Source organism: Saccostrea cucullata, unplaced genomic scaffold (assembly GCF_032062105.1).
Source record: "Saccostrea cucullata isolate Sc308-1 unplaced genomic scaffold, CSIRO_AGI_Scuc_v1 ctg3550, whole genome shotgun sequence".
Lineage (NCBI taxonomy): Eukaryota > Metazoa > Mollusca > Bivalvia > Ostreida > Ostreidae > Saccostrea > Saccostrea cuccullata.
The window spans coordinates 1,118-73,206 of NW_026938445.1; the positions used below are offsets into that span (position 1 = coordinate 1,118).

The 72,089-nt window shown below is 32.5% G+C and overlaps 2 protein-coding genes and 2 long non-coding RNA genes across 6 annotated transcripts in view; 2 read left to right on the forward strand and 2 right to left on the reverse strand.

Moving 5' to 3' along the window:
- Positions 1-14,584: 14,584 nt before the first annotated feature.
- LOC134250255 (uncharacterized) lies at positions 14,585-17,754 on the reverse strand. Its single transcript, XM_062732608.1, has 5 exons — positions 17,564-17,754; positions 17,156-17,213; positions 16,863-17,060; positions 16,459-16,775; positions 14,585-16,217 (listed from the first exon to the last, which is right to left on the reverse strand). The coding sequence occupies exons 1-5, from the start codon at positions 17,752-17,754 to the stop codon at positions 14,585-14,587; spliced, it is 2,397 nt and encodes a 798-aa protein (XP_062588592.1).
- Positions 17,755-46,437: 28,683 nt separating this feature from the next.
- Positions 46,438-50,111, forward strand: LOC134250257 (uncharacterized). The gene is made up of 7 exons (XM_062732610.1): positions 46,438-46,572; positions 46,879-47,004; positions 48,375-48,529; positions 48,619-48,735; positions 48,847-48,986; positions 49,224-49,438; positions 49,754-50,111. Exons 3-7 carry the CDS (start codon positions 48,377-48,379, stop codon positions 49,987-49,989), a joined length of 861 nt encoding a protein of 286 aa, XP_062588594.1. The 5' UTR covers positions 46,438-46,572; positions 46,879-47,004; positions 48,375-48,376; the 3' UTR covers positions 49,990-50,111.
- A 5,848-nt stretch (positions 50,112-55,959) lies between these two features.
- Positions 55,960-59,517, forward strand: LOC134250256 (uncharacterized). 2 transcript variants are annotated; one of them, XR_009988451.1, is made up of 5 exons: positions 55,960-56,097; positions 56,438-56,509; positions 57,237-57,352; positions 57,703-57,830; positions 59,168-59,517. It is a non-coding gene; the product is annotated as an uncharacterized LOC134250256 (long non-coding RNA). The 2 variants fall into 2 exon arrangements; XR_009988450.1 differs by lacking the exon at positions 55,960-56,097 and having other exon boundaries at positions 56,121-56,509.
- Positions 59,518-71,350: 11,833 nt separating this feature from the next.
- LOC134250258 (uncharacterized) overlaps positions 71,351-72,089 on the reverse strand; it is a 3,757-nt gene continuing 3,018 nt past the window's right edge. Inside the window, exon 5 of one of the 2 annotated variants that reach the window (XR_009988453.1) lies at positions 71,351-71,765. This is a non-coding gene — a long non-coding RNA (uncharacterized LOC134250258). Of the gene's footprint in view, positions 71,776-72,089 lie in introns of both variants that reach the window. The other variant, XR_009988452.1, reaches the window with a different exon arrangement.

A 72,089-nucleotide genomic window follows, 5' to 3' on the forward strand; every position in this document is an offset into this window, starting at 1 on the left:
CATACTGAAATTATTTCTCCTTTTACATTTCTTCATACAAATATGGCTGAAATATTGCCGATCCGGTGTAAAGACGAATAATGACCCCCATCGAATAATGACCGGGGGGTCATTTTTCAACGACAAAAATTGATCCCCACCCGTAGAAAAAAATCATTTTCTGTAGAAAAAAGGTCCTAAGGGGTCATTATTTTATATGTTAGTCCTATAAAATAATGACCCCCATTGAAAAATGACCCCCTTTAAAGTGATACAAAATAAACACTCTTTGATATCTTTTTTACAGCGAAACTAATTTTTACATTTTCTGTAACCAGAAAAATACAAAAAGTCGTATGAAATAATTAAGAGATTCATGTAGTCTTTCAATGCTAAAATTTTGTTTGAAAAGAGAATCTTTAATTGTCAAGTAAATAAAATTTCTTTTTAATATTCCCCCTTATAGAGTTTGCTTAAAAAATGATATTCCACTTGTTTTTAGAAATCAAACCATGCAAAAATCAGGTTTAAATACTCTTTAATAGGAAAAAATTAAATTTTCCGTCATTTCAACTTTTAGTTGGTTTAAGTTTGGCAAATCCTATTTGACAATGAAAGAGGATGACATCCCCCCAAAAAAAGAACATTACGTTAAATCAAAACAAAAAAATAATAATAAATGAAAAGCAAAAATATAAATAAAACTCTATACCTTTCAATAATTCTGAAAGAGGCTCTAGATAAAATATTGAAATGAAGTTAAGCCTTCACACAGGTACTATCATATCATAATTTACTTCGCCATGATTAAAGCATACTTTAAATGTTGGTGGAGGTATACTTGAAAGTATTGTGGCAAAGTAAAAGTTAAAAATTAGTAGAACAGTAGATTATTTTTAGCTTATTTTTAATTCCTTCTTATAGAAAAATAAAAATAGGGTGGGTTTATTCTGCTTTTGTTCAATATCGACTTCCTCCTAAAAAATGAAAGGGAGTGGGGTAAGTATAAGACCTAAAATATGCTCTGTAAAGCTATGGGCTAGTGTTAAATACACAGTCATTCTAATGCAAAAACTATACATGTAGACATAAACTTTTGATTTAGCACACAGTATTCATTTCATTTCTTTTAACTTAGAACCTACTTCGTATGACATCATAACTGGTAAATGTGTTAAACCTGTGCCAACCCATTAAGACTTCATAATTAATTCACTGCCACTTTTTCCCGTACTAAGTCTTGACAGCTTCAATAAAAATGGTAGAAAATACTGCATTTTGAAATTCACAGAATTCAATCATGCCAACATAATCTTAATTCCATTCTTATATTTTTTGGCTTATAATGCTTAATGGCAATATATTTCTGGAATAAGAAAAAATATGTAGGCACCTTTTATTTACTACATCTAGACCTAAAGTTGACAAACCCAAGACTATCTAGTGTAATGAAATTACAATGTACATACCTCTTTCGTAATAATTATAATGGTATGTAATCATTTTGAAGGAATGCAAAATTCGTAAGAAATCCTTAGTTGCCAGCTATATAATGTATTATATTGATGAAATGTGTCTAAGTCAAAGATGTACGTGTTGTAGATCGTTTGATCGTGTGTGCATTTTTGTGATATCTTTAATGAAATGATGTGCATTCCTTTTAACAGTTATTTGTTACCTATTCATATTCTTGGTGTTTGATTACAATTTTTTAATTAAATATGATCTTTTTAAAGTAAAAGTACAATTTCTGATAATTTTTTAATCTGAAAGTAACCCCAAACAGTCATTTAATTATTATATCCAGTGTAAGTGCAAAAAGGTCAAGCATATGAGTATCGTTAAATAGCCTATCTTTCATTAGTTAGAGGGGAAAGGTATATATTTAAATCATATTTTGTAATCATTTGGCTATGTTCTTCATCATATTAAAGATTGAAAACATTGTGACAAAGACTTCTAAAAAATATTTACAAATATTATTACAAATATAGGGTGCATAATTGACTAAAAATGTTAATACCATACCAAGATTCACAGCCTGTTCTAGATTTAAAAGCAAGGAAACATATCATGATATCTTAAATGATTGATAAGCAATACTAATTTATCATTTTGAAAAGTTTGAAAATCTTGTGACAAAGACTTTTCCGACATAGGTTCTACCTTAATTCTTGTTTTACTCCACCCTTTTACTCAGTTCTAAGTATATTTTACAGAGAATTTAATATGAAAATCAGAACAAACATTTTCATTGTTGTAACGTCTTCTTTATAATGTATACTAATATGAATAGTTAATTGAAGACCATTTCTTTTTATGTCCTCGTAATCGAAGATTCGGGGGTATATAGTTTTATCGCGTTCGTCTGTATGTCCGTCTGTCTATCTGGCGGTTTGTTTGTCCCCAAAAACCTTAATCTTTACCATAACTTTTCATTTATTGGATCTATGACTTTCATATTTAATATGTACGCAGGCAGGTTAAGGTTACAACCAAATATTCTACTTGCCTATATGATATGACGTCATAATAAGCTATATGACGTAAGGTTTAGAGATAACAATTTCTTAAAATCGATATCTAAGATTGATTTGAGGTCGTAGAAATGAACCAAAATATGCAGAGGCCTAATTATAAAATATCAACGGAATTTTGTCGTTCCTGTTCCTCTGTAGTTATCACAGGGGTTACATACCAAACTCGTAACGTCATAACTGTTCTTGTGGGAATAAAGCGTATGAATAAGGTATGGTAATACAATTCTGCAATTTCTTCGTAATATTAAATCAGGGAGAGTGTTTACTTGCCAATCAGCCTTTCCTCTGTCGATCGTAACAAAAAAGATTCAAAAGTTCAACACTACGCCGCATACCTTGAAACTTAATTTTTGTTTCTATTCAAAGTTATTCTTTTGTTTTTGGAAAAGTGCTGCTAGAACTGTATGGTTTACGGGAATTGATGCATTTTTTGCGATGTTATGAACAAAATGTAAAAAATTTGGGAGGTTTAATCCGAAATTGTTGAATAATTATTTCTATAAGAGGACAGTAGGATTCTAGCAGCACTTTCCATGGTACAGAGATGTTTTTATATAACTATTAATATAAATCGGAACTAATAATCCCCTGGGTAGTGTTGAACTTTTCACTTTTTCATTAAGGCATATTTTCTAATTATAGACGTCACATGGTGACGTCGTGTTGAAGTGCCTCCTGTAGTATATGTTCCATTGAAGTCTATAGAATACATAATTATAGTAAAAGTTTTATCTTTGATTTATTAGTGTTACATAATTATAAAAAGTGTTAATTCGCCGAATTGTGATCCATGTGTTGCCTTAACAAGCCCGCGTATGTGGTAGTGTTAGATAAAAGGCACCCTACTAGCTTGGGCTACTGGGTTAACCCTTTAGCTCAATTGGTAGAGCACTGGACTGGCAAGCCAGAGGTCCCGGGTTCGATCCCCAGCAGAGGCAGTAAATGTATCTGTTACATTTGGCGCCCACGTTGGGACTCGGGTATTCTCTGGCGGGTGAAAGTCATTGCCACTAGAACGTCGCCCAACAGGTGTTGGCACTCCGAAAGAGATGAGGACATCTCATTCTCTGGAGGGGGACAATGTGGTACTGTTAGATAAAAGGCATCCTACTAGCTTGGGCTAGTGGGTTAACCCTTTAGCTCAATTGTTAGAGCACTGGACTGGCAAGCCAGAGGTCCCGGGTTTGATCCCCAGCAGAGGCAATAAATGTCTCTGTTACACGTATATTCCTTGTGACAAGACCTTACTTTGGGTACCACTAAATTTGACCTTTTGACCTTTACCTTGGAGTTTGTTCCATTTCACACAAAAATGCCTAATTTTTACTTTGGCCTTAACTTTTAAACGGTAGATACTAGTACTCTCATACTTCAAATATGTAGCTTTTTTGGCATTACTTTCATTGGATACTAAAAACTTTGACCTTTTGACCTTGACTTTGGAGTTTTCCGTACTTATGATTTTTTTTACCTTGGCCACAACTTTTGAACGGTTAAGGGCTAGGGTATTCATACTTCACATATGTAATCCTTGTTACATGAAACATTTTCTTAAGAAATCATCAACTTTGACCTTTGAGTTTGACCTATCTTTCAAAAACTGATCCTTAGCCATTACTTTTGAACAAGTGATGCTAGGGCTTTCCTATTTTGCAGTTTTATTTCTTGTGAGAAGACCCTACTTTGGGTAACAATATATTTAAATTGCATTTAAGAAAAGTTTAATCTTCGCTATGTTGCCATACAGGGGCATAGCTGTTTCACAAACACATCTTTTTATATATGAGGATTTGCGGATAAGAGACGGATACCTCAAAGCGCAACAGACGGACGAACGGACGAACGGACATCCCGATCACTATATACCCTCCCACTTTTCAAGCGGAGGATAAAATAATATGTAATACTGCTGATTTTTTCTGTCAGTTCGATGATTTCCACCATCAAAAAACAACGTTTACCTAACCCTAAAGGCTTGATAAATCTTTTACTCCTTTAGATTCTGAATCATTGCATTTACCTTAAAATATGACTATAATTGTATAATGTTATGAGATCAACATATCATCAGTTTATTCCCAATAAGCTCAGGTGACCATTTTTGCAAATTTGCTTCTTTATCTAATTTTTCTTTTTTGCCCCCTTAAAATTTTAGCTTTAATCTACAGGGGGTCATTTTTCTACGGGGGTCATTTTTCTTCACGTGGGTTCTGCAAATTTTTACGGAAGTGACACTTTTTCTACGGGCAAAAGGGTCATTTTTCTACGTCGAATAATGACCAGGGGTCATTTTTCGCTGTCGAAAAGTGACCCCCGGTCATTTTTCGATGGGGGTCATTATTCGTCTTTACACCGGCGTTAAACAACAACAATCAATCAATCACATAAATAGAACTTTTAGGTTGTGAAATCTGTAATTTTCTAAATTCTGATACTTTAAGGATTTGAACAAAATTAACATTGACATGCAAAACTTCTACAGTTGTTAATTTTCCTCTCACGGTGTCCCTTTTAAATTAAATTGCCTTGAGTATGTTTTGCACTAGAAAAGGGTCATGTCCTAAAACCACAGGTCATTTGGACATAAGGTGTTGCAAAGAATGTGTGTTGAAAGCAGTTAAAGATCAGTTGAACATGCTTAACGTCTTTGGAAGAAAAATAAAACTTGATCATTTTGAAATATTTATATGAGATAGATACATGTACTCACTTCATCCATAAGAGAACGTGTTTTATGACTTTTTTGCCTTTTTCGGGCGATTCGGTTCCAAGCATCCGGATACCTGAATTACCATATGAATCAGATGATTCAGTATTGACTCAATTTGCTACAGAGTGACGTTTCGTTTTCGTGTTATTTGAAATCTGTCTTTGACCTTATATTTTAGGAATGCACCAGAGAAAAGTTTTCATCTCATGATTAAACACTTTGAATTTTCGAAACGATTAGGTCGTCCAACTTTTGTTTGTTTGTTTCGTTTTTTTTAGGAATCAATCAATGTGAATTTAGTTTTTGTAAAATACTTAGATTTACAAACAATGTTACTTCATCGAAAATATTATACTTGTTTCAATTTTTGCAGAGGAAAGGAAAGTATTAAGGAAAGCGTTTATATTGCCAAGCACAGACACAGAGGATCTACAGCAAACTAGTGGTAATTTGAAAGGAAAAGAAAATGTTGATTAGCTAAGTTCTTTCATAACTCGGTTTGTAGATCGTTCATGACACAGAAAATCATTTTTCATACAACATTTACAATTTTTCGCATTGAAGAGGATGTTAAGCAATAAGATGAAACATTTTCAATTGATATAATTCTTTGTTCATTACAAATACAATTCGTTTAAACTTTAGGAATGTGTCAGTGAAAAACGTTGATTTTTTTTTCTATTAGATTATTTACCATCATAATTATAATACTATTTTTCTTTGATACAGGCGTTTATTTTTTTTTTGAACAAGTCAAACCGAATGATTTTTAAGTTTTTTTTATATTTATGATAAAAAATTAATCTTTGGTACTAGGGTGCTCCTCCTTTACACATATTATAATATGTCTTGACCTTGGATACCAGATGTAATTGTTGATACTTATCAATATGTAAAATGTATACAAAATGACAGCTATATTTTGTGGTGCATTACACTCGTCTTTGATTGTATTTGTTACCAGAATTTATTGAGAAAACAGTGATCCTCTGATCATGATGATCACAAATTGCTTTCTTGGAAAGAAAGTGGTCACCTTTGCTTTGTTTAAGACAGAAACGATGAATATTTATTTCACTAAAACTTTATTGCAACAGAATCGATACTAAAATTTACAAATTTGTTACTCCAGAAAGAAAATATGATACTTGTTTTGATGTTTTCAGGGAAAGGGGAAGAATTCACTTTGCCAGGTACAGAAACTGAAGAAGCACAAGAAAAAAGTGGTAATTAAAAAAAGAACTATACTCAGTTTATACACTAAGTTTCATTCAGCAATCTTTTTATATGCAAGAAGATATGGAGATAAGGAACAGTATTCAATATCAAAGTCCATAAATTCAGGGTTCCCCATGGATTTTATTAACGTGAGGGCCCGCCGTAGTTAAAATCCTTAGTGCAAGAGTTAAAAAATCAGCGTCATTGTTTGGCCACAGCTAAAATATTGGCACCATAGAAAAATCGTCGTTGTCAGTATTATAAAAAAATATGATTTTTAAAATCCGATGATAACCTCAAAATCATATAACATTTTCAGATTCTAATGCTAATCTGTTAATTTACTATAATTTGGGATATTGTTTTGCTTGCACAATCAATAGAATATCTTCTAGACCTTGATGGACACATGGAGCCGTTTTTCACACTTGGCGATAATTAAAACGGCAATTTTTAAATATCAATTAATTCATGCTTAGATAGTTCTACAGTCAACCTTGTCTCGAACATTACACTTCCTCTGCGAGTCAAAACATCATATGTGTCTAATGTGACCTACCAGGATTTCCTCTGTTGAACTTTAATGAACACTGCATGTGTATATATACCTTTCAAAAACAATTTTTTTACGCAGCACTGTTAAGTTCTAGTATGAGAAATCAACGGAAAAAAGACGTGCAAAAAGGGGAATTTTTTTTAATCTGAATTTATTCTTATTAAGCTTTTTTATTATCGAGATGTAGTGTTTTAAGAAGATTAGGTCGAATTTTCTCTAATTTAGAGCAGTGTACCCACCCTTGGACTTCCTGTACAAGGTCACTGTCCTTAATGCATATAATATTTTGGGACATGTTCAGGCGTAATGTAGTGAATATCTTCATCAGGAACTCCCCATTAGCTTAACATTAAAATTTTTCAGCGAGAGCAATGGAAATGCATACTTAAGAAGGATATGGAAATAACGAACAGTATTCAATCTCAAAATCCATTAAACAAATATACAAAATAAGAGCAGAGCAAACACGGACCTCCGAAACATCAGAGGTGGGATCAGGTGCCATGAAAGAGTGAGCATCCACTGCCGACCGGTCACACCCGCCGTGTGCTCGTTGTCATAATCAGGATATAACGGAAAAACCCGTTATATAAAAATATAAAAATCCGTTATAACGGAAAAAATACTTAAGCCATGTTCAAGAAGCTTTAGCATCGTTACAGGAAACGAAGGGAGAGTTAATTTTTTGAAACCTTTCTGCATTTCTTATGATTAACAGTCAACTGTAAAGATGTTAAAACTCTTGTTTTAAAAAGATGTTAATATTGCCAAATAAAGTTTTAAACATGCAATTTTTGATTTCTGTTAAGCAGACTCAAACTTGACTTACGGTTATGGTATAAAAATCGTTCAACCGAAAAAAAATTGCGGATGATTATATATATGAATATATATAATTTTATATACAAAATTCTTTATATACATAATTATTTCCCCTTAAAGAATATATATATATATATAGCATATATTCAAAAAATGGATATATATATTCAATTATGCCATTGCAAAGTACGAAAGGACGAGGCATCTCGATGTAAAATACGTGATCTGTACATAAAAACACGATATATTTATTGAAATGCATTCTCTTGATAGTTGATGAATAATCGCACTAAACAAAGGATATACATTGGCATCAATCGATCGACTTTTCAAAACATGTAAATAATATTTCGTTTAATAATAAAACGCAGTTTTCGTTGTTAAAAAATCCCTCAATCTGCCTATCAAAGCATATGAAATACGTTATTTTTACCAAAATGACGTCATGTTTACAAGTTCATCGGAATCAGTGCTTTGTTTATAACCAGCTACATGGGATGCAACAAGCAACATTTTTAAATGATAAGTTTAAATTGATTTTGTTGTTGTTGTTTATTATGCCAATACAAAGAAAAATTTCAAATTATTTCATTTTCAGGTATTGTGAGAAATACATAAAAGTAATACTTTTTGTGACGTCACAGTAAACTTTCCCGTATAAATTAGGCCCCGCCCCTTTTGTTCAGCCTTAACAATTCTGCGAATTAAATTAGGGTTAAATACTTAAAATCTTATATTACTGTTATTAATGATACTTTCTTCAGATTCTTTAAGCAAATATCTTTATTTAGTTCTTATGTTTGTTTGGGAAAGGGAGTTCTTGATCTTATTCAGAGAATATATACTGTGGACATAATTAATTTTTTTTTTACACTATATTAAATCGATATCATTTTTTAAATCATAAATCTTAAATCATCAAACACTTTGCCAAAAATTAATGCTATTTGTATTACAACATTGATTTATAGGTGATAGGTGTTTTTCAATAAAGTTTGAGATTCCTTCGCGAATTGGTCGCGAAATGATCGCGAAGATCAATACTTCGGGCAATTCTTGCGCCACAGTTAAGTTTCAAATGATGGAGAATCCTAATAAAACAATACAAAATAGCAGCAAACAAGGACCTCCGAAACATCAGAGTTTGGATCAAATGTCATGGAGTAATATATCGGTGTTTGAGTCTTTTATGCAACCATTTAGCTTGGAGTAAAACATGCCATTCTGAAGTATTTAGATTTATTTAACATTACCATTTTATAACAAAATTCAGAAAGATATACCGGTAAGTGCGTTTCTAAGAATCAAATTGGAACTTTTGAACGCCATCTAATTAAAGTGTTTTTGTGGTTGACAGTTAGCAAAAAAAAAATACAGACGTCAATCTGATTCGATAAAAGTGCCTTCCCGACACCAGCGTTAAAACTGGTGTCAAAAAAGACTGATGAATTGATCATTTCACTTTAAACATAAATTGCTTATTGTATTTTTTTTCCTATATATATTTATGTCTTCTAATGTCCTCTATAGGCAAGATCATCGCAGCTTGTTTTTGCTAATTTGTAAAAGTCAATTAAAACATTTCATGTAGATGAATAATGTCATTTATTAAAATGACGATATAAATGTTAACATCTTTACAAACGAAAAGGGGATCAGATCCACAAGCTTTGCTTATCAGTTACGTAAACTATGATAATGTTTAATCCCCCAAAAATGACTAGGAAAAAAGTATCTGTAAGACAAGACAATCAATACATATGAAAAGTTAGCAAAAAGATGGCACATCAAAACAAAATAGGCAAACATAATAAGAAAACGTTAACAAAAGAATGATACAACAAAAAGGCAATCAAAACCTCAGAAGAAAAGGTTTGCAAAAAGCTAGTAATCAAAAGAAAATACATAAAAGCAGTAAAACAATTGAATAAAAACTATACCGAAATATATAATTTAACAAGATACATTAATCAACATATTAAGGGATAAGATGCTGGGGCGGAGGTGAGTTTTCAAAATAGACGCCCCTCATGTTAGCGGTGGTGAGTGTGCGAGTATGACTGACTTGCTGAGCTGACCACGTGACCTTACTCCTTCTATTACAATTAACCCAATAGGCAAGGTGTGGATCTGAGCATTTTTGCAATTTACAAACCTTAAAGTTACCGGTAACCTCCAAACAAATTATCGCATCAATTACATCAATTTAACTATTATTCACCCCGTGGGGATCCGGGTTAGAATAGGTCCTCTGTACCCCCTTGCTTGTCGTAAAAGGCGACTAAATGGGGCGGTCTTTCGGATGAGACTGTATAAACCAAGGCCCCGTGTCACAGCAGGTGTGGCACGATAAAGATCCCTCCCTGCTCAAAGGCCCTGAGTGCCGAGCATTGGCCGAAATTTGCAGCCCTTCACCGGCAATGGTGACGTCTCCATATCAGTGAAATATTCTGGAGAGGGACGTTAAACAGTATACAAACAATCAATCAACTATTATTCTAATTATTGTTGTTTCATGTCCTCTAATGCTTGTAGGCAAGATCATCGCAGCTTGTGTTTTGCTAAATTGTAAAAGTCAAATAAAACACTTTCATGTAGATGAATTATGTCATTTATTAAAATGATGGTATACATGTGAACAATTTAACAAACAAGAAGGGGATAAGATTCACATGTTTTGCTTATCTGTTGCGTAAAATATGATAATGTCTGATCCCCCAAAAATGACCAGAAAAAAATATCTGAAGACAAGGCAATCAAAACATCATATGAAAAAGTTAGCAAAAAGATGTCACATCAAAACAAAATAAGCCACAACATGTGATATACAGGTCACATCCATGTAAGATGTGACATGCAAATCACATCCGTGCCACCCAAGGTGACCTTGCACACATCAAATCTATATGAAAGCAGTTAGCGGTAATCACTGGCCTCTCCATAGCTTGCATCTTAAAGTAATGAAATGAAAAATCTACCTTTCATTATTCCTTTACCAGTTTTCACAAACAATTTTAATAGATAGAATAATACATGTAAGCATGGAGTAAACTAATTTCACAGTAATAACAAATTAAAAAGTATTGTTAATTGAGCCAGCAAGTAAGAGAAGTCAGGAGGGGGTATTTAGATATCCAAAAGCAGTTATTCACTGTCATTGTGGGAATGAACATGTTTCTTAAGGTATTTGTAATTGCAAGAGTAGAACAAAACAGCAGTTAAAGAAGATAGTTGCAGAGAGGTTGGATTTTGAACATTGTAGAAAGTTAACAATTTCTCAAGATCTTAGAAATTATAACAAAAATACGACGGGTGTTAGAAAAATTTGTGGACAAGTTTTATTGTGAGCGCGCTATTTCTACGAAACCGGTCAAACTTTCCAATAAAATCTAAAGGACAGATGATACAAACAAAAAAGGAAAGGGATGCCTGGATTGGTATATTTTCTGGTCTCATTTCATTGAAAATGATGTAAAAAATAAAATTCTAGAATATAAAGAAATTGTAATCTTTATCTGTTGTTCAAAGTTCTACTTCTCTGAAACCATCCTTATCAATCTATACAAATATTCTTCTCTTCAAATCCCATTTTTGTGAGAATTTGAATAAAATTTCAAAAACTACGCTGTTAAACTTATTCATTCCACTCATAAAAACATGACTTAAGTTGTTCTTTTCAAATTTTTTGACAAAAATTTGTTTGTATCATCTGTCCTTAACCTATTTTCCAATAAACATATAAAACTTTTGTACTCTCTAGTGATCTTTCAAAAATACAACTTTTTAATTTTGATAAAACATGCTTCATGGAGCATGCTACAATTTGTCACGTTTACTTTACGTTATTAAATTTAAAAATGCACATTAATCTTAGATGTCGGAAAGAATTAACAACACTATTTTTGTAAAATGGACTTTATTGAATATTGGCGTATATTGCCGCGGTGAATATTTGGGGCGACCGCCGGGTCGTCCCCCAACAACAAACAATACAAGTGGCGACCCCAAGTGGGCTGAATTGTGCACTAGGTATTAAAATCACAAATGCACAACGCCACGAAAATAAAATGCAATACAGGTATATAGAATGGGCCAATATCCCATTGGCAAAGTTATAAAAAATGAATGTACGATATGGGCTAATATCCCATCAAATGTGGTACCTTTACATTCCTTAAATTAAACTATATATATGTATATATATATATATATATATATATATATATATATATATATATATATATATATATATATATATATATATATATATATATATATATATATATATATATAATTTTAGAAATTTGTTGACAAGCAAAAAAAAACCATCCCATAAACCGTTATCTCGCCAAAAGGTATGGGTGTGTACTACGTGAGGGTGTGTGTTTGTGAGGGGGGGGGGGTTTAGTCGTTGATACATATTCATACCTATGACTTTCATGCCAACTTAACCATATCCACATTTTTGAGTGGGGTCTGCGTTTCCTGGGGTAGTCCAAGGTCATTTTGCCTTAGAAAAGTAGCATGTCTTGATATAGATATTCATTTTCAAATAAGAAAAAAAGATAGGTAATGTCTGAAAAAATGAAAAAGTTATAGAACTGGACAAAGCTTGTCCGGGTTGAAAACTGGTTGTCACGTCGCCTTACGTCAATTGCTCTGTGAATTCCATGACTTCATAGTAAAAATGGTCGTAAATTTTCAAGATTTTGGTAAATAAACCTGATTTTTACATACTGTCACGACACCCTAAGCTTGATCAGTGATAACAAAGCTATTTTTCTATTTACAATTTTATATAAAAACAATTATGTAAAAATATACAGAATAAAAATTAAAGAACAATTTCAAACTGTCATTTATCGTTCATCTGGGACCACGTTCCTGAGCCGTCCACGTCCAATCCTTGTAGCAGTCCATGTTATACGGGTACCACGCCCTTGCACTGAATGCCCCAACGTCCTCGACGTCCCACGCCAATCCAAAGCGTCTTAAGCGTCTGCAGTGCTGTCAAATCCAGGAAACCACGTTTCCCCACACACGACCTCGGCCTAGCGTACCACGCCCTCGTGTAGTTGCCCAGGTTGCCACCGCCGACAGCACCAAACCATTGTGTAACCACATTTACATACATGTATCTAGAGGGACCTTCAACAAATATGCATAGACATACATAAGCTTGACCCCGAACGGGCTGCCTTACAGCATAGCATAAATTGTTTACACATATACTTGTTTAAACATACAGTTTTAACTAACATGTATCACACCGCTTCGCAAAGCAAAATATTAATACAATGTAACGTTACAATCTGAGTAATAAACTAATATCATTACTCTACGCTTAAACTCACGGCATGTGCACGTGGTAAATTTCCCGTATACAATTCAAACACTTTCTCGTGGATAAAAATAGAATATTAAGCTCAATTAACATAATACTGCATTACTTTATGATAAAATAAATGTAAGTATATTACACTTACCCTGATTGGAGATTCAGTTACCACGAATAAAACTACCTAATCCTCCATGGACATGTGAAACTACTTCCACTGGTCAAGGAAAACGTGCGCTACCAAAGACAAACCTGACAATACCTTATATAGCGACTGGCCAAATATTTAAATCACCTGAGCGTCACAATGGGGCTCCTTGCAGGATAAACGCTAAACAGAAAATAAGGGTCAACACAGGGCAATACTAATGAAAGAAAAAAACAAATAAACATATAACAAAATCAACTTTGATTGTGACATCACCTCCCCAATTCAAGAAAGTTCACTGAACTTGTGCAAAACTCACAATCAACAACAACAAAAAAACATATGTACAAAACTACAATGTTCATAATATCTCACACAAACCCTACAACCTACTTAGACAATCAGCATCGGCGTTCTGTGATCCTTTAATCGCCTCAATACAGAACATGCAAAGTTACAAAAGTAAAAATCGTCTTCCTCTTTCACAATCACCAAGGGAGAACAATATGGAATGTTCGAATTCTCAACCACTCCCGACTTTATCACGATTCTTACTTCCTCACACACTTCATCACGAGTTGTAAAAGGTAAAGGGAATAGCTTGCATCGCACAGGCTTGTCACTCGATAATTTTATATGGTGCACATCCAACGTCGTAAATCCTGGAATATCTGATAACACATCACTATACTCTTCAAGTAACGATTTCACTTGTTAATGTTCACTTATTGTCAGTTCATCACTTACTTTGACATCACTGGGTTTCTCCTTCGAAGTAGGTAGTGTTGAATCTATTAGATCATTGTCGTCAACTGAATCGTCTTCTTCAACATCCACCATAGCTGCACAAGCGACACCTAAGATACCAGCATCGACACAACACTCTTTCCTGTCAAAATATAACTTGAGCATATTTGCATGGAATGTCTTAATTTTGCCGTTTATGTCTATTCTATAATCAACTTTCCCCAATTTCTTCACTATCTCAAAAGGACCTTTCCATTGCATTAACAATTTGTTGCTATCTGTTGGTAAAAGTACAAGCATCTTCTCACCTACTGACATGTCTCTGTTTTTAGCCTTCTTGTTGTAGTGTGCTCGGTAACGTTCGGATGACTTCTCTAAATTCTCTCTGGCCAACTGACAAGTAGACTCTAGGCGTTCTCTTAGATCAACAACATAAGTACTTGTCACCTCAGAATCCGTCTCTTCTTTTGTCCAAAGCTCTCGGAGGATTCTCATCGGACCCCTGACTCTGTGTCCGTATACCAATTCAAATGGCGAAAATCCCAAACTCTCCTGTGGGGCATCTCGATACGCAAAAAGTGCTGTTGACAGGTATTTGTCCCAGTCTTTTGGCCGCTCTGAACACAGTCGTCGAAGAATCCTGCTTTAGGGTACCATTAAATCTCTCCACCAAGCCGTTACACATCGGGTGATAGGGTGTCGTGGATAACTGTTTCATCGAAAGTAAACGACTTACTTCACCCATCAACTCCGAAGTAAACTGTGTCCCCATGTCTGTCAGCAGCATCTCTTTCAGAACTCCGATTCTGCAAAATATATCTACTAAAGCCTCAGCTACTCTTTCAGTTTCTATACCTATGAGTGCAACCCCTTCTGGATAGCGTGTTGAAAAGTCAACTAAAGTTAAAATATAACGATTACCGTTATCTGTCATTGGCTGTATTGGTCCTACCAGATCAACTGCTACGCGTCTGAATGGCTCATCTATGATCGGCATAACACTCATTGGAACCTTAGTTGTCCTACCTTTAGGAGTAGTCCTATGACATATGTCGCATGATCGACAAAACCGTCTTGTGTCAGCCTGGACTCCTGGCGAATAAAACTCAGCTAGCACTTTATCAATTGTCCTGGACGTAGCTGAATGACCTGCCATTAAAGACTCATGTGCAAGTGATAAAACTTTCATTCTGTACTTCTTAGGGACAACTAGTTGAGTAAACTGCTTACCATTCTCGACTTTCTCTGACTGAAAAACTCGAAACAGCATACCTTTCTTCAAAATGTACTTTACTCTGTTGCCGTTGGTTTCCTTTCCAACCAAAGCTCTAAGATTCTTCAGCGTCTCGTCTTCTTCCTGTGCTTTTAACATATCCTCTGGACAAACTTCAGATCCTATTATTTCTGGAACAGAAAGAGGTTTTATCTTCTTACTTTCCATGCGTTTCTGTTGTCTAGTCACTACAGCATTCACAGCACTAGGCTTCCAGTCCTTGTTCAGATCGTGAGGATCTCTAGCATGCGGAATTTTTCCGATAGTCAAAGGATATAATGGAGCATGTAGGCACCACGCATTCACTTCTCCTACGAAATACGGAGTGTCAACATTCACCTTTGCGATAGGGGTTTCAATTTTGGATCCGTCTGCCAAAACACACACTTGATGGTCTCCAGTAAGTTGATCATCATTAACAAGACTCCTACGCACTATTACACCATTGCATCCCGTGTCTCTAAGTACTTGAACAGACTGATCATTAATTTCACCAACACAAACAGGCATCTGATCTGAGAAATTAGCTACACTGCAAGCTGATGTAGTTAATAAGTCTGACGAATTTGCCATTGAAAATGTTGAAGTTGATGTTATAGATGTAAAAGCAGAGCACTTGCCTGAATCTGTGGTTTCCTTCAAATTGCTTCCTGACTCACTTGAAGCATCCGCTTTCACCGCGAAGCTTTGATTCTTACTTGATGACTGTTTACACTGCGAGGCTATATGTCCTAGCCTGGAACATTTGTAGCATCGAATATCCTTCCCTGTCTTCTTCTTTTGTGAAAAGGACTGACCATTAGTCTTCGGCGGCACTTGCTCCTTCTGGTTGCGTTGATCTCTTGCTGCAACTGGATTTCTGTTTTCAAATATCGTTTCCTTTTTGCTAGAAGAAACTAAAGTTAATATGTTTGCATGACACGCCTCTTTGAACTGATCTCTTCAATACTTTTTGGAATACGCTCCTTTAGGAACAACGATAAGTCTCTATTACAGATTGATATGAACTGATCTCGCAACACTAAGTCATATAGTCCGTTGTAAGTTTTGTTAACTTTTCCAAACTCAATCCATCTATCTAGATAACTTCCTAAACGAACTGCAAATTGTGTAAAGGTTTCACCTACCTATATTCTCGAAAACCGTCCTCTGTTTTCTCAAACCTCCTCAGCAAAGTTGTTTTAAGGACTGCATAATCCAGAGCCTTTTCTTGTGGAAGTAGGGCATAGACATCAAGAGCTCGTCCTTTAAGTAATGCGCTTAAGTTCACGGCCCACATTCCTTCGTTCCACTTCTGTGCTATAGCGTATCTTTCAAATCGTCTAAGAAAAGAGTCTATGTCATCTTTAACCTCATCAAAGTATGGCATTTTAGGAAACTTTGCTAATGAACCATCAGATATGACTGACTTAGCACCTTTAGATTCTGTCTCTTTCAAACTCAACTGGTATTTACGTTCTTGTACATTAGCTTGGTACTTACTTTCCAGTGCATCTAGTGATTTCTTTTATTCTAGTCGGAGCTTCTCTACTTCCAACGCTTCCCTCTTCAATTCATAGTCTCTGTCCTCCTTTTGTCTCTCTCTTTGCTCAACTCTGAGTTCTCGCAGATGTGCCTGCTGTTCACGGATAAACCTCTGAAGATCCGCTCCCGTCAACTCCAAACTTTGACCATATGCAGTCAGCTCTTTTAACAAATCCATCTCAAAAATCGCCAGTAAATAAACCAACTTACAAACAAAAGAAAATGACACAAAAATAACAAAGCAAAATATCACTCCAGGAAAACTGAACTAAATCGAAATCAAACCTTTATAATACAAACTAATTCATGGTAACGTCCTCTCCTCTCAGGGTCCCTTAGCTTTTCTCTGAACGTCTCTCTACAACAGTACAATAAAAAAAATATAAAAACTTCAACACAAGAAAATACTACAATATTTTTTTCCAACGTTCAACCTAAATTACACGAAACTATTCTTTAACAAAAACTATCACTGATCAAAGCTAACATCACATCCCACTTCTGACACCATTTGTCACGACACCCTAAGCTTGATCAGTGATAACAAAACTATTTTTCTATTTACAATTTTATATAAAAACAATTATGTACAAATATACAAAATGAAAATTAAAGAACAATTTCAAAATGTCATTTATCGTTCATCTGGGACCACGTTCCTGAGCCGTCCACGTCCAATCCTTGTAGCAGTCCATGTTATACGGGTACCCTGCCCTTGCACTGAATGCCCCGACGTCCTCGACGTCCCACGCCAATCCAAAGCGTCTTAAGCGTCTGCAGTGCTGACAAATCCAGGAAACCACGTTTCCCCACACACTGCCTTGGTCTAGCGTACCACGCCCTCGTGTAGTCGCCCAGGTTGCCACCGCCGACAGCACCAAACCATTGTGTAACCACATTTACATACATGTATCTAGAGGGACTTTCAACAAATATGCGTAGACATACATAAGCTTGACCCCGAACGGGCTGCCTTACAGCATAATATAAATTTTTTACACATATACTTGTTTAAACATACAGTTTTAACTAACATGTATCACACCGCTTCGCAAAGCAAAATATTAATACAATGTAACGTTACACTCTGAGTAATAAACTAATATCATTACTCTACGCTTAAACTCACGGCATGTGCACGTGGTAAATTTCCCGTATACAATTCAAACACTTTCTCGTGGATAAAAATAGAATATTAAGCTCAATTAACATAATACTGCATTACTTTATGATAAAATAAATGTAAGTAAATTACACTTACCCTGATTGGAGATTCAGTTACCACGAATAAAACTATCTAACCCTACATGGACATGTGAAACTACTTCCACTGGTCAAGGAAAACGTGCTCTACCCAAGACAAACCTTACAATACCTTATATAGCGACTGGCCAAATATTTAAATCACCTGAGCGTCACAATGGGGCTCCTTGCAGGATAAACGCTAAATACAAATAAGGGTCAACACAGGGCAATACTAATAAAAGAAAAAACAAATAAACATATAACAAAATCAACTTTGATTGTGACACATACTTATATTCTTAAATTAATCTTAAAGCAATTTATATGAAATGCATGTACCCTTTTTCATGAAGCAAAAAATAGATTTACAAATTGTGCACATAAAAACTGAAAAAAATTCTTGTTTTAATGTTTGCAGGGAGAGGGAAAGAAATCGCTGTGCCAAGTACAGAAACAGAAGAATTACAGGAAAAGAGTGGTAATTTCAAAAACTTCGTTTCTTACAGTAATCTGTTTTAAGATCTTTTTTAAAGACGAAATCCGTTTTTTCAAGCAAAAATTCTCAATTTTTATGATAAGAATGGGAGCAGATATGAAATAACAAGATATACATGCAACTTGTTTGAGCCTTAAAAACTTGTCATTGAAATATGCTGAGTTTTTCCAATATCATTTCTTACACTCATGATAAAGAAGTGGTGCAGTGGTAAGAGTATCTGCTCTAGAGCCACGAAGAAAGGAGTTGGTACTTAGATTGCAGGTTCTAATCCCTGTAAGACGTGGAAACAGGTCCTTAGAATGAGACTTTATAAACCGAGGTCCACTGTCGCAGTAAGTACTGGCACGAAAAAAGATATCTCCCTGCTTAATGACCCTAAGTGCCATGTATAGGACAAACTTTGCAGCCCTTCGCCGGTGTTACAACAAAAAGTGACCACCTCATTTCTGAAAGCTTTGAAGCTTAAATTACGAAATTAAAGTATATTATACCTTACATTAATAATACAATCCGTTTTATCCTCATAAAATAAAACAAAATTTCTATCAAAATATTTTAAGGCTATTAGAGTAAAGAGATTTGTTTTCAAAGTTGTCATTTTTATTTTTATGAAAGGTCATTTTCAGCTGGTGTCAGATTAATAAAAAAAAGTTTCCATAATGTTATATCTATCGTCTGTTTAATTTTACTCGGGATAAATATTTTGTAAATATCAAAATAAAGTTTTATTTTTCAAAAGTTTACGTAAACATTTTTGAATTTTGATCCTCTTTTTTCTGTTTGATTTTACTCGGGAGAAATATTTTGTAAATATCATAATAACGTTTTATTTTTCAAAAGTTTACGTAAACATTTTTGAATTTTGATCCTCTATTTTCTGTTTGATTTTACTCGGGATAAATATTTTGTAAATATCAAAATAAAGTTTTATCTTTCAAAAGTTTACGTAAACATTTTTGAATTTTGATCCTCAGTTTTAGTAGTTTTTTTTCTTATTCTTAGTAGTTTTTTTTTTTTACCAAAAATGGGGCGCTTGCTAGGAAAATCTTACACCAAAAATTTTTAAATTAGATTACATGTGACCTATGATATTAGGGAAACATAAGTGGTTAACTCCAAACCTTAAAATGTCTTTTGTCGTTTGCTAGTGTCAAGAAAATCGTAACAAAGTGGGATTTGTAGCATAAAAATGATTAACTAAGAAAAAAAGAAGTGCTCGTCTTATCAAATATTGGTACATGTAGTATCGTTTTCCCCTTTCTACATGTACTTACATGTGATAATTTTTTGGAGTTTCTTTTACCAATAAAAAATGTTAGCATGCATAGAAAACATTATTTAATCATAAAGGTATACTTTTTTCTTTGTTAAAATAAAAGAAATGAATCATTTCTTTCAAAAAATATGAATTACACCATCTTTACACAAGGACTTTTTAAGATATTACGTTATGCATGTCGGAATTGTAAAAAATACAACAAGAGAAACGGGATGATACTTACATTGTGCTCCATTATAATTTTTCATGCGAGATGAATTACGATGAATTTGCCTGCATTTTCAAGATATTTCAAGTCATATAAATCAAATGCCTGTTGATTTTAAAGATTTTAAGATACAAGTCATGTAAATCAAATGCCTGTTGTTTAAAAAGTGATCTGACATTTTTGGTTTTTTTAAGCGATTATTTGGGGTAGAACAATAATGTCTGTAAATAATCTATTTTTAGCATTTCACGCTGTTTGTGCACGTGTTCCTGTGTAAATTTAAGTATGTAAAGGTATTGTTTCCAATAATTAAAAATTAAGAGCAAGTTGTCAGGAAGAAATGCCAAAGTTTTGAAAATTTCACACAATGACTTTTCGGACAAAGGCCCCCCTCAAGTGTACAGAACAGAAAAAAGCATGAAATAAAATGCTTTTTAAAAGAAAATTCAAGTTTATCTGCTTTCTAATGACCAACATCATAATAAATCATCCCATTTCAATAAAAAAATTATGAGACATATTTCTCTTATGTTCTTTTTACGTCTCATATAGATGAACATTCTTGCGGGAGACATAAACCCAAATTCGGCTTACGCCTCGCCCAATATGGATTTTTTCAAGGACCACACATATTTCTGTATTACCCCTCTAAGTGTCTACATAACTAATATTATCCTAAGATGTAAAATAAAATATATTTCTCATATCGGCATAACTGGAATTATCTGTGATAATACTGTTTTATGCCTCCTATTAGAAATATCAGCCTGATAGTGCAGTGAAAAACCACCAAACACAGATATGCTGCAGTTTTGTCGAATATGTCATTCAATTTAATGACATAAAGTAAAATGTATAACAAATCATTAAGGGGGATCACCTAATATCAAACAGTACAGGTTACATGTACATAGGTGAAAGGTACAAGTGTGATCACCCTGAGACTGACTAGAAATTTTCATGCAGTGAACATATCACAGTACATGTGAACATACATAAAATATAACATAAATGAGTAAAACCTTGGATGCGTCAAAACAATTGCGCCGCAAGCCCTAACGCAGTGAGGGGTTGACGTAAAAACAAGGAGAAAATCAAAAGAAAACATTTTTATAAAAGCAGTAAAAAACATAAAAATTTATAGCATTTTTGAAGTATTTTTTTTGACCGGCAGGGGATGCTCACTCCTCCATGGCACCTGATCCCACCTCTGATGTTTCGGAGGTCCGTGTTTGCTCTGCTCTTATTTTGTATATTTGTTTAATGGACGTTGAGATTGAATACTGTTCGTTATTTCCATATCTTTCTATGATATCACATACTTTTAAGACTAGGTGTTCTTGACAAATAACGAATACTAATATAACAAATACATTAACATTTACCTGTTAGCTGTTCAATTGTGGATCAAGGGAAGCCAAAATCACTGCGAGGAATCTTTAGTATATATGTTATATTATGAAGATCTTAATCTAACCTCAAGACGATGCAGGTTGAATTTTTAACATAAAATTTACATAAGCAGCTATCCGCTGAACTCATGTATCTTAAACTAAGACTATGCAAGCAGATTTTGACGCATAATTTACATGAGCAGCAATTCGCTGAACTCATGTATCTGTACTCAAGAATAGGCAAGCAGATTTTAACACACAATTTACATGAGCGGCAATTCGCTGAACTCATGTATCTGTACTCAAGACTATGCAAGCTAGATTTTATCATACAATTAACATGAGCAGCAATTCGCGAAACTCATGTATCTCAACTCAAAACTATGCAAGCAGATTTAAACATACAGTTTACCTAAGGAGCTATCCTCTGAACTCATATATCTTAACCCAATACTATCCAAGCATATTTTGACGAATAATTTACATGAACGGCTATCCGCTGAAATAAAATATCTTAACTTAAAACTATACAAGCAGATTTTAGCATACAATTTACATGAGCAGATATCCGCTGAAGTATGTATCTTAACTCAGGTCTATGCTGGCAGATTTAAACATGCAATCTAAATGAGTTGCCATCGTCTTAAAAGACTATGCAGGCCGGTTTCAATGCTGAACTCGTTGGCATTAGTAAGTATATTATGGAGACATTATAAGTACATCAATAATGGGCTCAGTAACTTAAATACATTTTACAAAATCAACTAAGTGCTGACCTCATAAAAATTTGGCTGAATTATACAGAATTGATGACTATAGAGGATGTACATGGTACAATATTTGATAAACCATTTGCTGTTCTTTTGACCAGATTTACAAAATTAATAAAACAATTAATGTTATATAAGAAGCTAATACATTGCCTTATCTTACATTACACAGTAGATAAATGACAGGTGCTGACTACTCTATATATGATGTTCCTTGGCAGTACATGTTGGAGAAAATGATATTTGCTTTTCAACACAAATAGCTACATAGGATCCATAGGAGGAGCTTGAGCATATTGAGTGTGTAGCTTGCCCTTCCTGGTTGTGTGGATTTCAAACTTTAGTGGTATCATTTTCCATAAGTTTACTACGGAGACAGCTAATCTGCCATCAGCTAATCCGCCATCTGAAATTTGTAAGCTACATTGCCTCTCCATTATGTGACTTGGTTGTTACTGAGGTTAGACGTTGATTCCATTATAGTTCAGGTTGACCCTAGGCATCGATGAACTGCTACAAGTAACAGAATATCATGGTAAATAGTGTATGAGTGTAATGCACTACTAAAGCCTAGAAATATGTAGATACTGGAACCCAAACAAAATGAGAAAAATTTTTACATTGAGATTCTCCGAACAATCTTGATGACATGCTACATGTACCGCGTGAAAAGAATTACATTTTAAGATATGTATTTTAAGTTTCTCATAATACTGAAAGTTATTTCCTCTTCAAATTGATATATGAAACAGAATGTTTCTAGTGATTTGATTTTCAATTTATTTATTTTTATTTTTTTTAAACAATGAAACCATTGTTCAGAATGTTTCCACAAAGATATAAAATAGTATGTACAGGAAGTTCTCAAAAACTTTGAAACATTATACTGAATGTTTCCACAAACCTTATGAAACAAATCTTTGAAACATTATATTAAATGTTTCCGAAAGAAAATTAAAACATTTTACTGAATGTTTCCACAAACACAGTTCACTATGAAACATTATACTGAATGTTTCCACAAACACTAATATATGACTATGAAACATGATACTGAATATTTCCACAAAACTTTGAAACATTATATTGAATGTTTCCAAAGGAAACTTGAAAAATTCTACTGAATATTTCCACAAACACATTCACTACGAAACATCGCAACACTGTTAAGGCTTGAACAAGGAGGCGGGGCCTAATTTATACGGGAAAAGTTTATTGTGACGTCACTCAAAAACCTGACTTTTGTGTATTTCTCATTATACCTGAAAATGAAATAGTTTGCAACTTTTAGTTTGTATTAGAACAATAAATGACAATAAAACTTATCAATGTATTAAAAAAAGTACGTAAGGGTTGCCCGCAACCCTGTGTCTCGCCTGCTGTCGCTGTGGTTAGTAAGAAATGATTGTCTGATAAACTGAAGCATTTATTGACATTTCAGAAGGAATAACTCAAAAATACAATAATAAAGAAATGGAACAGCTGACTTAATATCTAATCCCTTGGCGATTATATTGGCATTTATATATATATACATATACCCTGTAAATTCACAAATTATTGTGATGTTTTTATTATTGCGAATATTGCAACGTGTTATGAGTCGCAATAATTTGAACTTGCATTTTGAAATCAAATCCACTGTATATGTATCAAGTCATTCATGCAGAAAATGTAGGTGAAGATTACCTAATTATGGTACTGATATTGTTGGTTACCCATGATGTGTAGACTGACAAATTATCATGCCACTATAAGTTATAGTTGCTGAGATATGGACCTCCACCATAAATTTATGCAAAGTCACTCATGCGGAAAAATGTAGGTCAAGATGACCTAATTCTGGTACAGGCGTTTGTGGTTACCCATGATGTATCCACTGACAAATTATCATGCCACTATAAGTTATAGTTGCTGAGATATGGACCTCCACCATAAATTTATGCAAAGTCACTCATGCGGAAAAATGTAGGTCAAGATGACCTAATTCTGGTACAGGCGTTTGTGGTTACCCATGATGTATCCACTGACTAACTATCATGCCACTATAAGTTATAGTTGCTGAAATATGAACCTCCATTATCAATTTAACCAAAGTCATTCATGCAGAAAAATGTAGGTCAAAATGACCTAATTCTGGTACTGATGTTGTTGGTTACTTATAACCTGTACAATGACAAATCATCATGCCATTATAAGTTATAGATGCTGAGATATGGACCTCCACCAAAAATTTAACCAAAGTCACTCATGCAGAAAAATGTAGGTCAAGATGACCTAATTCTGGTACTGACGTTTGTGGTTACCCATGATGTATCCACTGACTAATTATCATATCCCTATAACTTATAGTTGCTGGAATATAGGTCTTCACCATAAATTATCATGAAAAAACTAAGTCCAACTTAAGGAAAAAATACGGAAAAATTTGAATTTTTTTTTTCAAAATCATACTTGGGATATAAATTTTTATCCATACTGAATATTGTGTCCAAATTTCAAGAAGACTGAATAAAATTTGAGAAAGTTATTGCAGTTTATAAAACTTTGACATTTGGGTTAACCAAAAGTTGGACGCCGACGACGACGACGACGACGACGGAATCTATGGTCGCTATGTCTCGCTTCGCGACATTCGTCGCAGGCGAGACAAAAATCATGCTAGTTAAATTCCATGTAGCTGGTTATAGACAAAGCACTGATCGCGATGAACTTGTAAACATGACGTCATTTTGGTAAAAATGACGTATTTCACGTGCTGTGAGAGGCAGATTGAGGAATTTTTTAACAATGAAAGATGCGTTTTATTATTAAACGGAATATTATTTACAGGTTTTAAATTGTCGATTAATACCAATGCATATCCTTTGTTTAGTGCGATTATTAATTAACTATCAAGAGAATGTATTTTATTAATTATGTCGTACTTTTATGTAAAGGTTACGTGTATTTTACTTCGAGATGCCTCATAAAATCGTACTTTTGCAAGGGCATACACTTAATAGATCTTAACCATTTTTTGAATATAGATAAAGGATATTTTTCTTAACTTGAAAAGTGCCTTTTTTAAAAATCTAGGGCGTGATTTTATAAGTACATAAAATATTTGGTAAAAGTCAAAAGATATTTCGACGTTGGCTTATTTACCTGAAAATTTAACTATTAAAACGCGAATACTATTCAAAGCAGCAGCACTTTTGAGAACTTAAAAATTATGCAGAAACAATTAATAGCTTGAATTTTTAATTTCAACTAGGATATGCCCTTGCGATATTGAAATTTGTTCATGACCTACATTCAGTACACGAACTATGCATTCATCACGTGACTGTCCATCGATGAGACCAAACTTCATACAGTACAAAGAAGGTTATACTATGTTATTTCCATAAGTATTTGTGTTCTGTGATAATAAAACAGCTTAATTAAAATAATGTTACGGATTTCCCCCACTACTAAAATTACCCACAGCTTGGATCACCCCAATTATGCCCTGAATATTTAATCTACCTATCGTAATTTTATCTGTAGATATCATGGGAATATTACCAATCATCGTATGTTATTAATGTATGCTTTATAATTTATTGTCTATGTTTATTTCATGAATATCGTTTGGTTTTATTGTACAAACCCGAATTTCCTCCATAGATTAGCCTAATCGTAATAGCAAATGGCCGCCTGGCATTGTTATTCAATCAAGGTACCCAAATCCAACTTGGCATCGTTTCCAAAACAATTCCCAAACAACAAATCATCCCTTTTCCAACATTTGTAATGATAAAGCCTTTACTTGATGCAAAAGTTATGAGTGTTACCATACAAACGTCGCGCGAATACTGGCGGTACCGCTTGTTATTCGAGCGTGAACTAATTCGCACCGGAATACCAAAAGGTATATAAAGAAGGCACTTTAGACTTTTTCTTCAGTCTGGGCGGTTGGTCTGCCCTTTTAACATCTGACCAACTCAGAGTCCCAACTCCCCATCACTGGGTAAAAACTGAGGCCCTCACATTGGGTAAATTTACCAATATTGGGTAACCCAATCTACCCAATTATTATACATCCTGACCTAATTTCAATCAGCTGAACATATTATCCCATTGTTGATATTGAGGAACCCAATCAGCTGACTATTATATATCCTGATCCATTATCCATAATTATACTCTGTTTGTATTTCATTAATCATAAATCATTATCGTTATTGATTGAATAAATTCATTTTTTATAGACAAATCTTGTTGATTAATTAAGGTAAATCTCAGGAATAAGAGGACCCACATAATTTTTGTAACACCCAAGATTGGGTCACATAACAATAAATTCAGTTTTTTCAAATTCAGTTTTGCACGTCTATTTCCCGTTTATTTCTCATAGAAGGCCTTAACAGGCTGCTATTATACTGAATGTTTGCATAAAAAACTTGAAACATTATACTGAATGATTCCACACATTATACTGAAATGTTTCTACAAAGACTTGAAACATGATCCTGAATGTTTCTACAAAACCTTTGAAACATTATACTGAATGTTTCCACAAAACTTTTGAAACATTAAAATAAATGTTTCCACAAAAACTTTGAAACATCATAGTGTATGTTTCCATTAAAACTTTGAAACATTACACTGAATGTTTCCATAAAACTTTGAAACATAATATTGAATTTCTAAACAAACTTGAAACGTCATAATGAATGTTTCCACAAAACTTTTGAAACATTCCATAAAAACTTTTATGTCTTCAAATGTTCGGCAGGCTCATCGCAGCTAGTTTTTGTTTAGTTTGCTAAAAGTTAACTCAAACACAATCACAGAGATGAATAATGTCATTAATTTAAATGACAATATAAAAGAAAATACTTTATACAAAAGAATGGGAATCCGACTCACAAACTCCAATTGAAATTACGTAAAATATGAGAAATGTCTGATCCCCCCAAAAATGACTAAAAAAAATCCTATAAAACCATAAGTTCAAGCATTCTAAGAAAAATTTAGCAAAAAGATGGCACATCAAAACAAAAGGGGCCACAAGATGTGATATGCTTGCTATTCTCATCCGTACCGTCCAAGGTGAGCATGCACACACACAAAAAGAAAAAACTTCTTAAGCAATTCTGTATGACAGCAGTTAAGAACTGGCCTGCCCAGATAAAGATATTGAACAAAATTTAAAAGAAAAAGGAAAAAAAAACAACAAAAAACATTCCAAAAATCTCTAGTTTATAATGTAAACACTTGCTACGCTACCTAGTTCTAATAGAAAGACAGCAGTTAATCACTGTCCTGCCCTAATGCCTAATAAAAACCTTGCAACTAACGAATACTGTCATATGTACCAGCAAGCAGGAGAGATAAGATAAGTTACCAATAACTATTTAACAGCAAATAGTCATTGACTTGCCAATGACAGCAGTCACTCACTGACCTGTCTCAACCAGAGAGCTGCAAAATGTTTATTTGTATTTAATCCATCTTAACGTGCATCGCTTGAAGAAGATATACGGCAGCTGTTAAAACACTGACCTGCATGTTAGACCATATTAAATTTGAAATGACTTTATCCGGATATATCTATGTAAAACATTTGAATTCAAGTGACCCAAATGTTGAATAAAGCTTTCTGAATATCCTAATTGCTCTGCACGAGTAGATGCACCTATACAAAAAATATGACCTTTAAAACGTTTAGGATCAAAACCTGCAAAGGATATTGCTTTTGAAAGCTGAGAGGTGACAAACGAGTAAGAAACTGGGGTGCCGTCTACAAATTGAAAAAATGGACCTGCTGAGTGGGATGATTTTTTGCAATACTCATGCAAGGCTTGAACAGGACAGAATTCACCCGAACCTCCCTGAATAGAAACAATTATAGGATCATTTTTCTTTTGTGTTTTGTGATGACGAATGACAATTTGAACACTGAGTGGCAGGTACCCATCACCTTGGAATGTAACGTCCTCTACCTGCAAAACAAGACCTCTGTCAGCTACTGACTTTACAACAGCCTTCCCTAACCGTAGAAATGCATTATAACAAAGGAGATACAATGCTTTTAATAACAACTGATTCAGGGGCTGAGATACTGTAATTTTAGTTGCGTTTATAACTTTGTGCAGGATTTCCCTAGTAATGGGTAGCCTAGTATCTTGTGAAGGTAACAACCTACTACACCCTTTTAGTAATTTCCTAACAATAAAGGTTTGAGTTGGGTCAAGGAGGTTCAGGAGCTTATGTAGGTAACTTAATGCAGACACATGTGATGCAATACTACTAGCACTGTACTGTTTATCAAATAAATAACCAATAAAATTACAGACATTTTGACTTCAAATAGAAGAGAGCTAGCACCTTTATCCATGGTTTGAAATAGGTTCCACTACTGCCTGTATGCAGCACGTGAAGCTGCCGAGAGTGACGCAGCCAAAATGGAACAAGTAGTTGAGTTCAGATCTGCAAGAGATGAGAGGGGATAGGTTATGGTAGCTGGTCCAAGTGAGGAGCCTTCTCCCTGACTGCCTGAAATTGAAAACGTGATAACTTATCTGCTAATATAATGTTAAATTTCCCTGGAATATGCTTTGCTCTAAACCAAATATTGTGCGACAACGAAACAAGAACTAAGCGGTGCACTAATCGCATCAAAACTTTGTCCTTACTAGATTGTTTATTTATAATATGCACTACTGCCATGTTATCGGACATGAAGATAATTTTCTTATTGCTCATTTCTGAACCCCAAATTTCCAGGGCAAGGACAATTTTGAACAATTCTTTTATTGCGATATTTATATTGGCAAGGCTTTGATCCCATTCCCCAACAAACCACTTAGAGCCAAAAACTGCAGCGTAACCCAAAGACTCTGACACATCCGTATATAATTTGAAAGTATCTGAGGATTTCCATGCCTCTTGAAGCAAAACCGATCTCCCGTTAAAATGCTCTATGAAGTGAAGCCACATAGTTAGATCTGCTCTTGCTTCACAAGAAAGGCGAATATAGTGGTTCGAGCTTTTAATACCTATAGTTAGATCAATCAAGCGCTGCAAAAAGGCCCTTCCAGGAACTACAACTGAACAAGCAAAATTCAAAAGACCTATAAGAGACTGAAGATTTTTTAAGGTAACTTTTTTTCTCGTATAATATTGCAGAAGCATAGTGCGACATTTATCAATTTTTTCCTGCGGTAAAAGACTAACCATCTCCTGCGAGTCAACGTCTATTCCATAAATAGTCAAAGAAGTAACTGGGCCAAATGTTTTATTCCTTGTTAATAGATATGTTAATTCTCTTAAATAATGAAAGGAAGTTGTCTAAATCATGCTTGCACTTGTCTGGATTTGCCGGGCTTATAAAAAAGAAATCATCTAGAATGTGTGACATTCCTGAAGCGCCGAGCTTTGACAAAATAACCCACTGTAATGCATCACTCAACCTTTCAAATATTTGACATGAGAAGCTAGCACCCATGGGTAGACAACGTTCAAAATAAAATAGTCCTTTCCAAGCAAAATCAAGAAGGTGGTAATCGAGGTCATTTACAGGCATGATACGAAAAGCATCTTTGATATCTGATTTCGCCATCAGGGACCTTTTACCAAATTTACGAATCAGAGCAACCACATCATCAATAGAATCATAAAAAACCTCGGCATTTTCTCTTGGAATGTTAGAGTTTACAGAGTCATGCTTAGGATATGAAAGATCGTGAATTATTCTAAATTTATTGGGGTCAGATTTATACATTTATAAATACAATTTATCATTGAATGAAATGCTGACTGACGTTTTTCAAACTAATTGTTAGTCCATTATTTATACACTGAATTGACCACAGATTTTTTCCGTTATTTCCTGATAATGACAACGAGCACACGGCGGGTGTGACCGGTCGGCAGGGGATGCTCACTCCTCCATGGCACCTGATCCCACCTCTGATGTTTCGGAGGTCCGTGTTTGCTCTGCTCTTATTTTGTATATTTGTTTAATAGACGTTGAGATTGAATACTGTTCGTTATTTCCATATCCTTCATTTAGGGACAACACCTGGAGGAGAAGTTTTAAAATGTGGAAATGGAGGATATAAAAATGACCCTAAAATCCTATCAGTGGCTAAACCAGCATTAATATAATCCTCAACAACTTGAGGATGATCGAAAGCGGATTTGTGATTGTGAGGAGAATGAGTTGATGGGAATGATGTACATCCTAATCTAAAACCATATTTGATGCCATCAACTAAGTATCGTAACTTGGTAGTTTCATAACCCATTAATTCATTTTGTAATTTTTCCGGGTTTATATGTGTTGGTAGGGGCATTCACCCGCGTGGTAGATGCCTGGGAGACTTTGACTCCAGTGCATTGTACTTTGGGATGGGGGCCAGTACAAATTTGGCATGCATGGGCATATCTACATTGTTTGACACTACACCTATTTCCTGTGTTGAATGCGCAAATTCTGTTTGCACGAAAGGGCTGACACCCATGGATGCTGCTTTAAGGCGGAGCTCCGTCACAGGTTTTTCCCAAGGCAAATTCGCCGATTCTCTAATCTTTCTAAACGATTCATCTTAATTTCTCCAGGCTTGATCAAAATGAAGCCTGCTGATTTATCGGACTGTGTAAGCGTATTAATCCAATTGCATGCCTCTTGGGGAAATTTTTGTAAGTAATAGCAACTGAAAATATGAAAAGCATCTGTCCATTGATTTATTGACAGTAGGGTTTTGTTATTCGATGCTAGTTGAAATTCAATTTTGCCCGCCTTCACTGTTATTGATAAGGGGTCCTCAATTCTTGATGGCAATAGTAAGCGCATCTCCACTTACTCATTATTCCATATTTTTTGCTTAATTTTGGGAGACACCATTGCCCCAAGAGGCACACAGTCACTTATTTCGATGGGAACATGCTCATATGACCTGCTTGCTGACTCACCTGCAAAACCCGTGTCTAATAAAGATGTGAGTGGCGAGGCAGCTGCGGTAGATTTTTCTGTAGATAGCGCTGGAGCGGTCTGTAAATTAGGCTGGCTCGTTAACGCCACAGGGGGCATTACCGTTGTCGCTTGGTTGGGACGCTGATAAGGCATGTGCAGATGACATTCCTGTAGATAGCACTGGGGCAATTTGTTCATTTAGTTGGCTTGGAGTTAACGTCCCGGGGGACACCACTGTTGTAGGTTGATTCAGAGGTAGAGATTGAGATGCTGCAGCTGTGCGCGTATCTAAATTCTGTTGCATCAGTATTTGTTTAGCTAGTTCAGCGTAATCAATCGAGACCTGATTAGCTTCTTGATTGACAGCCGGCCTCGGTTCAAGAGTTGCAGGTTGTTGAATGGCTCCCTGCGAGCCAGCAGTCGGTAGGATTTTATACCTATTATTGCCCTAACGGATGGTTACAGAGAGAGAAAGAGAGAGAAAGAGATAGAGAGAGAGAGAGAAAGAGTAAATAAAAATTATCCATATTCATCCAGGTTTCGAGTATCCCTACCCTAGCTTTTAAGATTATCTCCCAAGTACTCCTACAGGAATTATTTTTATATAAAAACATAGCTAGACTGTCAGGCAGGGATACTGAAATCTCGAAAGACTTCATGTAACAACATAATTTAAAAAACTGCACATTCTTTGTGGTCAGAGTGACATATTTCAAAAAAAAATCTCAGAATTGAGTTCGACAGAAATGTCTGTCTTCCAAGAATATTTAGATAAAGGTCATTTCTATCATTTTTGCATGCCCCCCCCCCCCCCCTGCATAAAAAATGCCTTAATGTCAATCTAAACAGGAGATGGCCTTTCTCCGTGTGTTTGTGTTAAAAAAACGTTTAGATGTACACATAATTATATTTCAGTTAATAGCTTTTAAGATTTGAAGTAATAACCGTAAATCAAATTACTTAGTTTAGATTTGAGATTAGTACTAAAATAATCAGTAGTTATAATTGACAAATAAATTTTGCGACGCAAACCAACTGCAGACTAAATACATGACTTTGTATATAATGTATATTAGAACTACATGCAGATAGACAATCTACAGTTATACTTAATGAACAGCAGTTTAAAACTTTACCCACCCATCCTTTCAGCCTTATTACCATGTATGGGTACGTTTACAGTGTTCGAGGCGTCTTCTCGATATGCATCAATTGCATAGGACCTGCAAATGAAAGACTTTGGTTATTTTGTTCCATTCAAAAAATTTCAAAATGTGTTTGCAGATCTTGCTGCTTTTTATTTCAAGTTTATTCTGCATAAATTGGCGAACTGTAAAAATAGTACTAGTTCATCTAAATTTGTCTTCCAAGCTTGCTTTTTTTTCTTTTTTACTTTTGATTCAAATCAATAATTATTCAGAAATAGGATTATTATATTGCTTATTGTAGTTTTGAAATGTCTTGAACACCTCATGTATTCTCATATGCTTTACCGTCAGAGATGTACACAAGTCAATGCTCAAGCCAAAAAATAATTCAAGTGTAATATACCTTCATCACCTGCATACGGAGTATTTATATCTCAGTTGATTCGATACGCAAGAGCATGCTCTACGTATGAACAATTTCTTAAACGAGGTAAATTATTGACAAGCAAGTTGATGAAACAAGAATATCAGCGGACTCGTTTGAAGTCATCATTTCGTAAATTCTATGGTCGCTACAATGACCTTGTCAGCAAATACAATTTATCATTGAATGAAATGCTGACTGACGTTTTTCATACCAATTGTTAGTCCATTGTTTGTACACTGAATTGACCACGGATTTTTTCCGTTATATCCTGATTATGACAACGAGCACACGGCGGGTGTGACTGGTCAGCAGGGGATGCTCACTCCTCCATGGCACCTAATCCCACATCTGATGTTTCGGGGGTCCGTCTTTGCTCAGCTCTTATTTTGTATATTTGTTTAATGGACGTTGAGATTGAATACTGTTCGTTATTTCCATATCCTTCATTCAAGTGTAACGAGCGCATTGGGGTATATATCGTTACAATGAGACAAGGTATCTGAAAGAAATATGGCGGAATACGGTTATAGTTGATATGAAACAATTCGTACATAGATTAAAATGTTGTGTTTTTAAGAATTTATGTCAGCTTTAACTGTTAAACAGATGATACATCATTCCTTTCTTTGACTCGTAGAACAGTAGGAAAAAAAACGAAAAAAAAAATCCTTTTGCTTGAAATGTATATGCCTTTTTGTTGTTTAACGCACGATATCTAGTTAACACATTCCTTTTACAGAACAAGGGACTGATTTTCCTAAGAGACTTTGCTTAGAATATAAAGATGTACAACAAGTATTTCCTGTCCTAAGAGCGATGGAAAACATCAATCCAAAGACATCTGAAACTTCCTTGGTTCAGGAATTTCTGGATTTTGTACACATCGACGAATTTAAGAGCAGATTAAAATCGTTAGAAAGCAGTGTCCTCTTAGTGGATCCCATCCATCTTTCCGATAGAAATGCTGGCGACGGTCTTGTTTGCATCTTCAAAGTGAACGTAAAACCTTCGAATAAAGTCCTTACTGTACAGGAGGTAATGTTTGTAAAGTAAGATGGTATACAAATGTTAACATGTGTATATTAGGTTCGAAATAAAACGACACATCTCGTTGGTAGTGGTATTTTATTAATTAATAACAATAAGACAATAATACTATGCATGTCTATGAGGACAGATAGCACGTTCCTTGATAATATATAAAATTTTCCAAGATTTTGTCATTGAATTATTGCTACTTAAACGTGTTTGCTCAAAAAAAAAACAATTGAGGTTTTTTACCAAGAATTTGTGAAAAATACCAGAGTGCAGTTTTTTTAAATACTCCTGTTGGAAAAAAAAATCATTTTTCAATCTCAAAGTGTTTAGTGTTTGGATTTTTAAAGAGACATTCAGAAACTGGTTTAAAAATTTGAATGTAATTAAAGTTCTGAATATTTTTCATACATTACAAAAATATACAAAACAGCTATTGAGGAACATCTTGTCCTACCTTGGATACGAAAACTATATACACTTTTCAAATATTTACACTTTACCACAAAGTAAATAAAATACCTTTATTTTTTATTCCACTTGGGGACCCGCGTTAGAATAGGTCCTCAGTACCCTCTTGCTTGTCGTAAAAGGCGACTAAATGGGGCGTTCCTTCGGATGAGACCGTATAAACCGAGGCCCCGTGCCACAGCAGGTGTGGCACGATAAAGATCCCTAGCTGCTCAAAGGCCGTAATAGCCGAGCATAGGCCTAATTTTGCAGCCCTTCACCGGCAATGGTGACGTCTCCATATCAGTCAAATATTCTGGAGAGGGACGCTAAACAGTATACAATCAAACTATTCTTTATAGGATAGTACATGTAGGTGTAAGAACAACTTTTTATGGATATATCTCCAGTTTGAATCATTTTTTGAGAAAAAAAGCATCTGTTGAACTTTGTAATCTAATTTATAATTAATTTTATATTATGTTTTTTTTTTCATACAGCCAAAAGATTCCTTGGAACATTTCTTAAGTTTAAAACATTTGCCAAGATCATTTTTTGTGAGCAGCGATTCTGTGTGTGTTATAGATGCAAAACTAGCTGTTTATAAAAAATATAAGCACATTTTTGAAGAAGACGATATTATGATTTTCCATGAATTAGATGACGCAAAGGAATACCTTCCTTTTTGTATAATATATACTCTTAATACTTTTAAAGTTCGAGTAAAAACAGTTATGGATGCTATACCGATGAGAGACATTCAAACAATTGTGGAAAAGGCTGCAAATATATCGTTCTCATTTGAACAAATTCGAAATCATTGCAGAAATATTGACATTGATCCTAGGGAACAGTATATAAGGCCATATCATTACCAGCAAATGCATAAGGCTATACATGCAAAAACAATATTTAACCTGAAACTATTTGAGAGAGTTGGACAAGCGTTTTTACAAGAGATTTTAGCCGGTATTGTGAATCACATACAAAAGATCTTTGAGCAAAAACTTCCCGGCGAAGTAAATAAAGCTGTTATTCAAGATTTTACAATCAAATTAACCGGATCCCTAGCCATTACTACCATTGTATTTGGTATTCTTGTTCGATTCTTTGACCCTTTTGATGAATCTTTCGGACATAAACATTATCTTTTAATGTCGGATGACATGCGCATTATATGGTTGGAAAAACAAGGACACGCCATATATGAGATGATTCTTGCAGAAAAGAAGGCTAAGATGATCAACTATGTCGTTGAAAAAATGAGGGGTATTCTTCATCAAACTGCAAAAGAACTAATGAGATTCAATGCAAATCTGGCAGACGCAAGCAGAATGATGCCCATTGTAGACCAAAAAAAGCGTATGTAAAGATAAAATTATGTAAAAAATAAATAATAGTTATCTATTTTTAGATATCTCAATTGTTTTGCATTTAAAATTCAATTTTTCATTTTTGAAATTAACGATTTTATTTCTTTAATGATAAACACAATTTTAAGGAATATATAGCTATATATTAGACAAGTATGTAGGTTACATGTATACCTGCTAACAAGGTCATTATAACTATAATAATGCCTTTAAACGACATTGTTGAAGTAAAATTGTTTTTATGTACTATAGTCAGCAAACATCCACACATGTGAAACAGATGTGGAAGAATCTGCTGTATCTTTGATTTAAAGTTTTAATTTTCTGAACATCACTTAAAAAGTAATAAATTAAACTCATAGCCTTTTTTTCAATATTTTGATTTCATTTCGGCAGAGTTGCGGATTAAAATTTTTAAAAATAGCAGAACAATTGATAAAAACATTAAGATTGTTCCTAAATAGTCCTGAAAGAAATGAATGAGTAATGAAGACAATGGATGCAAATTTCATAATACAATTACTTAATCGATCAAAGTTAAAGATATTGAGCGTTTTTGCCCTAGTTTTCTAAAGAATATTAACATGGATAGATATGAAAGAAATGAGATTTCGTACTGCATAGCATTTTATTGAAAAATATTACATATTTTTTTTTAGTTATAGATGAATGGATGCTTCGGGAATTTCAAATAGAGAATATTGAAAGATGTCCATCAGTTCTTCATTTTATAGCAGGAAGAAAGAAAGAGGCTATCGTAATGAAAGTATTTTTAGAAAACCATGATAAAACATTAGAACAATTTTGTAGAGATAATGCAGTACATGTACCCGAGAGTGCTTCGTTTGAATTCGTCAATGTTGAATCTAAATCAAAGTTCAAGAAGTCTAAAACTTCTCTGCAACAAGGCACAGAGGGGCGTTGTTTTAAAAGAGACACAAAAAAGATTTCAAAAAAATACAAAGACACAAAGAAGCGCATCAAAAAGATTTTAAAAGAAAATAAAGACAAACTGTTTGCAAAACATTCTACCTTAATATCAATAACCATGAGCCCGGTAAAGTGTAGTGGAGAGAGTATCATTGATGAACCGTGCATACTTCTGTATTGCCTAGATGCAGATTTAATTCCATTTGGCGAAGAGCCTTTACCACAATTTCTGGAGGGATATGAATGCAACATTCGGGAAGATTTTCTTCAATTGGGAAAATGCAGAAATTGCACTGCTTTAAATCTTGGGTGCAGCGTTGGTAAATATGGCAATAAGGATTCAGGCTCGTTTGGATTCTTCGTTAAGAGACGACTTCTTTCTTCTCATAACTCATGTGATGGATTTCTTACAGCAGCTCATGTTGCATTAACAGATGATGTTATTGGAGAACTTAATCAAAGAAAACTTTCTGATTGTTCAGTTACAAATCAAATTTATCAAATTGTTCACCCATCGTTTCGAGACAGTGCAAGCATGTACAACAATATAATTGGACAAGTGGAAGATTCATTTTTTGGAACTCACAATTCTGTTGGTGTAGATGCGGCTTTCATTAGAATTGACGGAAAACAAATTCAATGTACGTAAAATAAGTAAAATACGATCAAGCATTTGTTTTTAGATGGAATGATTTTAAATTTTTCCCTCACAATAAAAAGGTTTTAAACAGAACTGCAAGGGTCATTCATAAAATCGATGTTGCTGTTTCTATTATCAATTGTTTTTTTTAAGAAAATGCAAAATCAATCCTCCCTCTCTCTATCCCTATCCTATGGTATTCTGTACTATATACTGGAAAATTTTCACCTGTTTGCCTTTTTCTAGTAAATGAGCAGTTTTTCAACTGGGAAAATACAGAGGAGACAATTGCAAACGTTTATCTTTCCTGATTAACACAATTGTGTCAGTGCAAATTTAAAACAGAAAAAAATCTTTTGATACTCTGATAATACAAAAATAACACTGGTAATTCTTTTTTTTTTATTTTTAGACAAAATGCATGAGGCATCCCAAAATTTCGAAATAGATTCTGATGATGACTATGAGGAATATGATGTCATTAAAAACGGCAGAACATCTGACGAAACTACAGGGATTTTCAAAACATTTCCATCACATACCCGTTTTTTTACTAAAACAATACGTGGAATTTTCTTTCAAGTAGATGAATCTTATCAAATTCACGATCTTTCTAAAAATGAAGAAGACATTTTCTTTTATAATGGAGATTCTGGATCTGCCGTGCACGTCATCAATAAAGAAGATGGAACTCGACAACCTCTAGGTCTTGCATTCGCACGCCAAGATAAATACCGAGTAACATACGCTTGTCCAATTAAAAAAATCACCGATCTTTTTAACCTGTCGATTGTGCAACCTGCTAACCCATAGGAAATTTCTTTGTTTGGACCTACATGTATGCTTTTAGATATATCTTTAAAAATTTAATATATCGTGAAAAATCTTTAACTTGTCTTAATGAACATTTTTAAATTCAAGTGAAAATCATGGATCATGGAGTTGATTAAATATCATAATTTATATAAATGTACTATGCAATACATTTAATTACAGCTTTTGAGAAAAGTTTAGGAAGGAGCCCTTTATCATCAAAATTACTGTATATAGGGATATTTTCGCCCTTTTGCACTTGCAAACAATTTTGCCCCGTTTTAAATTCGCCCATTCATAGTTCTGTTTAAAAAGTTATGCTATGTAATTTGAATACACCCATTTTTAAATTCACCCAATCAAGAAGAGAGCGAAAGGGTCGAAAATTAAACGGGGGCGAAAATTTTCCTGTATTTGTAGTTATCAATTATTCATTAAGGTCACACGACACGTTCCTCAAAAATATATAACTTTTCTTAAGAATTCGTCATTGAAGTAGAGGTACCTAATTAAGTTTTCTCACAAAAAATTAGGGTACCTTACCAGGCATTTGGCCAAGATACCATAGGGTCATATTTCTTATATAACCCTTATGGGTAATCTTCTAAATGGCCTAAAACACAATTTTTTATGTTCTTAAATTTAAAAACATTTTTAAAACAATGTAGAAATCGGAAGAGAATGACAAATATGAATAATTTTTTATATAATACCAAGAGATACAAAACATATATTTGAGGAACGTGTCGTCTGACCTTAAGTCAAATGCTGACTGATGTTTTCATACAATTTGTTAGTCCATTATTTATATACAGAATTGACGATGGATTTTCCGATGTGACCGGCTGGCAGGGGATGTTCACTCCTCCATGGCACCGGATACCACCTCTGATATTTTGGAGGTCCGTGTTTGCTCTACTCCTATTTGCGTTGTTTTATTGAGTTTTGATCTTGAATAGTGTTCGTTATCCACACATGTTTCATGCTACAAACATATTAGAATTCAAAATTTTAACATACTGAGTATATTCAAATGTTCACAAAATTGTAAGAGAACAAGCTTACAAGTATTTTGGAACTTTTTCTACATATTCATTTATTATAAGTTAGTATCTCAGAACTTAAGTCATACATGTTTACTCTGATATTGTCCCCCTTTAAATGTTTGTCCGTCCGTCTGTAGTTCTGTCTGTCTGTGACTCTAGTTTCCATGCGATTTCTCTAAATGCCTTTGAGCGTTTGCAGTAAAATTTTACTACACAATAATTTCCTATGGCCCATGAAAGACCCCTATTGACTTTGAGGTCAAATGATCATTTTCGTTTTCGTGCAATATTTTGAAAAGTCTTTAAGCTTTTGAAATGATATTTGATGCTACAATTTTCTGAGCGTTTAGGAAGGCCCAAAATTTTTCGAGGTCAAAAAGGTGCAAGGCCGTTAATTAATACATTTTGTGTGTGTAAAATTCTAGGTTATATTTCAAGAATCTTTCGAGATTTTGAAGTTGAATTTAAACCATAACTCCCAATTGCCCTTCTCAAAGCCTCCCCACTAGACCCCCCCCCCCAGCTCAGATGTCAGCACTTTCTCTAATTTTTTCCTTTAGCGGGGGACACAAATTTATTGAATTAGCTTGTTTATAATATGTAATCTACAGAAATATCTCCTTGATTAGAAAAAGAAGAGAACAGTTTACCCTTTTATGTTCTTTGCCTGTATATATAGTTCCTTAACTATCTTTACATGCGAATATTTAAGCATAATGCAATATTTTTATTGTCATACACATAAAATTCATAATGTGAAATTATAAGTGGAGAATGTTAAGCAGTTACACATTAAATAGAATAAGGTACGTTAAACGCTGCAATATTCCATCTCTTCCATTTGGTTTCTCTTTCATTGCATAATTCTTATTTACATTCATATCATATTGTTTTCCATTCGTGTTAGATATTATTGCTATTGTTTAGCATAATTTTTTATTATTATTCTATAACTTTTCATTTGAATCCTTTAATTTTCTATTTGTTTTCTATAATTTTTCCTTTGCATTATAGAACATTTGAATTGTTGAATATTTTATTTGCTTTCTGTATTTTTCAATTGCATTGTACAAATTCTTTTTTTGTATTTGATAATTTTTCATTTGTATTGTATTCGTAGAATTGTTTATTGTGTATTTACATTCAGTGTAATTTTCTTTATGAAATTCATTAGAAATCCAAGACGTTCAAATCTCTATAACACAAGCAAAACCTTGTAATATCGCGGTAGAATACACAGTGGGAACTATAAATTATGCATTTTTAATACTCTACGTACACCAGAAGCTGAATTATTTTGACCCAATTTTATAAAACTAACTATCCTATAAAATTAACGTAAAAAAAAAAAAATTAATTTGTCATTTTTTTCCTCGCAATATTTACATGCGTTATTTACCTTTCCAACGTCACGAACGGTCTTTACGTCTATTATTCAAAAACCTCTGAAAGCCGCTAAATTCATGTTAAAGAATAATGGAAAAAACAATAATGAAAAAAGAAATTAGAAAAAATTAGAATGTAAATATAAGCACAGAATTCTTAGTTTTCGATGTCGTCGGTCCTATAACAAACGTTGAGGTCTACGTATGAGTGAAAAAAAAAAACCGCGAAAGGGCTTTAAACAACAAACAAGGAAAACTACATGTCATAAATCTTCATTCTGCATTTAAGACCTATAAAGCGAGTGAGTGTGATCTTATGTTACCTTTGTTAATTTCTGGTGGTGCGAATATATTATAAAATTCAGTTGATTTACCTTTATTCAGATTTTAATTTTCATTTTTTGTTAGAAATGCAGGGAATTTATCGTAAAATCAGCTTCGTCAGTAGCTAAGCATTTTAATTTTGCAGTAGATTTAATATCTTTTTTTAAAGGTAGGATTCTTTTCATATTTCTTGTATTTCAAAACTATTGTTATACCTTTAAAAAAGTCTTCCTATACAAAACTATTCGAAAGAAAGTCCAACATATCCAATTTTTTGCTGAGCGGGCATAAAAAAATCGATGTTGGACCGCTGAGGGAGATGTTGGACCGGTCGATGAGATGTTGGTCCGCTTACGTCACAGAATGGGAGGAGCTTAATCTTAATTTTATTCGTTGGTGGTTAACAGTGACGAATCTGAGGTTACATCACGGAATATAAAATACATGTAATGAAAGGTATAACAAAACATTTATTGACGGAGTTTTCGGGCAAAATGCATTTTGTGGACCCTCGAACCAAACTGTCTGCCTTTGGCCTTACAACCTCAGGCAGACAGTTTGGTTCTTGGGTCCGACAAAACGCATGTTGCCCTCGAACTCAGTCTATAAATGTATAATGTAATTTTCATAGAATCAAGAAAACAATATTTCTGAGTAATGGATTAGTTAGGTTAGTTTTGACCTTTTTATATTAGAGGCAAGGTCAGGTCAATGTCATAACCTTTTCCCTGTATAATAAGACTATAAATCACTATTGGCAATCATACGATGCCTTCTTCTATTTCAAATGATAAAATGTTTTTCTTTGCATAAAAAAATATTAAAATATGTAGGATCTATAACGTGATATTAGCAAATTGACATGAATAATTAAACTAAACTGGATATTGTCTAATCCGAATTTTTCTCTATTTATCTTACATGTTTAGATATGATACTTATTTTATGTGCTTCCTATATTTAAATTTTTCATAATTTCACATATAATGCAGTTATCATTTAAAAATACAAAATGATACAAAAAACAAAACGTTTCGATCGTTTATCAACAAAGAAAAACCACTCTCTACGATTTTTTGCTGAAATCTGTACTAAGATTGGAAGCTTTTTATGCTATCATAATTGTAATATTGATATATTTTAAAACTTTAATCTCTTATTGTCAATTTACCTTACATTTGAAAATGTCTTAAAGTCTTTGATTGTTTGAAAATTGTAACGAAATTCATTTTTGTATTTTTTTAGAAGCAGAAAAGAAAATATTTTTATACGCCACCATTCCTGCTAGATTTCAAACTCGCTTTATCAATTCTATTCGAAGCTGTACAATTCTGATGGGAGAAGAAAAGTATGATTTTAAAAAAAAATATATTTCATATTTAAATTTCTAAGACAGCAAATAAACTACCATGTCATTCGAAAAACATCTACCCTATTCTATGGTTAAGGATGATTTTTTAATGATACATTTTAGTTTGTTGATTCCCAAAATTACCAATACCAATTTTTACTTTCATTATTCTAAACTACAGATTACCCGCGTGGCGCAGTGGTTAGAGCATACGTCTGTTCTAGAGTCTACCCTATTCTATGGTTAAGGATGATTTTTTAATGATACATTTTAGTTTGTTGATTCCCAAAATTACCAATACCAATTTTTACTTTAATAATTCTAAACTACAGATTACCCGCGTGGCGCAGTGGTTAGAGCATACGTCTGTTCTAGAGTCGCGTAGTAAGAAGTAAATCTTTGCAGGTTCGAAACCCACTTTGTTAGGGTGAGGCCATGGTAAACAAACGCCCTATGTCACAGTAGGTGCTGGCACGAAAAAGATTCATCCCTGCTTAATGGCCCTCAATGTCGAGTATAGACAAAATATGCAGCTTTCCATAGACAAGTAGTGGGTTCTCCATATGCGTAAAAAATATTCTCGATAGGGACATTAAAAACAGTCAAAAAGGTACGGTCAATCAATTAGTTCTTAAGTCTTAAATACTTAAATCAATAAAAATTATTTTTACGTTTGTAGATAATTGAACCCCTAAATAGTGTGAAGCAAAAAATACTTTCGTGGACGCTAATATGTCATGTAAATCTGTATACATGTATATAAAACTATGCATTAAACTACTTTGATGTTTGCAAACTTGATACTTTTTTCTTTCTGCTCATGGACAGCACATTCCAGGCCTTTTTCATATCATAATTGAAGAAGGTTCGTTCTCAAACGAAATATATATAATAATATATGAAAAAATGTTTTTAATCATTATACAATGCACCTAGCACCTTTAGAAAACTTTCAGTTAATATTAACGATCAGAAACAGGTCTCATGAGTATGCAATGTAACCTGTAGCATGCAATAAAACTCATTAACAGGATTCTATTATATAGATAGTGCACGTTTTTGAAGGTAACATTAGGAATTGAAACCCAAAGAAACCCATTGTCAACCGATGCGTCAGTGGGAGGAGGTTCGTAATGGCTTTCCTTGGGGTGTCAATGTCAACTGTGACTCGTCAAATTTCGAACATTTATCAAAAGCTTAAAGGTTAAATTTTATTATTAATTAATCCCAGCAGGCACTCAATATATATAAGTTGAAGTTGGCTTTAGACGTTGGAAAAGTAACATTGATTCAACATTGAATTCAAATTGAGCTGAACTGTCAAAATTGATTCAACGTCGGATCTTCGCTGAACGGTCCAATCCTATTAATTTGCTGAAATTCGGACTATAATAATATCGGACTATAACATTGTTGGACCATAACGAGGTCGTACTTGACAAAATCGCACTACCGTTTATCATTACTTACTATTATAACTAACAAGGATGGTAAAGATATGAAATTTACAAATTCAATGATAAATATGAATTCAGTACAAATTTGCAAAAGTACGATTTAAGAGCATACGCAGCACATGCAGCAGGACATACTGAAGTTATCCAAAAATACAGCATGACAGTTACTGGTAATTTTATATATACAGCTGTGGTAAGGTTTAAAAAAAAATAAAACTCCATTTGTTATCTATCTTAATTGATCGTGATTATGGATGTTTTTGAATTCCAACTGACGCCAATGTCAATTTTTTTGTAAAGAATACATGAAGACCACGTTGCAGACTATAGGCTATTTTTAAATGATCTTCATAGTTTGAGAGTATTACAACTTTTGTATGCTTTGTGTAAGGAAATATTGTTAACTTGGTCAAGGATTCTGAGTATTCTGTAAAAAAAAAAGGGTGGGTGGGTGACTGGGTGATCACTTGATTATGTTAAAAGGGGAAGTTAATAATCTCTGCTTAGGGCTTTTGGGCAGTTTTTACTGCAAATTGAGTCCATTTACATCCCATTCTCACGTCTTGAACCCTGAATTTTTTTTCAGATGCTTATGGATTCTCTGTAAAGCTTTCTGGAGGAGGGGAAGGGGTGGGTGGGTAAGCATTTTTTCTTTAGTTTCCTGTTCCACTTTCAATTTACTTCATTTTCTTTTGTGTTGTTTTATTTTTGACAGTTGGCATCCCAGGTAGCACAAAACGTTTTCAAAACATTTTATTCCACTTGTAAGGATGTTATTCCAAAACGTTTTCGACAAAGGTTTGTAAAATGTTTTATAAAGCTTTAGTTAGGTTATAAGGACGTTTATAGAAAACGTTTCTCAATAACATTTTAAAAATGTTTTTCATTTCGTTTAATACTGTTTGGAAGGAAGTTTCTAAAAAAAATAGTTTTTACATAACATTTTATTATGATATTAATAATCATTTTAATATTAGAAGAAGGATATGGAGATTAAAAAGAATAGCATGGAAAAAATATTTTCATATTCCATTGTTTGGGGAATAAAACTATTCTAAAGACTCACAATATGATATTAAGAATATACACAATGTGTGGTGTATTAATTGTGTTAAGTTGACTCAAATTGAAAAATATTTATTTTAAAATTGAATGAGTTATTTTAAACTCTGGGTACAAATGTTAACAGAAAACATGAATATAACATTGTCGTAAAATGTTTGGAAAACATTGTTAAAACGTTATAAAAACAATAAACATCTTTAATTCAAATCCTACAAAACATTTTCCATATACTTTTTGTTTGTTTGTTTGTTATAAATTACTTTAAATCTTTAAAAGCATATTGAGGAAAAATAAAATTTAGACAAAATGTTTTTTAATCAGGTCTTTTTTAATTGTTTTAATTGTTGTTCCACATTCCTAAAAACGTTGCGAAATTATAAAATAGTCGTTTTAAAAATATTTTTCTTGGATGTGATGTAGTTCAATAAAGTAAGGCAGTGCATTTATTTACTTGTGTTGTTTCCTCTCCCATAATGTGTTAATCAAAATTTAATTGAGTAACACAGCGGGATGCCGTGATCAGCGCTGATGCAACCGCTCCTTGCTGCAAACTATTTCCACGTGATCTATATAGGTCAACTTATCAAGATTTTGAAAAACCAGGCAGCATTCTTAAAGCTTGAAAGGCAAAGAACAGGATTTGGGGAATATTTTACATCACCTGTGGTATGTTAAATCAAAAGTAGTATTCATTGTGCATAGATGTATAATCTTAAATCATTCTTTGTAAATGATTGTAGTACATTTCATTGATATTTAAACTAGGCGGATTATTTGTTGTTTTTGAAGTAAATTGCGATAAATTAAGTTAATCATGATCATGATGATTGCGTTTTAACATATGTAATGTGACTCATGTCTAGCGTGAGTTTTCTTTATTAATGTGTACATGTGCTTTAGTATAATCATCCTAGGCTTATAGGTAGATTTTTAGCCGGGCTTATTGCTCAAAGAGCAATAGCCGGCTTATGGGATCCTGTTCAAGGCAGGATGTTGACCCAATAGTCGCCAAATTAAACTGACGTTCTGAAATATAGTGTATCTACTTGTAATCGCTGTTGAAACAATTTATACTCATAATCTGATTAATTAAATGTGTATATAAACTGTACTGTAATTATTATTGTGCAGTTATCAAAAATACATTTGTTCTTAGTAGAGAACTTTGAACAAATTCCTACGCATAGCCTGGTTCCCTGTCCCTGTTTTGCTTCGTTTACTCTGCGTCACTGCCTCGGCAAGGATGAGACAGGGTACCAGGCTAAATTTTCCACTCATTCGGCAAACCGAATCAGCCGAGGAGTCCCGAATGATGCGGTATGGCGTTCTCCTATTGGTCAATTTATACAGCTGGTACAACGAAACTTATGCGGAAATCGGAGACTGCCGTACAATCTGACCACGTTTTAAAGTTTGTGCATGACAAAGATGCAAAGTTTATAAGAGGAATTGTCCAAGCCTCCATGCGAGACCGGAGCTACCAGGTTACTGTAAATCCATCCCATTTCTTTGAGATTTTTGGAAGAAAGAAAAGTTTTTTTTAAAGTCTTTTGTGTAAACCACGAAATAATGCATAATGTACAAAACGTTTGGAAGTATATATGTTTTATCCTGCCTATGCAATAAATCCAGAACAAACCTCTTTCCGAATTTCCTGGACTGAAAGCGTCTATGCAATGTCTTAATACATAATAATAAATTGATATACAATTCTTTTTTTTTCTCTCTCCACAATTTTCAAGTTTCCATGTAAACATGCTTTTTACTTTTAAAATTGATAGTAATATAAGTAAAATTCTAGGTGGTTATTATTATTTTTTTTTATTTTATTAGATTACTCTTCGTTCTAACTACACAGTTGAACAGAGTACTTGTGAATGTGTAAATGGGATGGACAAATGTCACCATAAAGCCAGCATTCTTCTCTATGGGTAATTTATATGCAATTTATGTAATATGTAAATTCACTTGGTCTGTTTTAGGTATGCTTTACCAAATTTAATGTTAAATAGAAATTATATCAAAACATGCACACCAATATATATACCCGGTATATACCCGGTATATACAAGTGTGCAATGCACCATGTGACTGTAGGTAGCAGGGTACTATTCGTGCCCTCGAACCTCCAAGTCCACTACCTTGGCATATATAAGCATACTTGTACCTATAAAATCTAACTTTAGGCCCCAAGACTATAATATAACTTAGTAAATTAATGGAACATGTTGATACAGGTACAAAAATGTCAGCAAAACTGATGTACGCCAGAGTTGGATTAAGCATCCAAAGAGTGCGCCACCTCATCAAACTAAGACGATGGAAGAACTTTTTCTTGCACCTGACAGGTTTATAAATTACAGGTATGCATTTATTATGACTGTTTCATGAATGGTGCAAAATATTAAAAAAATGACAGTACCCCAAAAGTGAAAATATAAAAAATAGAGAAATAGCACATTTCTTATGGGCAATATACACTTTTTTCAATGGATGGAATTGTATCTCTCTGGTCGTCCATCCTAATTTTTTCAGACCAGCAAGCTACAGATCTGCAGCTAGCATGGTATATGTAAAACCATTCAGTGTTGTATTATGCTCCATTTTTCAACTTTTGTCAAAAATTACTAGGGCAACAAATAGGCCAGTCAATAATAGGGACAGGGAGTTCCTATATCAGAAATTGACAACTGTAGGGAGATTTTCAGGTTAATATATCTGGTGTTTTATTTTAGTGTCACATTGTTTACGAGTTTATTTATTTAATTATTATAATTGTTACTTTTTTGGGAAATTTATACTGTGATAGGATAGAATGCATATACACACACACACACACACACACACACACATATATATATATATATATATATATATATATATATATATATATATATATATATATATATATATATATATATATATATATATATATATATATATATATATATATATATATATATATATATATATGTATGTATATATGTATATATATATATATATTCACAAAACACCTAACTAACTCATTACACCTGGACTTTGGACTTCAGATATTTAATGGCTTATTTGACATTGGACTGAAATTCTGACAAGATGTGCAGTCTTTCCATTCCTTTTGCTTTTTTTGTCTTTTACATGTTTAGTTTTGTTCTTGTCTCTTTTGTTTTTGTGTTGACTTTGTTTTAAACTTTTAATTATACATTTATACTATCAATTTCAATTCAGTGTGAAGTTTTGCATCACGTCAGTGACGTCACAATCTTTTTTGACAGATGCATTCAGCCTAAACAATTCATGTGATTGATTAACTCATATTATCAACCTTGACACAGAAATAGTTTGTTGTACAAGCAAACAATCAGGGATTAGAAGAAAGTTCCAGTCGTAAAGCTTTCGGTTAGGAGGCGTATACTATTTACTTTGAACGCATCTGTCAAACTAGAAGATCGTGACGTAGCATAAAACTTTAACTCAACTGCAACCTTTAGTAAAATGTTTAAATATTATTCACCCTATTTCTCATATACTTAAAGGAAGTTATTTGTACATTCTTTTCATATGTATACATATTGAAATCCAAAATTTATTTGAAGTAGTGAATAAAATAAGTTTGAAAAAATATTTAACATATTTACCAGTATTAAGAATTGGTGATGTATCTGCAGTACAGGTTTATTGAGTATTTGTTGTCTTTTTCACTGAGGGTTTAATTTTTTTTAAATTAAATCAACAGCAATGCATTGGATACTATCCCCCGAGCCGCCTGTGCCCACACTTGCAGTGCCTCTACTTGAAGACCTCATCTCTAGCCAGGAATTTATTTCTGCAGAGAATCCAATCGCTTGGATGAAGCAAAAATTAATGATAAATGATCAAGAAATCCAACAGGTAAAGACAAATGAGTTGCATAATGAATAGAATGTATTCTGTTTTATTATGAATGTTGTTTAAGTTTTAAGATTTTTTTCATGTTTTAGATTGCCTGTCTTACCACTGGTCAAAAGGAAAATTGCATGTGGGCATCTGTTAGGAAGTATAGATTAACAGCTTCAAACTTTGGTTGTGTTTTGGCAGCGAGCAAGAGAAATAGGTATACTGGTAGTTTACATGCCTTTATATGTATATGTAATTATAAATGATACTTGTAAAAGCAGTTAATTATAAAATCAAAAAATATTGAAAGTTTGCTCCTTATATAACAGATATCCGTCTCCTTATACAAAAGATTATGCTCAGCTTATGATCTGTCAAAGAAGGATGCCATTATTTGGGGGATGTGCAATGAAAAAGTCGCAATTGAAAAGTATAGAACTTTTGGGGATGCAGTTGTAGAGCCAACAGGTTGGTATATTTCTTTCCTAAGCAAAATTTCAATTTCTTTAAAGCAAATAAAAATTGATGATAAATAAATTTTTTTCTTGAGCTAATTTATTTAAAATTCAGTTATTAAACTGAAGTTGAAGATAATGAATATAAATATACTGTTCTTATGTTCTATTTATAACAAGTCATCAATGCATAAGAAAATCAGAGTGTTGCATATTAATGCTATTTTGTAACTTTATAATACTGTTCATATTAGGTATCTGGCTCAATGTAATGGGGTTCTTGGGTCAAGCCCCGATGTATTCATTCGTCGTCCTGCTGCATTCGGATTCAGCTATCAGAATCCAGGACTCGCTGACATATTAGAGATGTTAAACGTTAAGCCAGAAATACTGGAGGTGAAATGCCCCTTTTCAGCAAAGAATATGACAATTCCAGAAGCTATTGAAAAAGTACATGATTTCTGCCTAGGTAATAATAGTGTATATATGTATTTGTTTGAATATGTTTCATGTACTGAGATATTACTTTAAATAATTCCAATATATTAGTTTGGATAAATTTAAGTACAATTTAGCAATTGTTAAAAAAGTTTTTTCCTTCTGTTGTAATGTTAGTCCTCATGGCAGATGATTTGCCTTCTCACTTCATTGTACAGTAAGGAACAAAATACTTATACATGTAAATATTTATTAGTTAAATAGTTTTGTCTTATATTAATGATTGAGGCACCAATGAAAATTCTTATTCTTTAAAAATCTTCAACATATATATTTTTTCATATAGAGGTTCAGAATTTTAATGGAGTCAAGTCCTTCAAGCTACGAGAGAACCACCAATACTATGATCAAGTGCAAGGACAGCTTCATATAACTGGGAAATCCTTGTGTGATTTTATGGTCTGGACACCAAAAGACTGTGCGATTGTGAGAATTAACAAAGACATCAATTGGGAGATCAACATATCTGTTTTGACGGACTTTTATTTCTGTAAATTTCTCCCGTATTTACAACAGCTATAAGATATAATATTAAACATGGTGAAAACATTTTAATTTTAATATCTTAGTTATCTACACTTGCAAAATTCTGAGCAATTTCCTGCATAAGGGGATCCTGAAAATTGACTAAAACACAGCATAATTGAAAGACTTTTGTAGAAATATATCTAATTCTTAATACGCTCATTTGCTCTTTCAGCATGTATGCGTGACTTAGCAATTCTTCGACATAGTTGGACCTCACTGGGGGTGTATTGGGATTTAGATGTAAGAAAGGACTGATTCTGACAAAATCGGACCGTGGTATAAGGATTGAAAAACTCACTTTCAGTGTCTTATCATTTATATTAATAGTTTTAAAATAATTTTTTCATCAGAATATAAACGTGATTCATGTATGAAATCCATTTTACTCTGTAAATACTAAATAAGCCCGGCTCTCTGTACTTCTGAGTACTTTGATTAAATTGAAAACTTCAAAACATGATTTAGAAAGATTGTATGTGTGTGTTGGGGTGGGAGGGGGTGTTAACAAGTTGGTTAATTGCGTTTTTGGAATTGTAATACGATTTGTATTGTTATATATTAACCAATTTACAATTCTTAAAATGAATATCATTTTCCATTTACAGCGGCTGTTTGTAAAAAATAAAATATACCCTTCTAAATATTACGTATAATGAGAGGAATTGGGGATAATGAGGTTTGCCCACACCATCCTGGAGGGATTTATTACTTCTTGAAGGTAAGTTTGAAGTTTCTTGAAAATAATGCATTACGCAGATATATAGATTTATTTAGTATATATTTGAAAGAAGTGTTGCCAAAAACATACACATTTTCCCTGTATTTATCGGATTTTTGATTATGATTAGTTTTCAAATCTTCTAATACATGAATAAACCATTTAGTTTACTAAAATAATTTGTGAAAATGAATATTCATTTTGTTAAGTGGAGTTATTCTCTAAATCTTTGTTTTTCAGAAGGAAACAAAGAAGTCCATGCAAGTGCCAAACAGTTGATTTTCAAAGAAAAAGGATATTGTGATTTTTTTTTCTAATTTGATTTCTGTTAAGAGGACTTTTACTGACTGTATGGATGTTAAGAATAGTTCATGGATTTATACATTAGCGAAAAAGTTTAAACTAATTAAAACTGTAGGAAGTGCAATGCTTTTATGTTTAAAAATAAATTTTTAATCGCTTTAAAACACTTGTTAGAAATGTTCTGAAAACGTTTTTAAAAATGTTTTGAAAACGTTTTCAAAAATGTTTTCAAAACGTTTTCAAAAATGTTTTCAAAACATTACAGGAAAAAGATTTTGAAAAACGTAATGATAACGTTTAAAAAACCATGTTAAATAACATTGTAATAACGTTAAAGAATATGTTTTGTAACATTTTGAAAACTTTTTTACAACGTTTTAATAACATTGTTGTGCTACCTGGGATGGCCCATAAAGAGATGGAACAGATCTGCAAAATAGATTTAACCTCACAACCAAACAATGATATAGAAGTGCTTTGTAAATGAAGGACATTCCAGCCCCTTACAGCCTCCAGCAAACTTGAAGCGGCTAATTATGTCTTGCATTAATTCTATGATCGTTTCGTTTTTCTTTCGTATTCTACTCTTTATTTGTGTCTCGTAGATTTCTGTTTAATTTTCTTGGTCAAATCTTACTGGTAGTACGGAAACAAGGTGACGAAAATTATTTCAATATTCTGGTTGTAGGTCACTCGGAATGCTTAGTGTCGGGCTGTATAGACTGGTAGCTAACTCTAATGCCTTTGTTTCCTCATTCCAGTGGTTCAATAAGGCGATCATTTCAAAATGCACTATATAGTCATTCCAGTTCATGGTACCATCGGATGTTGCTGGTTTTCTCCCTTTAGGTTCCGGGGTACGCCTGAATCCGTGTCTTCGGCCTGTCTAGTGTGACCATAATTTGGTAAATCGTAATCGAAGCTGCGCATGGTCAGCTGGAATTCGTTATAGGTTCTTTGAGACTTGAAAGTTTTTAATTCTTGCAGAATTATGTGTAGAATGTCGTTAGTACATGCTTTGACCCCACTGCCTTCTCCTATCTGGTCGCTGTTATTAACCCCCATATTGTGAATGTTCACGAGGGAAATAAAAGGGTACAGTACATTAACCATTCTCAGTGCACTTTTAAAAACTGCATTTCCAAGCTCTAAATAAAAACTATTATTTCAATGCCAGAAATTGTCTTATTTTTGCATATATGTATACATGTAATACTTTGTTTTGTTTTAATACCTTTGTCTTTGATTATTCATAGTTTGGGAAAAGCGCAAGATTTTATTCATTTCAATTTCACTGAAATATAATTTTGGAATAAAAGTATGATATTGAACGTAATTTTAACATCTTTCATTATACAAATATTTATTACATCAAATTGTATATTGTAGGGGTAATCAACTAAAAGTTACACCACTCTGTCCACTCGGAAGACCAACATAATCCATGAGGGAGTACTAATTAGCAGATCAACACCACTCTCGGCACTCATTCACCAAGATTTAATAAAAAAGGAAACATTTCAGCATGTCCAAGTATCACTGAAAAGACATAATTTGTCGAAATGCGTATCTGGTGCATGAAAAGTGGTACCGTGTAATTTAAGCATTGAAGTCATATTTTTGGCTGTCTTCGGTCCTATAACACACCTGGCCGTGCCGACAAATTGAATACCGCGCGTTAGCGCGGTATGATAAATTTGTCGGCACGGCCAGGTGTGTTATAGGACCGAAGACAGCCAAAAATATGAATTCAATGCTTATATTTACATTCGCTAATTTTCCTTCTTCTCTATTGCTTATTTCGTTAACATTTAATGTGTATTTAGCGCCCTTCAAAACTATCGTGGTTAATAGACGTAAAAGCCGTTTGTGACGTCAGATGACGTTAAGTGACGTTGCAAAGTTAAATTACGCAAACAAACATTGCGATTAAAAAAGTGACAAATTAATTCTTAACGCACATTACGTTAATTTCTACGTTAATTTTTCAGGGCTGTAGTTTTTCATTAAATTGAAATAAAACATTTTACATTTTGGTGTTTCTACAGTATTGAAAATGCATATAATTCCTACTTTGTATTCTACCGCGCGATGACAAGGTTTCGCGTGTGTTATAGAAATTTGAACGTCGTGGATTTCTAATGGATTTGATAAGGAAAATTATACTGAATGTAAATATATTTGCATCTTATCCTGAAATGGTTTCATGTTCTGGACTATTACATGACCACATGTGGAAATGCAAAACTTAACTTATAAAATGTATTTTGGTGAAATTTATTGTAATACGTCTATTGATAGGAAGTGAAATAAATGTTTATAATATATATATGTCTTCATAAAGTAATGACCCCTCCCCTCTCATCTCCCGAAAGAAAATAAAAAAAAAACGTTGAATCAACTTTTATTCAATGTCTAGTCAACATTGATTTTCAACGTTGAATCAACGTTAAGATTTCAACGTTAAATTAACGTTAAAATTTCAACGTTGAATCAACGTTGAACTCAATTTTATTAATCTAACATAAACTTAACGTGGAATCAATATACATAATCAACCTTGATTCAATTTTTTTAACGTTGTGTGCCTGCTGGGAATGACTTTATTATTTGAGTCATCATCTAAAAATGTCACAAATAGATAAACGCAGCATACGAAACGGCAAAGGAAAGGGTCCTTTGGTGTTCATGCATATCAAAAGAAATCACTGACTGGTACCTACTTTATAGCTTTCGTAAACAAAGAGCACAGCATGTTAAGAGTTGAGTTTGTCATATAATGTGTATATTATATGTGTCAAAGGTTAAGTAAATATATCTTTGTTGAAAAACCTTGTGCTCTATGTTTTCTGATTAAAAGTAGTGTGATTTTGAATCTCTACGCAGTCTTCATCTAATTAGGGGAAAATGTGCAGGCATATCATCTAGTGCGATAGGTATTGAAATTTTGCTTGCATTTATTTATATGTTTATTTATTCATTATAAATACACAATGACTAAATTAGAAATACTTATACGTTAAATAAGAAGGATATGAAGATAACGAACAGTATTCAATATTCAAGTTCATAAAACAATACAAAACAGGAGTAGAGTAAACATATACCCCTGAAACATCAGAAGAGGGATCAGGTGCCATAGAGGAGTGAGCATTCCTTGCTGATCGATCACACCGGCCGTGTTCTCCTTGTCATGATCGGGAGATCACGGAAAAATCAGTCGTCAATTCAGTGTATAAATAATGGACTAACAATTGGTATGAAAAACGTCAGTCAGCATTTGACTCAATGATAAGTTGTATTTGCTGACATGGTGTTTGTATCGACCATGGAACTTACGAAATGATGACTTTAAACGAGACTGCTGATATTCTTGTTTTATCGGTTTGCATGTCAATAATTCACCGCGTTTTAGAAATTGTTCATACGTACATGTAAAGCATGCTCTTGCGTACCGAATCAACTGAGATATATGTACTCCATATGCAGATGATGAAGATTTATTACTGCCTAATTAAGGGAAATTGGCGATAGAAAATTTTTATTTATCACGTTTATCATATATCGTGGTTGTTACCTTTTACGTCTATATAAGTTATACCCAATGAAATCATATAAAATACTCTTTGCACATACCTAACCAATAAACCAAGGGTGTAATACACCTAACTGGAATACTCCTTCAGCAGTAAAATAAAAAACTGAAACCACTTCATGATACCTGATCCTTATGTCTTTGAATATCCTTGTTTTTTCTGTTCCCGATTTGTGTTGTTTAATTGGACTTCAAGTTTGAATACTGTTCGTTATCTCTATGTTTCACTGTAAAGTCATAAGAGCAAAGATATTGGCTAATAGCCTCTTACCTAGAAGATAAAAAAAATCACCTGACAGAATATCAAAAGGTTACATATTTTTACGTAATATAATTTATCACACACAGTAGATTTCAATTTAAGAAGGTAAGGAAGATTCAATTAATATAGTAGTAGTATAAGGAGCCTAGATAGGGCGGAAGTGACGTCATAACCAGAAGTGGGCTAACCGGAAGTGGACGGAAGTGGGCTAACCGAAAGTGGACAGAAGTGGGCTAACCGGAAGTGGACGGAAGTGGGCTGGCCGGAAGCGGAAGTTGGGGTAGGCGGAAGTGGGTTCCCTAAGTGGAAGCGGAAGTGGGCCCTAGCGGAAGCGGAAGTGGGTTAGCCAGAAATATCCTAGCCGGAAGCAGGCTGGATAACCGGGTCAACTGAGTGCATCCCCTGGGGGATAGCCGGATCAACTCAGTACAGTCCCCCTGGGGGATAGCTGGGTCAGGAGAGTGTAGATTTGGGGGGATAGGTGGGTTAATTCATTACATATAGTCCCCCCTTAAATACTGGGTGTTTACACTGTGTTTATACTATACGTAGGTACTACGTTTTGTTTATGCTAACTATACAGGTAAATGCGCCGTGTGCAAAAAACATTACAAGAATGTGATTATGACGTCACGCTTCACAGTCTAGACAGCCTAAACCAGTTCAAACTGGATTTTCTGAAAACAATAACAACCTGGATTTTTTTACTGAAAACAATAGCAAATAACACACACAAGACAGATTATAACAAGAATCAATACGTTTTACCTGCGTTTTTATTCCTGTTTGCATCACCTGTAAAGAACCGTGTGCAAAACATTAGGGTCATGTGCAAAAGAAATATACCTTTTACCTGTGTTTCCTTATATACCTGTTTGCATCCTCTATAAAGTGCCGTGTGCAAAAAATATGCTTACCTATACATTGTGACGTCATCTATGTCAGCGAGCTACCCTATGCATTATGACGTCATACACTTGTAAAATTAAAGTTTCATTTTCACTTTTGTTTCTAAGAAGTCAACTTAGATTTTCAAAAAATGTAAGACTATCTTTTGTTTTTCCTCTCTTTTACTTTGATGATTGTTATGTTATGAAGCTTTCCTTGTATAAAGCTCAATTTCTCCATGACCACGGAAGTAAACATCCTGATGCATTCTTGTCATGTGAATGTTGAGAGCCTGTTCATTTTTGAAATCTCCTTTCTGAAAGACATATTCTAAAGGTAAGTTTGTCTTATTTTTGTTTACATTTCCTATATGAAGGCCATCTAAATGCATTTAATCATTATTATGTAAAGTTCTATTTTGAATGTAAATACTGTATTTATCCTCATTTCATGTGATTTACAGTTATATAGCCTGCATGTAACTCAGAGTGCATTTCATATTTCTATGATGGGTCATTCTATGATTGAATTTAAATCAGAAAAATGTTCACTAAATTTTGGTAAAATACATGGTATCTTTTACATTTCTATCCCTTTTGTCTGTAAATTATTGCTTTACTTACATTGTAAAATGAGGTTAATTTGTGTATCACTAAATTGTATGATTTTTTTTCAGGATCAGCTGAGATGTTATTACACTGGATTATTTAATGGATAGACTTATTGGGCATATAGTTGGATATCTCTGGTAAGTTTGTCTTGTTTTTTTTAATTGTTTACATTTCCTATGAAGGTCAACTTTGCATTTAAGTATGATTATATGGTTAATTTAATGACTGTGTAATACTTATGTGATATGTTGTCTCTAACTTACATTCATATAAATCATGATATAATTTCATAATTCATTATGTATGTTACCCATGGAATTCAGACTTACTAAATGGTGATCAAAGAGATATTAATTAGGAATCTAATAAGAGAAAAGGAGGAATTTACAAAAGATTAATTCTAAGTCATTTACTTTTTGTTTTGATTCTAAATATGTGTGATATATGCTATACATATATTTTCATTTTCACTTTTGTTTCTTAAGCTTTTCAAAAAAAAAAAAAAATGAAGGACTACATGTTGTACTGTGATGATGTAAAAAAAGATGTATTTTTCTGTATGCATTACTGATAGCTATTAAACCAAAATTGAATCTGCTGTTAATAAAAGGTCTTTTAGTGTCTAAATAATTAATTTGATAATCATTTTATTTTGTGATATTAATACAGTAATTGTGCTTGTTTATTATCTATAAATAACATGATGAACTTTTCTCATCTCGAGTTAATGTTAAAAACAATTTGTTTTGAGTCTAAACACAAATATTTTCATGATCTTTTTTTGACATTGTACATGTTGTATTTAAACATGCATTGTTTCATGCAGTACTCTGTCATATTAAAAAAATGCTTTTATTTCTACAGTCATCAACATGGAATGTATGACTTCATCTTTTATACAGTCGGGTTCGGGGTTTCGGGCGGCCATGACGAATTTCAGCAAGATTTTACCCCAGTGAAAAAGGCTTGTAATCCACAGTGTAGGTATTTTAAAGTTGTCTCACATTGTTTATGATTGTGATTATGTTATCACTCACCTATATGTTTAATGTTAGCTATGCTAAATAACCCATTTCTGTGTAATTTGAGAGAATGTTTTTGTCATGTGCTTAAACTTGTTAAAGTATGGCCTGCTATTCATGTCATCATTTAAAGTCGCTCCTCAAATAAATCTGTCTTAAAAAATACATTTTACAAATGACATTTAAAATGATAAGAGTATAGGTATCCAAATATATAAGAGATATTATTTTGAATTACATTTATAAGAGAAATTGTCTCATGTAATTTAAATCATAAAAACAAAAATGGAATTTATTTTTCTATACAGTCCTCAACCTGGAAGATATGTTTTGTTCCTAACCATCTATAATCCATTCTCTATGAAGTGAAGCCTGGCTGCTCTTCCTTTGGAAATACACAGTTAGTCAATCAACATAGAAACACACAAACTTGAAGGTAAAGTTTCAATGAGATACAATTGTAACTTTTATTTATTTATTTTTTTTTTGTTACATATGCATGTTTATATATTTGAATTGATAAATAATAGATATATTTAAATAAAGAGGGCTTGGTGGTCATGGTCATGTTTAAACCATATTGATATCCTTCACAAGAAAAGGCATAAAAATTCATGATCAAATTTTAAAACTAAAATGTATGAAGTTTTTCTTTGCCAAATGATAGTTAACAGCTAAAGATAGCATATCTATAGAATAAGTTAAATATGGCTAATTTGTTAACCCCAGTTTCCTTAATAGCATAGTTGGTAAAGATAGCAAGTTTTCACTTCAATTGCTGGTGAATTCTGAATTTTCCATTTAATATTAACATTATATCACAGGGAAAGAATACTATAATGTGGTTCATTAGGATGACCAGAAAAGAAATCTTAATGACCCTTATGACTATGTATAAAGTCTGTAACCTTATAACTGATGTAAGATGACCTGATTGTTTGGAATTAAAATTTCCTGGTGTTTCTATTACCCAAGATCTTCTTATGAGTGCATGGGACTGTTGTAACCCTTCTCCTGTTTATAAAAATAATACCTTGGAGCATGACACTTTATTCATTTAAGGTACTTTCAATATCATTTCTATGAGTTTGTGTTCTTTTTCTTTTTAATAATCTAGTGTTATATCTCCTTTACCCTAATTAATATGCATGCTTCCAAAATCATTATAGATCTGTCTGTATAGTTTCTTCAGCTCTTTGAACACAAATACCCTGATTCAAACTTTTGAGGTAAACATCATGGAGACATCATAAATGATTATCAGAGTGTATATATCACAATCTTGACCATAAGGTCAATTAAAATGGTCAAAAGCACAACAAATGAAAGTGAAAACTTTCTTATCAGAATACATAATTTTGTAATAGTAATTCTTACCTTCTTTTGGTAATAAATGGTTATATTCTTCATTAGCTTCTTCTGCAATCAAGGATCTTTCTATGTAATCTCTGACAACATTAGGATCACCCTTTTCTGGACATAATTGGTTATATTCTTCTTGAGAAATGATCTCAATAATGCTATTTTTTTTTATTTTAACTGGTATACCTCTGTCTACATCTTTCTCTGAAAGAACTCTCTTTTCAAACTGAATTTTACTCATTCCTTTACTCTTTTCTTTACTGGAGGTGTTACCCATGGTTAATATGAAAAGTCAAAATCTGATGTTACACCTTGTATTTATACCCTTTTTTGTCTATATTTAGAATTCCATCAAGCTTATATTACATAACAATTTTTTTTTTCAACTAAGACATTATTTTTATTTTCCAGGATATTCTAGTGAGGGCTTATGGAAATGATCTATGTCTACTCTCAGAATGGTGAAAGACTATCAGATTATGCAAAGACTAACAGGATATCCTCTCTTGGAACACTGAAACAAGAAAATCAAACAGGAGGTGGATGGAGGATTTAAGAAGCATGGTGAAAGACTATCAGATTATGCAAAGACTAACAGAATATCCTCTCTTAAAACACTGAAACAAGAAAATCAAACAGGATGGAGGATTTAAGAAGCACATAGATAAATATGATTTCCAACCAATTTAAGTACGATCATAGACTGTGCTTTACAGGATGACAAAGAAAGGACCCAGGATAGTATCTTTTACTGTCAGACACTGACTATGGATAAGATGTAGCCATTTATCAAACTGAGATCTAGTCAAATCAAGTATTGAGAACATGATTTTCTGATAACATGAATTTATTCTCACCAACTTCAAAGTATCTATATTTATTTTTTTTTTTATATATATATATATATATATATATATTATTATATATATTATTTATTATATATGTATTTATTTTTACTAACTCATATTGAAGACAGTTGTTATGTAAGAGAAGTATACATTTAAACCTTTTATTTTTCATCTTATTTCTATAACCCCTAACAAATTACACAGATGTTTAGAAGCTAGCTTTGCTGTAATTATTACTTTCATGGAATTGTAAATACATTTTGTTTGTGTGTGTATCCTATTTTGTTTGTGTGTGTATCCTATTTTGAATTTAATAGGTCTCAATAGGACCCCCTAAAGATGCAAGTGTCCCCTAATCTGTGATGTAATAATATCTTGAATATTTTTTATCATCCCATAGACTTCATGCTTACTTCACAGAACAGGTTAGAGTAATGCACTTAGTTTTCTAGGACACTTCATCAGGGTCAAAGCATGAGATTATTGATTCAGAGATAACTACCTTTGAAAATAATTTGTAACATACAAACTTCACATCATAAGTAAAGAAAGATTCAGAGATTTTCTATAAATTTTTGGATCATTTTTTTCATGGGTAATATTTTCAGTTGTTGTAACTTTAACAATTTGTGATAACCTAGAGACATTTTATCAGCTTTATTGGGTGGCATGGCATATTCTTTGGTAAATCATATGCAATATGTTCAAGGATATTTAAAGACTATTACTATGTAATACCTTAGAATTCTAGTTAAATCTTAATATCACTGCATAGATAAAAACTGGTTGGAATAATACATGTTGACAATAATTTGCAACCTACAAACTTCACATCATAAGTAAAGAAAGATTCAGAGATTTTCTTTAGATTTTTGGATCATTTTTTTTCATGGGTTATATTTTCAGTTGTTGTAACTTTAACAATTTGTGATAACCTAGAGACTTTTTATCAGCTTTATTGGGTGGCATGGCATATTCTTTGGTAAATCATATGCACTATGTTCAAGGATGTTTAAAGACTATTACTATGTAATACCTTAGAATTCTATTAAAATCTTAATATCACTGCATAGATAAAAACTGGTTGGAATAATACATGTTGACAATAATTTACAACCTACAAACTTCACATCATAAGTAAAGAAAGATTGAGAGATTTTCTATAGATTTTTGGATCATTTTTCTCCTGGATTATATTTTCAGTTGTTGTAACTTTAACAATTTGTGATAACCTAGAGACTTTTTATCAGCTTTATTGGGTGGCATGGCATATTCTTTGGTATCATATGCACTATGTTCAAGGATGTTTAAAGACCATTACTATGTAATACCTTAGAATTCTATTAAAATCTTAATATCACTGCATAGATAAAAACTGGTTGGAATAATACATGTTGACAATAATTTGCAACCTACAAACTTCACATCATAAGTAAAGAAAGATTCAGAGATTTTCTATAGATTTTTGGATCATTTTTCTCCTGGATTATATTTTCAGTTGTTGTAACTTTAACAATTTGTGATAACTTATAGACTTTATAAAAATTAGGTGCAAATTCTTAGGAAAAGATTGAAATGTTAATCAAATGTACATGTTCAAGGGTGTATAAATGATTATTACTATGTAATACCTTAGAAGTCTGTTAAAATTTTATTATCACTGCATAGATAAAGACTGGTTGGAATAATTTATGTTTTGAAATAAGGTTTAGGGAAAAAAGTCAAGACTGTGGATATGACTTTTATTCAAATGGTGCAGTACAGCAACTCTGGTGATTTACATACCTTCAGTCATAAATAGATAGGTATTGGGAAGACTCCTCTAGATTTTGAAATTTTTAATTCAAAAGTATAGAATTTTTTTTTTTTTTTAAGTTTGAAAGATTAAATGGCAGCATATCATTTGCTTGTGAATTTAAAAAATAAATCCAAACACATACATCTTTGGATGATAATTATATAATTTTATCAATTCCTGGACTTCGGTCTTGATATCATCCTTTAATGTCCTTAAAATTTTAATGACTGTCTTTTAGTTTTAGTTGAATTCGGTTTCTTTTCTACATGTGAAAATGACATCATCCAAAGAAGTTCTTTGTCTGCATGTTATATGAAGAAGACAATTTTCATCACAGTGAAAGAGATTGATTTGTTAAAGATAATGCATTGATGCACAAATATATTTTAAAATTTTTTAATAGCTAGGGTTTATATTTCTTTATATGGAATGCTAAGTACTGTTGATTTCATTTTTTTTTTGTGAACAAAGATATACTAGTAGAAAAAATGTACATGATGTGTCAGAAAAGCATGTGTAAACCTGATGACTTTATCATTGCTGATTAAATCAAATTATGAGTTTCATCTTTGTTACATTGTAAACATTTCTAAGTAGGGCACACACCAGAAACTCTTAAAATTATTATATCAGGGTTTAACACAACAATTTCAAATGATTTTTGGACGCTTTTCATGTATCAGAAAGACAAAACAGAATGTTTGTTCACAGATGTTCCAAAGGAAAACAAACACAAAGAAATGATTTGTAATGTTCTTTATGTGATTCATGTAAAATGTATTTTAAAAGTGTACCCTAACATTTATCTTTTGCATTTATATTTTTGTAAAGAATTTCTCATAACTTTGAAAAAGTAGTCTAATTGTATAATATGGGTAGCTTAAAATCTTGTAAACTTAAAAGTTGTACATGATGTGTTACACATCTTACATATGTAACCATTTCATTTCAGGGTTTTCAGCATATATTGTAGTTTTGTCTTAAATTTGTTTGCTTATGTAATCAATAATTTGCTAATACTCAAATTAGGAAATATATGAGAGAATAAACAAGAAAATCAGGTTTAAAAAATGTTTTTACTACAAAGGGGTTAATCCATAAGTAATTTCAGTCTATACATTTAAGGTATTGGTTTATGAAATAAACTTACATATGAACATTGTAAGACGATTGTAATCATTAGTTTAACCAGTTTTTTATAAAAAAAAAATAAATAGATTCACTGTCAGCATGTTATTTCTTGTAAAATAAATGAGAAAACAATTTTATTTGAGTCAGTTTTTTTTAATGTAAATTAAAAAGCATTGGAAGTTGGGAATATTTCACAAAGTTAATTAATTTATACAAAATTTTTTATACATAAGTGAATAGAATTGGGCAGCAGGCAAAGCCTATTTGAGCCCTCTTCCTAAAGAGGGTAATTGAGCATAATTCTCACTAGGATAGTTGAAATATTTTGATTTAAGCATTAAAGAAACCATTTCATATTGAAATATACAAACCATGTTTAGTCATGCAGTATATAGTTTACACTTGACAAAATGTAAACCTTATCTCTATTCAGGGTCAATCCAAAGGTCAAAAAGTAATTGAAAAAAATATTTCTCTTTATGTATCAAACATGCAGGTATTATTGCAATAAATTCACTGTATTCATTTTTTTTTTGTTCTCTTTCTATGTATAAATAGCTCTAATTTAGGCAATCAAAGGAAATGAGTTATGTCAAATGATGAAGGTATACACAAGAAATTAACATGGACAGAGAATTTTGAGTTTCCCTCAAATATGGCTGCCAAGTGATGTGAAATAAAAACAAAATGTGGATTCATCTATTAGGATTGAAACTTGTACATAATATGAATGATGGACAATACTATGTACATTAAGAATGACATGAAAGAAATAAGTTTGATTCAATTATATGAACAGCTCTTAATCCATACAGTCAAAATGGAGGAAAAATTTTTCTTTATTAGGCATAAAGTAACAAACACTCACCCAATACATCAGAATTTTATTTTTTTGAAGAAAAGGAACCTTACTTACTTTGTTGAGTACATTCATATTTTTTGTGTTTGACAGGTAGAGCAATGGTTTCTAACTATTATAGTGAGAACTTTTTATTTAAGAGTCATCAGATTGTTCTGTTGATATTTTGGTTAAAATAACTGCATGACATCAAATAATTTGTTCATACAAAGGACTAAAAGATTTTCCAGGTTTCTTCTTTAGTCAGATTAAATAGTGTTCAACTAATATGTTCAAAATACATTATACAAGATAATCATCCAAGTTACACAAAGGAAATATAACAAATGACCTTATTATGTTTTAAGTCATAAAGGTCAAAGTATCACACATATCTGCTATATTTAATAGTTTGGTTAATATTCATCAAACTTCAAAATAGGTTAATTAAATAAGCTTCATATATTTTGATTATCAGATCAAAGATCTTATATTTTTGCATATCATTCATTGTTGTCAGTCCTCCTTATTGGATAACATCTTAATCACCTCTATTGATTTTTCAGATTAAAGGTCAATGTGTTCCTGCATACAGTAAAACTTCATTATAAGGATATCAGAGTGATTTGTTTAGTTGTAAGAAATTAGTTATAAAATCTCCCACTCTTTCTATAATATGTCACTGAATGTTAGATTATAATCTTCATTTTAAAGAATTTTACAAGCAAATCATATACTGACTTTTAATCCTTCAAAACACAATATGTATATTAAATCTTGAGATTGAGATTTCAGCCTTTTAGGATTTCAAAGCATGCAAAGGCTTTCAATCTTTAAAAACTTTTACAATCAATCCCAGTGCTATAGCATTACTGATTAATTTTAAATACTTTACTCCTTATTGGATAGCAGTCAGCCAATCATTTCATTTGAGTAGGCATGCACATTGTACACTGGTTAGCAGTACCTTTGTGTCTATGTCATATTTCACTATCAAAACATGTCATGAACGATTGATCCTTAGTAATTTAAACTTTTTCATATTTGTAAAACCAGAGTGTGAAAGTATAGTGTTTGTGTAATCTTTTTTTGTTTATCCATAAATATCTTTTAATACAGTCAAATATAATTTGTGATGATCAAAATTTCCAAAAAGCCTGACCTATACATATTTAGAATTTCAATATCATACACTCTTGAATATTCATAAATATAAAAATATAATTATTCAGCATTAGATATCATCCATACACTTGTTAACCTAAGGAAGGTCGAATCTTGTTCATAAGTTAAACTCAAGAAAAAATTATTTGTTTATGCAATTTTATTTTTTTTTAAGGGATTTTTTTTGGACAAAAGACCCATAAATTTCCAAGGAGTAATAATATTCAAAAATATATATCCACATTAAATTAGGAACATTTGAAGAACTCCTTTTCTTTAAAACTCATGACATTTCATGTAGATAGTGGCTATAATGTGTAAATAACCATTATGGAAAAAAAAAGGATGGTTTAAAGTTAGCCTCACCCAACACCCAAGGGAGAGGGGAGGGAGGGGGGTTGAACCCTTCTTTTGTCCAGGAAAACCTGAATTTCAAAAACTAGCATCAGTAAAAAAAGGATTATAAAATTGGCGGGAATTTATTTGTTTTTACGAAAAAAAAATCCCAAATATAAAATTGAATTAAATTAATTTTTTTTTTTTTAATTATTATCTTGCTTTTTTTATTAATTGAAATAAACAAAACCAATTTCCTTTCCTTTCTTTACCTTGTCTTAATAAGGAAGGACAACAAATCTTTTTGAATATTCCTCCCCTCTCCCTTGGGTGTTGGGTGAGGCTAACTTTACACCATCCTGCTTTTTTCATACAAAGATTATTTACACATATACCCACTATCTACATGAAATGTCATGAGTTATAAAGAAAAGGAGTTCTTCAAATGTTCCTAAATTTAATGTGGATATATATTTTTAAATATTATTTGATCATGAATAAACCTTTTTGGCAAAATTGAGATCTTTTGTCTTTACCATTTCCTTTAACAGAGATTCTTCAAAATTGCATGAGGAATTTCATGAGTTTTTTATTGATAAGAGCCTTCCTTAGGTTAACAAGTGTATGGATGATAGCTAATGCTTAATCAAAATATTGATATTTATTAATATTCAAGAGTGTATGATATTGAAATTCTAAATATGTATAGGTCAGGCAATTTGGAAATTTTGATCATCACAAATTATATTTGACTGTATTAAAAGCAGTATTTATGGATAAACATTTAGAAGATTACACAAACACTATACTTTCACACTCTGGTTTTACAAATATGAAAAAGTTTAAATTACTAAGGATCAAATCGTTAGCTGAAACTACTGTTTAATAAAAGACAAGACTTACAAAATAAATATGAAAATACTCAGTCCTCAAGATTGAAAGTTTTTAAAGATTGAAAGCCTGAGAGTCTAAAATCCTAAAAGGCTGAAATCTCAATCTCAAGATTTAATATACATATTGTGTTTTGAAGGATTAAAAGTCAGTATATGATTTGCTTGTAAAATTCTTTAAAATGAAGGAGCCCATTCAGTGACATATTATAGAAAGAGTGGGAGATTTTATAACTAATTTCTTACAAATAAACAAATCACTCTGATATCCTTATAATGAAGTTTTACTGTAGCAGGAACACATTGACCTTTAATCTGAAAAATCAATAGAGGTGTTAAGATATTCATAGACAACAATGGTATCGCAAAAAGTGTGCTGATCTTTGATCTGATAATCAAAATATATGAAGCTTGTTTAATTAACCTATTCATGAAGTTTGATGAATATTAACCAAACTATTAAATATAGCAGATATCCTCCTCACTTTGACCTTTTGACTTAAAACATAATAAGGTCATTTGTTTACCTTTGTGTAACTTGGATGATTATCTTGTATAATGTATTTTGAACATATTAGTTGAACACTATTTAATCTGACTAAAGAAGAAACCTGGAAAATCTTTTATTCCTTTGTATGAACAAATTATTTGATGTCATGCAGTTATTTTAACCAAAATATCAGAACAATCTGATGACTCTTAAATAAAAAGTTCTCACTATAATAGTTAGAAACCATTGCTCTACCTGTCAAACACAAAAAATATGAATGTCAACTCAACAAAGTAAGTAAGGTTCCTTTTCTTCAAAAAAGTAAAATTCTGATGCATTGGGTGAGTGTTTGTTACTTTATGCCTAATAAAGAAAATTTTTTCCTCCATTTTGACTGTATGGATTAAGAGCTGTTCATATAATTGAATCAAACTTATTTCTTTCATGTCATTCTTAATGTCATAGTGTCCATCATTCATATTATGTACAAGTTTCAATCCTAATAGATGAATCCACATTTTGTTTTTATTTCACATCACTTGGCAGCCATATTTGAGGGAAACTCAAAATTCTCTGTCCATGTTAATTTCTTGTGTATACCTTCATCATTTGACATAACTCATTTGCTTTGATTGCCTAAATCAGAGCTATTCATACATAGAAAGAGAACAAAAAATGAATACAGTGAATTTATTGCAATAATACCTGCATGTTTGATACATAAAGAGAAATATTTTTTTCATTCCTTTTTGACCTTTGGATTGACCCTGAATAGAGATAAGGTTTACATTTTGTCAAGTGTAAACTATATACTGCATGACTAAACATGGTTTGTATATTTCAATATGAAATAGTTTCTTTAATGCTTAAATCAAAATATTCCAACTATCCTAGTGAGAATTATGCTCAATTACCCTCTTTAGGAAGAGGGCTCAAATAGGCTTTGCCTGCTGCCCAATTCTATTCACTTATGTATAAAAAATTTTGTATAAATTAATTAACTTTGTGAAATATTCCCAACTTCCAATGCTTTTTTATTTACATTAAAAAAAACTGACTCAAATAAAATTGTTTTCTCATTTATTTTACAAGAAATAACATGCTGACAGTGAATCTATTTATTTTTAAAAAAAAAAAAACTGGTTAAACTAATGATTACAATTGTCTTACAATGTTCATATGTAAGTTTATTTCATAAACCAATACCTTAAATGTATAGACTGAATTTACTTATGGATTAACCCCTTTGTAGTAAAAACATTTTTTAAACCTGATTTTCTTGTTTATTCTCTCATATATTTCCTAATTTGAGTATTAGCAAATTATTGATTACATAAGCAAACAAATTTAAGACAAAACTACAATATATGCTGAAAACCCTGAAATGAAATGGTTACATATGTAAGATGTGTAACACATCATGTACAACTTTTAAGTTTACAAGATTTTAAGCTACCCATATTATACAATAAGACTACTTTTTCAAAGTTATGAGAAATTCTTTACAAAAATATAAATGCAAAAGATAAATGTTAGGGTACACTTTTAAAATACATTTTACATGAATCACATAAAGAACATTACAAATCATTTCTTTGTGTTTGTTTTCCTTTGGAACATCTGTGAACAAACATTCTGTTTTGTCTTTCTGATACATGAAAAGCGTCCAAAAATCATTTGGAATTGTTGTGTTAAACCCTGATATAATAATTTTAAGAGTTTCTGGTGTGTGCCCTACTTAGAAATGTTTACAATGTAACAAAGATGAAACTCATAATTTGATTTAATCAGCAATGATAAAGTCATCAGGTTTACACATGCTTTTCTGACACATCATGTACATTTTTTCTACTAGTATGTCTTTGTTCACAAAAAAATTGAAATCAACAGTACTTAGCATTCCATATAAAGAAATATGAACCCTAGCTATTAAAAAATTTTAAAATATATTTGTGCATCAATGCATTATCTTTAACAAATCAATCTCTTTCACTGTGATGAAAATTGTCTTCTTCATATAACATGCAGACAAAGAACTTCTTTGGATGATGTCATTTTCACATGTAGAAAAGAAACCGAATTCAACTAAAACTAAAAGACAGTCATTAAAATTTTAAGGACATTAAAGGATGATATCAAGACCGAAGTCCAGGAATTGATAAAATTATATAATTATCATCCAAAGATGTATGTGTTTGGATTTATTTTTTAAATTCACAAGCAAATGAAATGCTGCCATTTAATCTTTCAAACTTAAAAAAAAAAAAAAGTTCTATTCTTTTGAATTAAAAATTTCAAAATCTAGAGGAGTCTTCCCAATACCTATCTATTTATGACTGAAGGTATGTAAATCACCAGAGTTGCTGTACTGCACCATTTGAATAAAAGTCATATCCACAGTCTTGACTTTTTTCCCTAAACCTTATTTCAAAACATAAATTATTCCAACCAGTCTTTATCTATGCAGTGAAAAGATTTTTACAGACTTCTAAGGTATTACATAGTAATAGTCTTTAAACATCTTTGAACATAGTGCATATGATCTACATTTCAATTCTTTCCAAAGAATATGCCACCCAATAAAGCTGATATAAAGTCTATTAGGTTATCACAAAATGTTAAAGTTACAACAACTACATTTTACCCAGGAGAAAAATGATCCAAAAATCTATAGAAAATCTCCGAATCTTTCTTTACTTATGATGTGAATTTTGCAGGTTACAAATTATTGTCAAAGGTAGTTATCTCAATAATCTCATGCTTTGACCCTGACAAAGTGTCCTATAAAACTAAGTGTATTACTCTAACCTGTTCTGTGTAGTAAGCATGAAGTCTAATGGTTGATAGAAATATTCAATGTATTATTGCATCACAGATCAGGGGACACATACATCTTTATGGGGGTCCTATTGAGTCCTATTAAATTCAAAATAGGACACACACACACATACACAAACAAAATGTATTTACAGTTCCAGGAAAGTAATAATTACACCAAAGCTAGCTTTTAAACATCTGTGTAATTTGTTAGGGGTTGTAGAAATAAGATGAAAAATAAAAGGTTTAAATGTATAAAAGTCATACATAACATCTGTCTTCAACATAAATTGGTAAAAATAAAAGTTACATTTAGATATTTTGAAGTCTGGGAATTAGTTTTTTTTTGAAGATCTCATACTATCAGAAAATCACAATATCAATTCTAGGATTTGATTAGACCTCATTTTGTTAAATGACTGCAATTTATCTATTGTTGTGTATGACAGAATATGAAAGATATGAAGGGGAGAGTTTTTGACCCTTTTTTTTCCCCTTCATCATATACTAATCAAAATTTCTAAGTCCCCACGTAAGTTTTTGTTTTACACTGCTTTTATATTAAATAATTTAGACAATATAAATCGATAACTATACAGGGTAAAAAGAAGCAAAACATTTTTTTTTTCAATAATCTAATATGAAGGACTTTAACACAAAATGCAAAAAAGTGAATACCCTAGAATTAAAAAGTCGCACCGTTCAATACTGTTATTATCCTAGAATTAAGGTCAAGACAATTTTTCAAAAGTTCACAAATTAAAGAAAAATATTGAAGGTTATTCCATTAACATGACGTCCATATAAATTCTGCTGCTGGAAAAGCGCTAATCTCTGGCCCATCTTGTCCCATTCATTTACCATAGGGTTGAGATGTGGATGAAAATCTTACCGAAATTGTTTGTCACAATATTTATCCTGAGTACATGATGTGCAAGTTTCCAGTTTGTTTCTAATAATTTGGATAATTAAAGGCACTTCAATTAATTTTTAATGAGTGCAGAGCAATTGCACAAAGATAGGTTCCTTACAATAATTAGTATATTTAATGTACTAGCCCTATTGATATGTCGTTGCAGTGCGTGTATAAGCCTTGACCAGATTTCCCGGTTTCAATGAATTTCCGGTTAACTTAGGATGGTTTAGTGGCATTTGTTGAAAATCTAGCAATTTTTAATGATTAAAATAACAAGATATTGATGGTATTTTTAACGGTTTTAAATAAAATAAATATATACAAAGGAAGGAAATACAAATCTAATTTCACTAACCAGCTTCATATCAACTTCACTGCACATGTATTTACATACACGGCATTTCAAACAAGCTTTTTTCTGTTTTTCCTAAACAACTAAAGATGGCGAACACATGGAAATTTAAATGAATGAAATTCCCGAAAATATATGAAACTCGCACTTATGCTTTTTAACAAAAGCGGTCATGGTAAAAATAATTACACATTCGATTCCATTTTTTTTGGCCGTAAAAGGCAATCATTAAAAAATGAAGTCAAAATTATGAAAACATAGTTAATTAATGTTAAGGTTTTCAAATACTTAAAATAATAAAAGTGGGGACTTAGAAATTTTCTATAGTTTAAAATATATATTATACCGGTCTTTATCTATGTTGTGAATATACATTTTTGCACCCTAGGTATTACATAGTAATAGTCATATAAACACCCTTGAACACTGTACATTTGATTAACATTGCAATCCTTTCCTATGAATTTGCACCTAATTTTTATAAAGTCTATAAGTTATCACACAATGTTGAAGTTATTGCATTACAAGACTCATATAAGTAATCTCAGGAACTAACTTTTACCCAGGAGTAAATGATCCCAAGAAAATCTATAGAAAATCTCCTATTCATTCTTTACTTATGATGTGAAGTTTGTAAGTTACAAATTATTGTCAAAGAAGTCATCTCAATCTTATGCTTTGACATTGAAAAAGTGTCCAAAACAACAAAGTGTATTCATACAACCATTCTATATGTAATAAGTATGTACAATATGGTATGATAAAGATATTCAAGATATTCAAGATATTATTAAACCAAATTATAACTTGCATCTTTATTGGGGGTCTTATGAGATATAAATCAAAATAAACATGATATATATAAGTTAATAATATATAGCTTTTAAACATCTGTGTATATATATGAAAAAAAAAATCCAATGTATAAAAATCATACATAACAACAGTCTTCAACATGAAGTTAAAAGTTACATTTAGATGACTTTGAGGTCATGAAATTATAAAGAGTGCTATCAGAAAATCATATTTTCAATACTTGATTTGACTAGATCTCAGTCTGATAAATAATTACACATTATCCATAGTCAGTGTCTGACAGTAAAAGATACAATCCTGGGTCCTTTCTTTGTCATCCTGTAAACCACAGTCTATGACCGTACTTAAATTGGTTGGAAATCATATTTATCTATGTGCTTCTTAAATCCTCCATCCTGTTTGATTTTCTTGTTTCAGTGTTTTAAGAGAGGATATTCTGTTAGTCTTTGCATAATCTGATAGTCTTTCACCATGCTTCTTAAATCCTCCATCCACCTCCTGTTTGATTTTCTTGTTTCAGTGTTCCAAGAGAGGATATCCTGTTAGTCTTTGCATAATCTGATAGTCTTTCACCATTCTGAGAGTAGACATAGATCATTTCCATAAGCCCTCACTAGAATATCCTGGAAAATAAAAATAATGTCTTAGTTGAAAAAAAAAAATTGTTATGTAATATAAGCTTGATGGAATTCTAAATATAGACAAAAAAGGGTTATAAATACAAGATGTAATATCACATTTTGACTTTTCATATTAACCATGGGTAACACATCCAGTAAAGAAAAGAGTAAAGGAATGAGTAAAATTCAGTTTGAAAAGAGAGTTCTTTCAGAGAAAGATGTAGACAGAGGTATACCAGTTAAAATAAAAAGAGATAGCATTATTGAGATCATTTCTCAAGAAGAATATAACCAATTATGTCCAGAAAAGGGTGATC

Excerpts from the sequence above, each read along its gene's own strand:
- LOC134250255 (XM_062732608.1), bottom strand. The coding sequence starts at position 17,754 with ATGTGGTTACACAATGGTTTGGTGCTGTCGGCGGTGGCAACCTGGGCG. Across the intron at positions 17,061-17,155 it reads GAGGACGTTACCATGAATTA|TTGGTTTATTTACTGGCGAT; the intron begins GTTTGTATTATA and ends TTTGTTTGTAAG. Across the intron at positions 16,776-16,862 it reads TGAAGAGGGAAGCGTTGGAA|TTGAGTTTGAAAGAGACAGA; the intron begins GTAGAGAAGCTC and ends CGTAAATACCAG.
- LOC134250257 (XM_062732610.1), top strand. The coding sequence starts at position 48,377 with ATGCATTGGATACTATCCCCCGAGCCGCCTGTGCCCACACTTGCAGTG. Across the intron at positions 48,530-48,618 it reads ATGATCAAGAAATCCAACAG|ATTGCCTGTCTTACCACTGG; the intron begins GTAAAGACAAAT and ends TTCATGTTTTAG. Across the intron at positions 48,736-48,846 it reads CGAGCAAGAGAAATAGGTAT|TCCGTCTCCTTATACAAAAG; the intron begins ACTGGTAGTTTA and ends ATATAACAGATA.